This window comes from Triturus cristatus, chromosome 8, assembly GCF_964204655.1.
Source record: "Triturus cristatus chromosome 8, aTriCri1.1, whole genome shotgun sequence".
NCBI lineage: Eukaryota > Metazoa > Chordata > Amphibia > Caudata > Salamandridae > Triturus > Triturus cristatus.
In genome coordinates this window covers 1,236,930,340-1,237,002,428 of record NC_140591.1, presented here as the reverse complement: position 1 = coordinate 1,237,002,428, position 72,089 = coordinate 1,236,930,340, and positions in this window count along the sequence as shown.

Here is a 72,089-nt window from a genome sequence, read left to right as displayed (position 1 = left end):
TTTCACTTTGGTTCATTTTTCTTCATCATAACATATAACAGCACCTTGAAATACATGAGTCCAGGATGTGCGCTCTACAAAACCTATTGTGTTTGAGTCAATAAAGCATTATGTTCCATGTATAATAATAATGTAGGCTACATAAAGGATATATAAAGAATACATAAAGGGGGGCACATAACAACTTACTTGCTTCTTGGTTCAATAATGACATTGTTAATTCTAAGTTATTGTTCAAGAACTATTACTTTTAATAATGCCTTTCAATGCAATGATATAATCTGAAGACGTAAGGTGAAACACTTCTGTATGTTCATGAAATAGACTTCCTTGATTTTGAAGAGTCTTTTTCATATTTTTCAATCAATCGGGATTTGTAAAGCACGGCTAATCACCTGTGAGGGTATCCAGGCTCTAGATACTTGCTGGGCTCAGTCAAAGAGCCAGTTCTTGAGTAAACTTTCTGAATTTTGGGAAAGAGGATGAGATTCAGAGGTGGAGGGGAAGGTCGTCCCAAATGTGGAGGGGAAGGTCGTCCCAGGACTCGGTGGCGAAGTAGGAGAACAAGTGTCCTCCACTGTAGCTTCGGTAAATGAGAGTAGTGCATGCGAGGGCGCGGGAGACACAGTGCTGGTGTCTGGGGGTTGGTGGAAATTCAGGTTGTGGTTGATGTATGCTGGTCCTTGGTTGTGGAGGGCCTTGTAGGCGTGTATCAGCATCTTGAATTTGCATCTTTTCTGGATGGGGAGCCAGTGGAAGTTCCTAAGGTGTGGGGTGATATGGGTCCATCTGGGGAGGTTGAGGATGAGTCTGGCAGCAGAGTTCTGTATCATCTGGAGTCTCTTCAGGAGTTGGGTGGTGATTTTTATATGTTGGTTGCACACTGCCTTAAAAAATAAAGGTGTTTCTGAAGTTAAATGGTGCAGGACATTTTCTTTGCTTCTGTTCATTTTTCTACAGTTAACTTGTCAATACATTCTTGTACCTTTAAAAGCTTTCTGAATGTCAGGTTAACAGCATCCTAGGTGGCTGCAAGTACAGTTCAGGAGGGCCGCAAAGTCCCCGGGCCCTACTTTGAGTATCCCTGCCTTAGGATGAGAATCACCATTTCAAAACCAGTATTTGCTGGGTCCCAGTACATAAAGCACCAGAGACAGGCCACTGTTTGCAGTGCCCCGGTATGTAAATCACTAATCATGGACCAGTATCCACCGTGCCCCAGCATGTTAAGATGTAAAGTTAAAAAAAAAGGCCTGCATCCACAAAGCAGTACATGTAAATCACCACCTCCCGGCCAAAACTCACAGTGTTCCAGGCTGTGTAGCCCATGTTACAGAAATGTAAGCAATAGCCACAGTGCCCAGTAAAGTACCACCCAGCCCACACCTTCAGGCCAGTAGCTGTAATGTTCCAGTGTGTAAGGCACTATGTACAGGCCAGTATACACAAGCGCCTGGACCCTCCAATCAACATGGGTCTGTCTCAAGCTCCTGTGATTGGATGTCTTCAGCTTCTCTTGCACAGCACAGCAGAGTGGTACCTGCACTCACTCTGTAAGTGGGCAAGCCAAGCAAGGCTTGTGCCTGTTTCGAGCCGAATGTCTGGCTCTAGCCCTGACCATATCCAAGCACCTTGCCAAAATGTGGGGGTGAAGGACACATTAGAATAAATGGAGGTGGGGGAAGGAGATAGAAAAGAGCTGTGCCCAACTTCCCAGCCGCAATGCTTTGACAGTCATCTAGCCGGAAGCGGTACCTATATTTGAAAAGATCTGCTGTAATTACTGAGCACTCAAGGTTGTTTATCCATTGCAATTACACATGGCGCTGATAGCTGGCTGCTGAAATGCTAAATGTGCGACATGGGGCAACCTATGATGCTGTTAAAGGTGAAAGATGTATGATGTCACTTAGATTACTTGCAGTATTTTAGTGAATAAATGGCAGAACACCAATACCAGAATGACAACATACTCATGAACACTAGAAGTAACAGATTTTTAAATGGGAAAACCCTATGTGTAAATATTTGAAAACAGAGCAACAGGAATAACTTAGAAACATCCTAAACCTGTGGAATGTTTGTATAGATACAATAGTGAGTGTGTTCTCATCTAAATGTTGTGCGAGGGCAAAGGGAGCATGAACTAAGGCTTGAGGGGCAATATGCAGTGGTTCCATGACAAAGTATGCCCGGAAAGAAAGATGAATGCACGAGGCTGGCTTTTAACAGGAGTGACGGGGCCACATCAGACCAACTGAACTCATCTTTTGATTAATCCTAGTGGATAAAATGCTGTGATGTGTTGTGGCAGCCATGAGGTTGAGCACAATAGATGGGGCCTGAAAGCCTAATCTCAACCTCATTTGGTATTCAGTGGAAGAGCACTGGCTCTTCTGAGCAGGCAGCAATCACTCTAAGACAGAAAATGCATACATTGCCATTATCCATTGTAAGCATTGCCCCGCCTGCTCAACTAGCCTTCTCACTCCCACCCCTTTAAATCACTGGTAATGAGATGATGTTTCTAACCCTGTTAGCTGTAGCGTCTTTTCTCTCAGAAGCCCATCTCTCCCTCATCAGCTAAATATAACGATTAGAGAGAGGCTCATCAAAGATCTGCCTTCAGACACTCTGACTCAAGCAATAAGGTGATGGATGAAATGCTTGCATTAATCTCAGTCGCTGGTGATTGCAGACCATACCATTCTAGACAGAGGCTTGCGTCATGCAAATCAGCACTGACCCTGCTCCCCATGGGAACAGCCTATCCTGAACTGCCAGGCGTGGCTCCCTCCAGGAGGTGACCCCAATAATACCTGGTTTTTCTGGGCCTCGTTAGTAGGCTGGAGCTTTAATCCTATGGCACAGTGAGCTTGTAAACTATGACTGCAGACAGCCATCAGACTTAGGGTGCAGGGGCGTAACACAGGCGCCCGCATCCCCTGCAGTGCGGGGGGGGGCCCAAGCTGCAGGGGACCCCCTCAGCACTGTACTCATGCCGGAGAGCTCTGGATGAAATCCGGAGTGGGCCCCTCTGTGTACCTTGCAGGGGGGCCCCTTCAACTTTCGTTACGCCACTGTTAGGGTGTCAGCTGCATCAAGCAACAAGGTGATGAATGGAATCCTAGAATTAATCTCAACCACTTGCATTTGCTGGGACCACATTCCAGTCCCTCATTTTTCACTCATTATGCCATGCTAGACAGATTCACAACTTATGGAAATCAGTACTGACCCTGCTCCTCATGGGACCAGTCTATCTTGAATCTCCAGGCGTGGCCCCCCACCAGAAGGGAACAGAAGCAATCCCAGATCGGCTTTGGTCTATTTGGACCTGATCAGTAAGATGTAGCTCTAGCCCTTTGGCATAGTAAGTACAGGACCTATGCCTGGGCATACCCATCGCATTTAGATTGTCAGCTGAAACAAACAAGGTGATGGATGGAATGCATAAATTAATCTCGGCCACTCAGGATGGACTGTTCCCATGACAAGCAGGGTCAGTACTGCCTCTGTCTAGAGTGGAATGGTGGGTGAAAATGATGGACTATAATGCAGTCTCATGCGTTTGCCATATTAGTATTACAGCCCTGTAAGGCAGACACTTATAGCTGTCTGATTCCCTAAACAGAAAGTATCTACCCTTCATTGTGATGATCTTTTGAATAATTGTGCTATGACTCCACACTTGTAGAGCCCTGTTGACTCCCCGTTGTGTCCTCCTTGTACTCCTCGTCTTTAGGTCCATTTACATTATATGTTCTGTAATACCTGTCAAGCCAGGCACTGAAGCAAACATACTGTCTCCCATGTTGCCCAGCGCAAGACAAACGGACCCCAGATTGTCTCAAACACCTGAAGTTGGTCCTTTTGTTTGTATATGGTGCACTCATAGGATGCCATGAGCATTAAGTCTTTGTATCTATCTACACATGTGCTGGGAGTTCTTGATTTGCAAAGATATAATATGCATGTCTTTGTCATTGCTAGTGCCTTGTCTATCCGTCACTTCCAGTAGTTAATGATTGTAGACTATAGAGACTCATCATGTAGTAACACCAGTGAGGGTGAGGGACGAGGGACAGGTCACTTGTCTTTTGCATCTGAGATCACACTCCCTGTCAGGTTAGGAAAGCCTGGACAAGACCATACAATATAAACAATTTTCCCAATCGACACACCTCATCTCCAGCAATGGGAACCCAAACACAGTGCAGTGCTCAACGCTCAGCGTGCAGGAGTCTGAAAAACCTGGATTTGAGATGGGCTTCCTACAACCCTTTGTCACTACTTTTCAGGTTTTCTGACTATAGGTTATCACGCAGGTCTCTTTTGTCACCTATTTAGCACAGTCTAGATCTTCAGTCAGGACACTCCTTTAAACATGCACCACCTCTTCACATATCTGTAGATTGTAACTGGTGCCATGCCCAGCCCCTAGGAGACACCGACTCATTTGCAAGCACCTTCATTTGCTGGCTCTAGGGCATACTGAATCCCCCTCTGAAACCATTGAAGGGTTATAGCGTACCATTTGCAAACCGACTAGGGTTTGATTAGGCTCAGATGGCAATTGACCTGGTGACTTTAGAGGTATCTGGTAAACCAATAATACATTTGTTCAGCTACTTCTGGGCAGAGATACATAGTGTGACTCTGCAGTTACAGCTGTTGACACTCAAACTAGACATCAAACTACAGTAAAGATAGAACATGATAAACATGGGAGAGATGCCTGCTGGCTTGTTCATAGGGCACCTTCACATATTGCCGTTACACATGCTGGAGCCCATGTTTTGATCACATCCACATGTGCCCATTTTTTTATATGCACATATATATAAAGTTAAATACAGTTTTCATTTTCATTCTGCTCTTCCTAACTTTTCTCTTCTGTCTGTGTCTTATCATCATTACTAAGGTGAAAAGAACTGTGCCACAATACAGATATGAGTTACAAAGAAAAATAAATTGGCAATTTTCTGTTTACTCATGATGGTTTGTAATTATAATTGCATTTTATAGCACTTACTACCCCTGTTGAGGCACTGAATTGCTTTACAGCATGTAGCATGCTAATCCAGACCCAAGGTTGGTGACTATTCCATTGGTGTTGGTTGGTTATTGGATTTAGTCATGTCTCATGTTCTTTGTGGTAGATTAAAATCAATACTAGTTTGCTGTGATCATTAGTGTGGACGATGTGGTTTTAGGCAAATAGTTAGTGAGATAAGTAGGTTGGTGGATGATAGATATTGTAAGCTTGCAATTATTGGTAGTAATTTTTGGACCATTTTTCAGATCCTTCATGGAAAATGTTGTCATAAATGTTTTTGTCCAGACCTAAAAGATGCCTCACTTGAATAATCAAATTGTTGGTTACTTGTCTCTCTAGCAAGACAAGTAACACAGCCTTTTAGATTAGCTCAAACCCATTCTCTGTAGACGCTTTCAGTAACTGCTGTTGGTTTTTAATCTCATTGTAGAGTTCCTGAATGTCCGGTCTCCCTCTGAAAACACTGGTAGTCACTTTTGTTAAACTGTCTTCTCCAATCACTATCAAAGTCCCCTCTGGATATAAAGTGAAGCTCTCTTGCCCTTCTTTACCATCTGTCCTGGCCTTTGCTGGTACATTGCTATTCACCCTGACTATACTCTTTGGTATTTTGGGTGCTAGGAGGATGTGTTCATCCATCCAGTCCAATCCTTCTGTAGTACCTGAACAGAGCCATGTGCCTTTTTTGTTGATGCTTCAGACTGGTGAGACTCTCCTTCCAGAGGCCTGTCCAAATTTCTTCACGGCAGGAACATGCGCTCAGAACGTTGAGCGATTGGGCTAATATTGGTAACTTGGAGTGTGTTTATCCTGGCATGTACTATTTGTGTAGGTTCTTCTGGGGAGTTTGAGGATGAGTCTTGCAGCTGAGTTTTGCATTGTCTGTAGTCTCTTCAGGAGGCGTGTGGGGATTCTTACATAGAGTGTGTTTCTGTTGTCCAGCCAGCTGGTGATGAGGGCCTGAATGACTGTCCTTCTGGTGTTGACTGGGAGCCACCTGAAGATCTTGCGGAACATGAGTAGGGTGTGGAAGCAGGAGGATAAGACCGCATTAAACTGTTTCTTCATAGATAGCTTGCTGTGCAAAATGATGCTGAGGGTGTGGGCATGGTAGGGGGACGGGCCGTGTTCAGCAGGCCACCAAGCGTCGTTCCACGGCAAGGTGTTGTTTCCACAGATGAGCACTTCCGTCTTGTCCGAGTGGAGCTTGAGATAGTTGTTTTTCATTCAGTCAGTGACTTTCATCATACAACTGTGGAAGTTGGCTCTGGTGGTGGAGGGGTCTTCGGACAGCGAGAGGATCAGCTGGGTGTTGTCGGCATAGGAGATGATGTTGAGTCCATGCAATCTGATGGTGTTGTCCAGGGTGGTCATGTATGTGTTGAAGAGGGTGGGGCTGGCGGATGATCCGTGGGAAATGCCGCAGATGATTTTCTTGGGTTCCAAGTTGAACAGTGGTAGATGTATTCTCTGGGCTCTTCTGGTGAAGTCTGAGGCGATCCATTTGAGGGCGTCTCCCTGGATTCCGATGTGGTGAAGTCTGTTGATCAAGATGTGATGGTAGATGGTGTTGAGGGCAGCTGAAAGGTCTAGGAGGATGAGGGTTGTCTTTCACCGTGGTCTATGAGGCACCTGATGTAGGCAGTGGCAATGAGCAGGGCTGTCTCGGTGCTGTGGTTGGATTGGAATCCGGATTGAGAGAGGTCTAGAAGGTTGTTATGTTCCAGGTCCTCGGTGGTTGATGGCCTTCTCAAGAACCTTTGCTGGAAAGGGGAGCAGGAGATGCTTTGGTTCTGCTGGGTCAGAGCACGGTTTCTTCAGGAGGGTCCTCACGTTCAGCGTGATTCCAGTCTTCAGGGAAGGAGGCTGAGGTGTTCAGGACTTTTTTGAGCTTGTCGCCAATTCTCTTGCTCCTGAAGTTTAAGATGTTGTGGGGACAGGGGTCCATGGGTGCTCCACTGTGCATGGAGTTCATGATGGAGATTGTGACTTGAGTAGTGAGAGGGTCCCAATAGGTCAGCAAGTCAGTTAGGGATTTGTAATCTTGGGTTTGAGTAGGCTGATGCTGTCAGCAGCGAGGGGTTGGGGTTTGAAGTTTTCATAGATGACTAAGATCTTGTTGTGGAAAACGTCCGCCACAGTGTCATACAGTTTTTGGGAGGGGGGTGATGTCATTCTCGGCGGCTGCGGGGTTGGAGAACTCCTTTACGATAGCGAAAAACTCCTTGCTGCATTTTGTGTTCGCTTCTATGCGGTCTGCTAGGTCGTTCTTCTTTGTTTCTTTCAGGAGGTGGTGGTACTGGTTGAGTGCTGTCTCAAAGGTGGTGTGGTCTCCTGTCTCTTTGCTGGAGCGCCACTTCCATTCTAGTTGTCAGCAGTTGCATTTGGTGGATTTAATCTCTGTGGTGAACCAGCTGGCTCTTCTAGCAGGTCTTTTGGATTTGTCTGGCTTGCTGTGGAAGATTGTGTCAGCACATTCTGTGATCAACTGGGAAAAGCAGCCTGTTCTGGGTTGGATATTGTGTCTGTGATGTGCAAGTTGAGAGCATTGTTCCACTGGTCTTCTGGTATATTTTCCCAGTTTCTGTACGTAGAGTTGGAGGGCCTGGGCCCATATATTGGTAGGTCCTGAGATGGTAAAGTGGACGCTGTGCTGATGAGTTGTGAGACGTGGTTGTACTTCACTCTGTCGCTGGACGTGAAAATGGGTTACAGTGTGTGTCCAGCCATGTGGGTAGGGTGGGTGAGGGTACGTTGCTTGAGGCCGATGTTGTTCATGCTTTCTAGGACATCGGTTGTGTTGGTGTCGCTGGGGTCATGTTAATGCCTTTTGTAATTCTATGATATTACTAGATGAGTGTGCCTTTTCTACTATATGTAGGGCCTCATTAACATCCTCTAAATCTATGTATGTTTGGTCTGATCCAACCCTGTTCTGTGCGGTATAAGGCATCTATGGATGTGGCAGGTTTGTGGGTATATCTGGTAAGGATTTCTCAAGGGATGTTGTAGCGGTTGGATATAAAGGTACAACAATCTGTGGGACATATCCGTATTCTGATGCATTTGGACAACAGCGCTTTCCACACTCCATTCTGTACCGTGTGAATTAATCTTTGACTGTAAATCAATTTTAATTTCCTCCATTGTTTCTTGCCTATGTACATCTCATTGTCTTGTAATAAAATAATGTTTTTATATTGTGTGCATGACAAAGCAGTGTCATCTGCTTTTGAGGCAAATTACTATTAACATCTTATACTTAGCTTTCTGTTAGTGTCAATTCATTTTATTTATCGTCTAGGCTCTTGGCTAAATGCAATAGTACATGAATGATCATTGGATCTCTCTGTTTTTTTTTTATTGGGGTGAGCAGTGTGTAATATTTCCATGTGTGCTCTTCCTGGAATTTCAGAACCAGCATGCACATCCATTCATGTGACTGGACCACCCAGTCTATGGAAACATTTTTGCACAATCACCTGTATCTGTTTTTCCTGATCTGAGCCAACAGGGCCTTTGAGTCACTCAAGGCAGGTGAACTCTGCTCTGTGGACAAGGTGTGTGGCGCTTCAAGGCAACAAAGCAACATGCAATACATAGCACTCACCTGACGTGTGTTTGCTTGGGATGCTCTCTTTATATAGAAAGTTCACAGGCGACGTATTCACATACTGTTTGCCACCACATATCAATCCTGGTCTCTTGTGATACTGCATCTGGATTCCCCGTGCGGGGTGTGCTCAGGTCAGAATTCAACTGGTTGATTGGGCAGCAAGATCAGTTGTTGCAAAGTTTCACTGGACTATCAGTCAGAGTCTCACAATAATGTGCAGCACAGTCAACACAGATTCCCAACTGAAGACAAACACTCTTAGAGGGTCAAAGTATCTATATCAGGTGTAAAGGAAGTGCCACTGCTGTATAGTAAGTGTTAAAGATCTTCCCCTGTCCATTCACAGTAGCTTTATATACAGCCCTACCAACCTACTTATATGTCTATTTCAAGGCTGTGTGGTTTAGAAACTACTACCCTATTAGAAAATACAACAAATCAGTAAAAGTTACAGGAGTTTATAAGAAGAGTTAGTTAATTCTGGTTTGTCCTTCCAGTCCAATACAGACGCCGCCATCCATTCAGCCAGGAGTATGTGTTCCAGCCAAATCTGTGTTATTTTCAGAATCAGCAGGATTGTCTGTAGGCCACCTTCACATATCGTCTTTACACATTCTGGAGTCAATTTTCTAATTCCATCCACAGCAAGGTTTTCTCAATATAAGTGCTCTTTTAAAAATCTACTCTTTTGCACTCTTTTAATCTTCTTTTAGACACAAACTATCATGTTGTTAAAGTTAACTCAGAAGAAAATAGCACATTTTTAGTATCAGCTGGCCCTTGCAAGGTAGTATTGGAACTTGTGTGTAAATATTGCTAGATTGTGAGGAAAAGCTGTACAACTGTATGGACATTGGAAAAGTGGAACACTGTAAGCGTAGGCCAATATTCAGAAACTTTGCAAGATTACAGTCATGTCATTAACAACCTTGCACACCTTTAGTTTCATAAGAGGGGTTCATCATGTTTTCAACCCATCTGCTGTGCTGGAATTAGAAAAGGAATAGTTTAGCTTTGACCCTGTACAGTGCTCGGCTGTCTTTTGGCTGGATTTGTGCAATGCAAATACCAGATATAAATACATACATACATATATACATACATACCTACATACAAACAATCATAGAGACTGGACAGCAGTGATCTAGATGTAGTGCTAATAGGCCATTGTGAGAGGCAGCTATTAAGTGGCCCAGATGACATTCGCCTCAGAAAGCCATCATATCGTTGCACTACAGTAGTACTGCACATCTCAAGTCAAGTGAATTTTAGAATAGCTGCACCTCGCCACAGAGCTGTTATACTAGTAATTGACAGTATCAGCACTTATATTGAGAGCTGCTGTTCTTTTAGTGAGTCACTTCTAGAATCTGTCAGCATTGGCAATGGACAATTATTTGCCTCTGCAGGGGTAGTAATGGGGCAGTTTGTCTGGAGTGCCATAGTTTCACCTGGACAGTTAAAGCACTAGCCTGCATTACTGCCATGTTGCTATTTGGGCATTTAGAGCAATCTCTGTAGAACTATTTTGCGTGAGATGGGTCAATCCTAGTACTGTTCTACAGTAAGCAGATACTGAATGACTAAATTATTGCACCCAACACCTGCACCTGTAACAATCAAACATACATAAGAATTTCAAATCTTTAAATGCTACTTCCCATCTCAAAGTAGGAGAGCAAATGACGTTTTGTTGACAGACCCCTTTTTAAATCTGAGCATAATGTATTGGTTCATTATTGATATTTTGTATTAAGGACCAGGAGAAAAGAAACAAGAGACTCCCACCACCCATCCCTCATTGAAAATTGTCACAAACACTTGATAAAAATGTCTGAAAAATAGAGCAGTCTCTTAATGTGCCATTGGGCAAGTCAAAGCCAGATTGTTATGTGTTTGTGACAATAATTAGGTGTGAATAGAGATAATTAGATTTATCCATGACAAAGGCTTTGGGTGCTTGACGAGGCCTAAGCATCTAATCTCTTTCCGTAGCTTGGGAATTTACCTTCTTAGCCCTCGAAAGTCCCTGGCACAGGAAGATATAGAAACCAAGTCCCTGCCCCACTGTAATTCAGCCTCCAAAGAATCTGGCTTGTCAGCACAGCAGCCAGTCAAACAGGGGAGAATAAATTAGTAGATTTGTAGAGCGCTACTTGTCACCCATGAGGGTATCCAGGCGCTGGAGATGCTGTGTTCTCATACCATGCTGAAGACAGTACCTGTACTCGCCCTACCTTCCTTCTTCACCAGCATGGTCCACAGCATATTGTTCTGGTAGGGGATGAGAGACGTGGCGAGAACCAGTGTGCTCTGTATCCCGGGGTGGTGCTGGCAATCAGGTCACTGCACTGGCGCCAGTGCTGGAAAAGGAAACATTGTTTGGGCACTCATGAACTGAGGGACAGGGTGGCAACAAACGTGAATGGAGTCATGGAGGGCAGCACCAGAAAATGCAAAGTCTTTGATAGTATGTGCAGTCTGCATTTTCTGGTGAGATAGAACTTAAAACACCTGTTATAGAGATCTATTTGTAACCATCTGATTTCAGAAAATGCAGGTTATTTAGCTCATATGGCCAATGCTCTTGCTGGAGAGATGAGTGGAATCTCTGATAGCAGGTTTGAGTTGGTATAAGGTACGGTGCTTGCTGCAGAGCACTGCCTATGAAGAATAGGTTGCGGGTGTGTATTCTATGTTAGAAAGCTCAATGGGTTGGTGCTTCTGTTATACAAATCCTTGTGAAACTTTCTGGTCACAAGTTGCAATCAAGTGACTTTTGCACATGCTGCAAGTAGCTGCTTGTAACATGCAAAGCATACATTTGAATCTTTAAAGATTTTAACTCAATCTACCATGATTTTAAGGTTGATACAATGAGTTTTGTTGGGTACTAATAAACACTTATTATGAGGGGTTAAAACTATCTTTGTATCCTGTGCAATATACAAATGATATTGTCTTTTCAATAGCACACAGACATACCTCGCATTTTTTTAGAGCACACATGAACCTAAATATCTTACACAGATACAGGCCTTCTCCTTCAGCCTGGGACTACCAGAGTGCCTCCAAGGGTCAGTTGCCTGACCTCCTGTTCTGAGCTCCAGGAACACAACAAGCTCCAGATGCCTCCCTGCAACTGCCCAGCTGACTTGCTGCAACTGGCCCTGCCTGGACCTGCAACTGAACCTGCCTGAGCCCTGCTGGCCACTGCTGGAGGGAGCTCCTGATCACCAAGAGGTGCCTCCCCAGGTCCTGAACCCTTGGCTGGCATCAGTTGAGCTACTCCTGTGAAATCTTGAGTTTAGAAGCTCTGTACGCTGGTCTTTGAGAAGGTAACGTTTTCAGCTGGACTAACCTGGTCCCTGTATCCGGCCCTCAACTCCTTCGAGGTCAGTCTGAACCTGTGACTTTGTTTTGTTCTAGTGCGACCAGATGCCTACAGTTAGCGCTTTCTCAACACTATGTTTACTTAGACTTTAAAATTGCACATCTCTGGTTCTACTGATTGATTTTTTTCCGTTTTGGTCTCATTTTATTTAGTAAGTGTTACGCTAACTTTCTAAATTGGCGTGGAATGTTTCTTGTGTCTGTTACCACTTTCTTACTGTTTGTGTGCTGCATAAACACTTTACTCATGGTCTCTAAGTCAAGCCACCAGAGGGTTAAGTACAGGTTAATTTAGTGACTTTTGTGATTCACCCTGACAAGGATTGTGGTTGTTGTTTAAGAAGGGTTTACAACACTTCAACCAAATATCCCAATTTCTCACAGAAGTGAATCACGTTGCTACAGCAAGCATTAGCACAGCTAAAATGTCTCCCCAAAAGGACCTATTGTCTTATCCAAAGCCTTTTGGTGATGCTTTACAGTGTTAGGCGTTTACCCTACTTTCTGCTGCATTATCAAACAAAAACACAATGAGGTTATCGCTGCTGGTAATCGTGCCTTCCCACTGGCACCCATATGCGTGATGACGTATCTGCGCATATGCGCCAAAAATGCAGCAGCACAAAAGCGGAAAGCTGTGGGTGCCATTTTCTTTCATTTTTTAAAACTTACTGATCCACGATGGCAGACGCAACTTGAATTGGTAGATAAATCAATTATGAATTTGTTTGCGTGAAAGCGTAAATAAATAAAAAAAACACAGAGGGCAATGAGGAGAGGTCATGGAGGAATGAATGGGGGGAGCTTGTGGGACGAGGTGTGAAAAAACATTGCATGAGAGAGAGAGCAACCAAGGTGCCAGGGAGAAGCAGATAATGTCGAGAAGAACACATCGCCGGGCAGAGAAGAACACAAAATGTGGGTGATGTTTCACCCAATAAAGTGAAAAGCACACAAAAGTGACAGCAACACTGAGAGCAGGGAAGAATCATATGAGGAAGAGAACAACACGGAGTACGAGGGGATGGGGAGAGAATACATTAGAGAGAAACATGGAGCGTGTGGTGGGCATTTTTGGGGAAATGGATGAGTAAGAGGAGAGAACTGGAAAACACATACACTCTTTTGGGTTGGTGTCTTTTGATAAAGGACAGCGAGAGGGGCAGATTCTGGCAAAAGTCCTAAAAAATAATGGGGGGGACAAATTTGTATAAACAGTGCGGAGTTGTGTCACACAATACCACATAATTTTATGTCACCATCCTATGAGATCCTTTTAGTTAAAGGGAATGCGCCATTCTTTGGTCATCTCTTTTGATATTTACCCAAGCAGCAATCCCATTTGTAGCCCTTAATATTTGAGATGGTGCAGCAAGGCTGGGATTGTGTGTTACATGTCATTTCAGAGCCTTTTTGAAAAGCTTGCCAAGTGTTTACCTTACTTGAGGATCACTGCTTAGGAGGCGGCTGGGCTGCTCGAAATAACACTGTCCCACATGGATGCAACTGTAGAAATAAAACTCTGAAAAACGAAATAATCCACACAAGTTTATAAGTTTCAAAACGATTGAAGCTTTTTTTACTTCTTTTTTATACACCTGCCATTTTTCAGATCAAAGTCATCCCTATATTCATTTAGGTCTACAGTCTTTCTTGAAACTGGCATCAAAAGCAAGGCCACTAGGCCAATATTGCCTAATTGTAATTGCCTAACTGTGAAGCACGGATTTTTCACCTGTGCAAGTTTGTAAACTTATCATTCACCTTGTGCTCTTTTGATAGCATTAGAAAGAGAGCTGTTCTTGACAAGTGTTGTGTGATGGACCAAGAGAGGGAAAGTGCATGTGAGAAACAGGAGACAAAAGAAAGAGGCCTCGAATAGAGAGGGCAGAGTTTGGGGGTTATTATGGCGCGTGGAAGGAAAAGAGTACATAAAAAGGGTTTAGCAGTAAAAGTTGGATTTAAGGGAAGGTAGGGTGTGTGTGTCGGTGCACGTGTGTCTGTGAGAGAGAGACTTCTTAGTGAGACGTAGGTGTGATAAAGTCGTTCCCAGAGTGTGTGTAAGACAGACAGCAGTTTAGTAAGAGAACATTTGGGAGACACGAGGATCATATAAGTCTGTGAAAGGCAGTAACAGAAGGTGTAGACAATTTATTTTAGGGAAGTTTTGATAAAGGTCTGAGTTTGAGGACATTGAGGAAGAGAGTGGGTCCTGTGTTTAAAGGGACAGTGGAAAGTGTGATGTAGGAAGCAACATCAGGGTGTCAAAGAAAAGGTTGGGGATATGAAAAAAACTATTACTTATAAGATTAAACTGAGAATATCTGAGATAGAGAAAGAGGATGAAAACGATGAAAAAGGTGACAATGTGGTGCGTTTTTGTGGAAGAAGAAGGCGGGTGATTGAATGTTGATGCAACAGAGAAGAGGTGTGGGAACTAGTGGATGATTTGTGAGACACATGAGAGTGGAGAGGAATTTTTTGGAGCAATGGAATATCATAGGTGGATACCTGGGGATCCTCCTTCAGGAGATGTCAATTATACCAGTGAGATTTGCAAGTGTGGCAAAATTACTAGCGGGTTGGGACCTCTTTGAAGCATACCAAACATCTTAGACTTGCCCGTGGAACTGAAGAGGGAGATCAAGTGTAAGTAATAGGAGTACATAAGAGACTATGTGCTTTAAATAAAGTAGACGGTGAATAAAGAGAGGAAAAATGAGAGAAGAGTGTGAAAGTAGATGTAAAAGAGTATGATGGAAGGGTGGACAGTGGGAGAGGTGCAAGAAAGAAGACTGTTTGCAGAGGAGGGTAAAAGGTGATGGAGCAGAGTTTTTGAGAAACTAAAACCTGCTCGGATTAACTCCTCAGTAACATTTACTAACAGTGTGCTGTGAAAATTAACGTGCAAATACATGAAAAACACAGGAAAATGCTTTGTGCATGCGTGCACTAATGCAGAGACTAATGCATGCCAGACTAGGCCATATTTGCGTTTTGCTTTTAAATCAAATAAAAATAATGCTGCTCTTGCACATTAATGCTCTTGCTAGAAACATAACATGGGTTAGTGCAATGGTGGATGGTAAACAGGGAGATGTACATTTCGTGTTATTAATAATGTCTGTATTTTATTCATTGTAGTGATGCACGTATGGGCCTATATTTCTGCATGCCTGTAGTGGGTTAAAAGAAAATATTAAGAATAAATGAGCCGAAAATCGAGCTCTGAGAGAGAAGTGGAGAAGGCAAAGGCTGATAACCTTCAAGAAATAATTGTTTGTCTGCCAAGTAACGGAACAATGGCCATGAGAACAAGAAGAAATGTACAAACTTCTTCCACAGAAGCGGCAGTGATGAACAATGAAAGTGTTGTGATTTGCAACATGTTGCTCGCTAAAGGAAATGTGTAGTCATGAGACGTGGTTAACGTAATGCGAAATATGCAAGACAAAGAACACTATGAAATTATGAACGTGTCTATGGTGATGTGATAGAACACCCCCTGAATCAGCCAATGAGAGTCTGAATTTCTGTAAATGTTTCAACAAATGTGGACTGGACATGTAGGTTTCAGGGTATAATTGAGGTGCCCAGGGGGGTGTGGATAGGTCGGCTTGCCTGGTGTTGCCCAGAGTTAGAGGGAGATCGTCGCTGTCGTCAGTTTTGCTGAGGCATACCTGTTTCCTATTCCTATCCTGCATCCAGTATCCTGATAATCTTTGTTCCCTGAATCTCTCTCAGGGGACCCCTACTGTCCCCGTGGCCAGGGGGTGGTATTTCGCTGATATTTCCTTAGGTTAGTATAGCTAAATGATCTGTACTTTGTATAATAATTTGCAAATGTATTTTGTCTCTAAAACTACTGTCTCTACGCCTATCCACTCCTTCATTTGCATTTATTCAAGTTGATATGAGTTTGACACTGTTTGCTTTGATAAATGTTTTCTCTCTGCGATTAATGCATTGTTTGCCTTGTGAATCTGTGCATGTTTGAGCTCATATTTACTACATTATTTGGTGATAAACATTATAAACTTTACATAGAGTTTGTGGTTATTTAATAATAAAGATAGATCGATAGTTCTTATTATTACAATCAACTTCTCAACTTTAGGTCCATCGACCAGAGGAAAGGAGTTGAAATGCAAACTCAATTGTGTATTTAGAGTGTTAGATACGAGTCTGTATAATGAACAACTGATTTCAAGGGTTCATTAGTCTTGAAACTCACCCAGCGTCATTTCAGCGGTTTGGGGTAAATGTGTATGGGCCTGTGTTATGTGTTGTTATTGATTATCGATCCCTGATTTGCGCCGGATCAGTTTTTGGTAGCAGAGGACGGTTATCTATTGATTAGTTTGGTAATGATTATTGATTATTTGTTTCCTAGCATGAAGAGTTAGTGTTTTGTTCTATGTTGTCTAGAAATGCGGGTACGGAGTTACCTGCGATCCAAGGAGCATAATGTCATTAGCCTGTAGTAGGCAGAAGAAGAGTGTGGATAAGGTATCACACTGGAGAAGTACTTTGTTTGTTGTCATAATACTGAACGGCGAAAGGCTGTAGCTGTTATATTAGGGACTATTCGTTTGAGAGTGGATTTTGTTTGAAATAGTGATGGGTCCACTTCTGAAACTCTGGCCTTACATCCCCAAAGGAGTACCAAGACCTCTTTCGTAAGAAAATCCTCTTCCGAAACTTTGGCTAGTATGCCTAGAGGAGTACCAAGTCCTCCTGTAGCTTGTTTTGGTGTAGAATAGCGTTCGTCGTTGTTTTACTCGAAGTGAAAATATCTCTTTTTGAAGTGCAGACTATCTCTTTAATTAGTGGAACAGACAAGGTAGCATTCTTTTTTTTTGTTTCTAACAAAAATGTTGGTTTAGAAGACCTAGAAATACATTGCTGTATTATTTTGTAAAGGGAGGGTCAATAGCAGGAGTAATACTGATATCACAAAAAGCCGCTTTGTCATTGGTCAGGCAGCGGGTGTGTAATGAGCTCTGATTGGCCGGTTGGTGTAAGCCGCGCGAGTATTGGTTCAAATAGTAGATACGTGAAGAGCCATGATTGGTTGGTTGGTGTCAGTCGCGCTGGTAGTGGACAAGCGCTAGCAAATAGAATAAGTAGAATTAAGGCAGGATTCTTTTGTTTGTTGAAATATTTAGCGTAAAGAGTCAGAAAAATGAAGTTGATCAATAAAATAAAGAATTTCTTTAAAAAGGACAAACCAATAGTAACTAGGAAGGGAATTCCTATTGCACCTCCAAGAACGTCTACTTCTTTTATGTTGTTGGAATGTGGTTACCATACGTGTACTTGGTTAGAGAATTGGATGAAATACACAGAAGATGATGATGTTCTACATTTCCAGAGCATGGTACATTTAATGTAAGGATTTTACAGAATTTGAGAGGACGAATGAACTCACTAGAACCAAATCCTAGACCTACACAGTATGAAGCGCTTGAGGAATGGGAATATGAGGCGTATGAACGAGAGATGTTTAGGGGTAGCTGAAGATACAGAAGTATAATGTCTAGATATCCTTTTGAAAAATGGGATGATAAAATGAAAAGATGGAGGAGAGCAGTGATAACGGAAGGTTTGTACCCAGTTTTAGTTACTGATGATCAGACAGGAGGCAAATGCAAATAGAAAAAGAAAAATGTAGAGACACCGAGATTAGACTTTGACCCGGATGATTCTGATGATGAATTGTTAGACGACATCTTGACTAAAAGACCTCCACCATACCAGGAAAACACAAGTGAAACAGTTCCAAATGCACCATTAATGGGAACCCCACTAATTCCACAGGTCCCACAGGTTTCGGCAGCTGCTAGCGTAGTACAAGAGAGCAAAATGGATATTCTGAGTAAAGCAAGAAAAGAGTTGACTCAGAAAATTAATCCATTGAATTTGAATGCGGAAGCAATAACAGTGCCGGTGACAATTGGTCCCAAAGTTCCATTGTATGGGGAAAAGCAGCATATATCGAGAGTACATGCATTGACAATCCCAATGAATAGTGTCAGAAATGAGATTGTGACGGTAGCTGATCAGGTTGGACAGGCTGAAACAAGTACCTTGTTGATTGATCTTCCAGTTTGTGAGTTGATGACTGAAATCCCCAAGAGAAGTGTGCAAATGGATCCGTGAAGAATTGTGCAAAATGTCACTCCAGTGTCAGGAAGTTCAATGGGTCCTTCACCAGATGAATTAGATGATTGGATAAGGGGAATGGAAAAGCGCAAAGCTCAACCACATAGTATAGATTTGAGTAAATTGAGAGTGGATTTGGAAAAAATGATTATTGGTACAATAAGTCCAGACAGATTAGGTACTTATCATATAGATGAAGAGTTGTTATTTTTATGCAAAATATTACTTGGAGAGCAAGAAATCTTCATGAGAAATTCGCAGAGGCTGCTTGTGAATGTGGAGTAGACATAGAGAAGTCAAAGGTGTTACAGAAAACGTACAGACTGGATTTTACTGAGAGTTTGGAGAGTTTGAATGCGTCTGGTAAAAAATTGCAAATAAAAGAGTTGATGAACATCTTGAAGAAATGGGGAGATGTAGAACAATGGAAAGGTAGATGGGCGAAAAAGAAAAAGAAATGATTACTGGAACAGATGCGTCTTTGTTTCCGTTGAGGGAGACAGAACAAGTTGAAAGGGTGTGTCCGATGAGAGAAGTTCCAGGTGGTGGATACGTTCATGTTCCTTGGGCGAGACAGGATATATTGTCCTTTACAAATGACTTTCCTAGACTGAGGGAACCAGTTGAGTGGTACAAACAGGTAGAGAGGTTTGTGAAAGTTTCAAAGGTTTTGTTGAAGGACTTAGATGGTTTGTTTGAGATTGTTGTACCAGCTGACTTGTGGACTGAGTGTAAGATTACTGTTGATTGGCCAAAAGAAGAGTATCCAAGAGATCCGAAAACAGGTGCACCATCAGATGAGGTGATGAAAAAATATAACCAGGTAATAACTTACCCGAAGAGTAAAATATCTCCAAAGGAAACGGATTGGTACATGCCTACTATGAAAGGTTGTTACAGGTATTCAAACAGTACAGTGGGTTTTAGAATATCGGAGATAAAGATACGGGACATTTTATGTATCGTTTTGTGTTTGGATTAAAACCAGAAATTAGTAATATGATTCAACAACATTTTAATTGCTGCCAGAGTAAAACAGTTGGCGAGATTTTGAGGTATGCTATATATTGTAGTGATGATATTGAATTGAGACACAAAAAGTTAAAAGAGAAAATGATGTGGGCACATGTGAAGGTAGTAAAGCAGCAAGAAGGAAGTAGTGGTTCTCAAACAGACTATCAAATGAAAGACCAGAATCAGAATGGTCAAGTATCTGGTGGTGGTAGAGGTATAGGAAAAATGAATAAAGAAATATCCTTTTCATGCGTGCAGAGAGTTTGGACATTGGAACAACGAGCGTAGATCTGTTCTGAAGAATAATGGGGTGAAATCAAAATTTAAATCCACAGATGCAGAATGAGGTGGTTGTGAATCAACAACAGCAACAGCAGCAGCAGGTAGTTACTCCACAGTTACAGGGGCCACAAGCGCCTATGCCAAATAATGTGAATGCTCACGTGCAGAGGTACAGTGCGAACACTGGATTTCACTCAGGTGAACAAGTTGGTGTGAATCAAAATGTGCAAATGGTTTCGCAATACTTGTTGCAATGCAATGAGAGTGATTCAGACTCATCTCAATGACGGTGCCTGAGGGGAGAGTAAGAGTGTGTGCTTGGTGCAACGCTAGAGGTAGATCAGGCAGGTCAATTTTTTGATGGAAAAGTGGAAGGTAATGATATTACATTCCTAGTGGATACTGGAGCTACCCGTTCTACTGTAAGAGCAGCAGAAATTCTTAACCTACCCTTCTTGGGAGAAACTATACAAGTTGTAGGAGTCTCTAATAAGCATATTAAAACTCCAACCACAAAACCAATAGAAGTTCAAATTGGAAGATTCAGAGACATGCATCGGTTCGTGGTATGTGATACGTGTCCGGTGAATCTTTTAGGGAGAGATTTGCTTTGTAAGATGAACTGCACCATCTATTGTATGCCAGATGGTATTGCTTTTAAAACACCAGATGAGGATGTTGCGTTTAAGATGATGTTAGCGAAGCAGGGGACAGAAGTGGATGAGTTGTTTTCACTTTTCACTGAAAAAGATTTGCCTGCAGAATTGAGAAATTCAGTAAGGTCTGATATATGGGACTTTACAGGAAAATAAATTGGTTTGGTGAAAGGTGTGGATCCTATTCAGGTTACAGTGAAACAGGTTGCAACATACCCAAACACACCTCAGTACAAAATGAGTCCTGAAATAAGAGCAGGAGTTACTCCAGTGATTCACCAAATGATTGAACAGAGTATTTTAAGAGAAATACTAAGCAGTCCTTGTAATTCGCCTATTATGGAAATTAAAAAGCCTAGTGGAAAATATAGAATAGTGCAAGATTTACAGAAAATTAATAAGATTGTGTTACCCTGTTGTCCAATAGTGCCAAATCCAGCAGTGATTCTTTATCAAATTCCCTATGATGCAGAATGGTACACAGTGATAGATCTGTGTCAAGCGTTTTTCTCGATTCCTTTACATCCGGATACCCAGTATTTATTTGCTTTCTGGTTCGGAGACTGTGTTTTGGCATGGTGCCGAGTTCCTCAAGGGTACACAGAGAGTCCTTCAATTTTCAATCAGATTCTGAAAAAATGTTTGGAGACTTTGGTCATGCCAGAAAAATCAGTATTGGTCCAGTACATTGGTGACCTACTGGTGGCATCAAAAACACGAGAGGCATGTGTGACAGATACAATTGCATTACTGAACCATTTGGCAGAAGATGGACACAAAGTATCACCAGCGAAATTACAATTTTGTGAACAGGATGTCCAATATTTGGGACACAAGCTAGAGAAGGGAGTCAGGAAAGTGACACCAGAGAGGACAAGTGTGATTCAGTAAATGAGCCCTCCTAAGACTCAGAAAGAAGTGCGAATGTTTTTGGGAATGGTTGGATACTGCAGACAGTGGATCAGTGGCTTTTCACTGATTGCAAAACCTCTACAGAGGTTGACACACCAAGATGTGACCGATCCGATTGAGTTGGATGGTGAAAGAATGAAAGCTTTTATTGAGTTGCAAGAGAGTCTTTGTCAGATGCCAGATTATGCAAAGGATTTTGCACTGTATTGTTGTGAGAGAGATGGATGTGCATTATCAGTTCTAACTCAGAAACATGCAATGGCACGACGTCCAGTGGCATATTTTTCTGCTACTTTGGATTCAGTGGCTGCAGCGTTACCAGGCTGTTTTAAAGCAGTTGCTGCGACTTGTGTGAATCTGGAGCAGAGTGAAACAATTGTGTTGGGACATTCAGTCACAGTATATGTGCCACATTCTGAACTTGGCACATGACCTATAGTCGGCTGACTAGGTATGAAAGAATAATATTGGGTGCTGAGAATGTGACTGTGGTGAGATGCACGACAATAAATCTAGCAACCCTGGTGCCTAGTGCATTTTGTGAGGAAGTGAAAGATGAAGCAGATCATGATTCTTTGGATGTGACAGAATTGTGCACAAAGCTCAGGCCAGATATCAATGATACACCGTTGGAAGAATCAGATAGAGTGATGTTTGTGAATGGATCATGTTTGAGAAATGAAAGAGGTGTATTGAGTTCTGCCTATGCAGTATGTACAGTGGCCGCAGTTCTAAAAGCATCCTGTCTAAAAGGGGTAAACTCTGCACAAATTGCTTAACTAATCGCTCTGATTAGAGCATGTAAAATTGGCAAACATCTGAGAGTTACCATATTTACTGATAGTCAATATGGTTTTGGGGTGGCTCATGATTTTGGACAGTTATGGATGCAAAGGGAATTTCTGACTTTTTCAGGTTCTCCGATTAGGAATAGTAAAACTGTGAAAGATTTATTGGATGCTTTGCAATTGCCCAAAAAGATTGCGATGGTCAAATGTTCAGCACATAAGTCAGGAAATGATTATGTGACGAACGGTAACAGATATGCTGATCAAGTAGCGGGTTTCTGTGCACAAAATTCAATTGCCAGCAACAGAGGGGTGAAAAAGGAAAATGCCAATTGCCATTTGATGTTTTCTTCTTTGGAAACTTGGGATGAGAATAGGCAGTTGCAAGAAGAGGCAAGTGACGAGGAAAAAGAACTATGGATAAAATCAGGCTGCAAGAGGATAGCAGAGGATGAAGTATGGGTATACACAGATGAAAGACCAGTTATGCCAGATTGTTTACTTTATCAGATGGCAAGGGTTTACCATGGAATTGCACATGTTGGAAGAGATGCAATGACTAGGCTCTTCAAGCAGTCACGGTATAATCCTAAATTCAGGGTCATTGCAGAGAGTCTATGCCAGAGGTGTGTCATATGTCAGCAGCAAAATCCAGGAAGAAAGACAGTTGTTCGTTGGGGACGAATTGGGAAAGCGGCAGGACCATTTACGAGGCTCCATCTTGATTTTATCGAGCTTCCCCCATGTAACAGACTAAAATATGTGTTGGTTCTTGGTTGGTTGTTTTCTCGTTGGGTAGAAGCTTATCCAAGAAGGAATGATAGCCTCACTGTTGCAAAATTGCTTCTGAGAGAATTAATACCAAGGTTTCGTTTACCAGTCATTTTAGAAACCGATAGGGGATCTCATTTTAATAATGAGATAATTCGGATGATTTGTGCAGCATTTTAAATTGAACAAAAGCTGCATTGTGCCTATCTACTGGAAGCTTCTGGAGTGTTCGAGCAAATCAATGGTACTATAAAATCTAGACTGGGAAAGGTGTGTGCATCCACAACACTGAAATGGCCTGACGCTTTACCTCTAGTATTGATGAGTCTTAGAAGCATTCCTGATAAAAAGACTGGATTGAGCCCTCACGAAGATCTAATGGGAAGAGCAATGAGACAAGCGATTGGACCAGGAAACAAACTGATGACTATTTCTGATAATCTAGTGCTTGATTATTGCAAAGGATTGGCTGATCTGGTGTGTTCTGTGTCTCATCAGGTTGGAGAAATTGCAACCACAACATAGCCGGATTAAGCACATGATTTGAGAGTGGGTTCTCATCGAGAAACACATAAGGAAGTGGTGTTTGGAACCCAGGTGGCATGGACCATATCAGATCATTTTGGTGACAACGACAGCAGTGAAGTGTGGTGGCTTGCCTAACTGGTTTCATGCAAGTCATACAAGAAGAGTCCCAAGTCCACATGAAGAAGGTGAGAAGCAACTGGTCAACGGAAACATGAAGCTAGAGGTTGTGAAGCTAAAGAATCTAGAGTGACAGATTCTGATGAGCCTGTGGATGGTGAACAACCGAGCACAAGCCAAGTAAAGTGGGCACCAGCTACTGGGTCTCGTAAGACTGCTGTTGAGCAAGAAAAGGAGAAAGGTTCTGAAAACAAAGAGCAAGCACAACAAAGAGAAGGGCTGAATAAAAGAACTTGTGAACCTGAAAAAGTAGGTGAAGAAGAGCGAGAAAAGGAGACAATTGGCCAAGTGGAGTGAAAAGACTGAAATCCACTCTTGAAAAGAGGAAGCCAGAGCAAATAAATGAAGTTTCAAGTCAAACTGAACAAGAAGATTCAGAAAAAGAATTAGTACGAAAAACCAAGAGAATAAGAATTCCAAGTAAGAGATACACAGCTCCAGAATGGAAATATGTAATACTAGAAGAAATTGAAAACACTGATCAAATAAAGAGAGAAGCTGGTAATGGTACTGAGCAAGTTGATGAAAGCAAATTGAAACTGCCTTAAAAAGAATTATGAAAGGTTAAGGTGCAACAACTCCAGTCAAAATAAATTAAAAGATCAAGAAGATCTGAAGAAGACTTTGAGAAGACTTAAACAAACAAAAAAGAGGGGGGTAAAGAAGAAAGCCTTGAAGTGTAGGATACACTATTTTCTGTAGATTTTTGGACAAGTTTTGTCAAAATGTCAATAGTTACGGAGTTATTAGAATTTTTCGTAGATTTTTTCAGTTTTTATATTTTTATAGTAATACAAAATGGCAGAAGATACAGTGACTGGACATCCAGAACCTAGTCTAAAACGTAGGTGTATTAAAGCTTGCTTATGTAGTGTCTTACTACTGATGTTGTGGTCAATATTAACTGCCATTGTGCCTGTTCTAATGGTGACTAATAACAAAAATAATACTAACAATGTAACAAGTGAAAGAATGAATGCTGTTACTAAAGAAACACCAAATACTAATATAGAACAGATAGAGGAAAGTATTTATCATCATGATAAATCGATTAATGATTTCTCATTAAATGTCTTTACCAAAGTACTTTACGAATATGTTGAGACAATAGATGTGAGAGATTGCTACATGTGCATGCAATTACCTTCGATTGTCTTGGAGGGAGTAACTTACCATCACTTACCTTTAACATATGGTGTGTCATGTAGTATATTAACAAGCTTATTTTACATGACGGGGAATTTACAGTACTTCTATTCTAACATGGATTCAGTGTTTTCAGAAATTCCTATTAGAAAAGACATGAATAAGGTGTATAGTAACAGAAATTCAAGGTATATAGGAGAATTTTTCCATATTACACAGATACTGGACACGGTATATGCACATAGACATAATCTTACATGTTGTTTGCGAGCTGGAGAAAAATAATTTATTAACATGGTAGAAGATAGAAGACAGGATGTTCAAAGAAAGGCTGCGGAACAGAAGTCACATGTACCACCACAGGCTTTCAGAAAGGGAAATTATAAGAAAGGCAAAACTTATGCTGTAATGTCTCTGGATTTGTATCATAAAGGGAAACTTTGCTTGCTTAGACTAAAAACTGACTATAATATTTATTTCATGGGTACTAGCGAATGTGAACATACCTTTTTAATAACTGGTTGATGGGGATTGAAAGGAGGAACTGATCCTGTTTTCCCAGGAGACTATTATGTGTGTGGTAAAAGTGCAGACTATAGGTTGCCTGCACATTGGTATGGTAGTTGTTATTTTGGGATTGTATTCCCTAAGGTATACCACATTGATAGAAGTAATAGAATGAATGAAATAAAGAATGGACTAATACTCAAAAAGGAAGCAAGTTTCTCAGAAATAATAGGTGATATTTTTGGTGCTCTGATACCTTCAGTTGGGGTTGTTCTGAATTCGCATAAAATTCAAAAATTGTCTACAGTGGTTGATCGTTTATCAACAGATACTGTTGGTGGGTTCTTAATGATAGATACTGAAATGGTTGCAATTAGATCAATGGTTTTGCAAAATCGACTTGCCCTTGATATTTTATTGGCAAAAGAGGGTGGAGTCTGTGGCATTTTGAAAATTCAAGAATAAGGAAGAAAGAAGGCACTCCCTAAGATACTTTGAGGTCCTAGAGGAGGGAGTAATGAAAGAATAAATAAAAGTGTAAACCTCTACACTGACCTATTTAATTTTTACACGACCAAACAAGGTTCTAAATTGCCAAGACCCTCTGCATGTCATACATTTACATAATAGCCACAATTAGTTATTGAAAAGCTATTTATTATGCAATTTTATCTTTTTGGGAGTTTTTTTTGTTTTATATAGCTTTAAGTACATATCTATAAGATTTCACACAGTTATCTATTATTATAACACGTGGTATTTATAATTTTCACACTATTTCTTTTGTAAATGTTTGCAACACTTAATTAACATAGGACATCCCATAAACGTGCAAAAAAAAATATATAAAAATACTAACTGTCATCAATCATTCATTACTTCTGTCATACTCACACATACTTTCATTCATACAACACCACTTCAAAGCATACTATATAAAAAGAAGAAGAGTAAGACCCTGAAATGGGTCTCAAGATGTTGACAGGCAGACTTATATAATCATTTCTCAAAACCATCAAATACAGGAGATACAAAACTCCTGAACCACTTTTCTGAAAACAATTTGCGGTCTACTCGCGTTTCAGTGGAAAGCCACCTTTGTCAGGACCAGATTTTTTGACGATTCATTTAAAAGATTCAAGGGATGTCTGTGGAAAAAGAATAGGGGCCTTAACTAGCAGAAGGTCATGACAAAATAATTTCAATTGGAGATACTTCCTAATATTTAGGTAATGCTTTAATTCATTTAACTCTTTGCTACTCATGGTGCTCAGCTATCTGTGGATAAAAAGGATTTGTGTAGTGCATGTTAAGCTTAATTTTCCATGCAAGGGATGTAATCAAAAGATAAAGTGACCAAAGATCCCAGCTTTTTGTTAAAAAGGAGATCAAAAAAAGAGAAGAAATAAAAATAAAAATAAAACCGGTGAATTGAGACAGAAATAGAAAAGACGCCAACCAACCGTGACAAGAAATTGCTAGCTAAGGTGGATACCTCTAGATAGAGTGGTTTAGACCTAATTGTATCTAAAGGTTGCAGCTCACCTTAGAGTAATATGTATACACGGTTTTCTCTCAAGAAACAGAACCTTCTGTATTGCGTCCAAAAGGTACAAAGTTCTGAAAAGAAACAATTATCAATGTAAAAAACAACCAGATCTGTGCCAGACAATATGAGGTCTGGTTAAAGAGATTTTTGTATATAGACTATACCTCCAGCATATAATCACAGAAAGTCTATTTGAATGGTTGCCAGACTGTAATTCAACAGGTCCTTAGGCAGACAACTGCAAATATAATAGGATAGGTTTAAAATACACGGAGACAGAAATTGTAATTATCAATAAAATTAATTTTACTTTTTTTAGTGCGCTTTATTTACCCCTAATAGAAATGAAGCCTAATTTCTTAGGGTAGATCTAGAGTGAAGAATCTCTCTGCGATAATCCTTATTCTCAAATAAGCATTATGTATTCATAATCTTCTTTTAAAGTCATTTGTTTGTCCCGGCATCTGCAGATGGGGGACACAAGTAAAAAGTGTTCAGAATAGAAGTCGAACATGTTTTAGTAGATGAACCCTAGCATTGATTCAATAGGTTCTATGCGCGCTGATGGCTCAGTTTTTGTCTATTCTTCTATGCATACATAGGCACTATCTAAAGTTTTTAAATTTGCATTGCCGAGTGCAAAAAAAAACTTTTTAAAAAAAACTTATGGTAATCGTTATCGTATTTTGGTGAAAAGACCCCTTGCTAACGTTTGATAGACTCTATTGGAGCTACCAACTATTTCCTTGTCTAACATGCTGTACAATTGCAGAGCGTTCGTATACGGTGTCTACACATTTTTTAATATATATTAAGGAATGCGTCACGACACTAGGTTGAACAACTTTAAAAAGTCCCTAAGTAATAAGCCCAGTTATTGAACGAGTTAGCCTACCTGTATTCATATGCATCCTACCAAGAGGTATTTCAGGATTTGCCGGTGTCTCCAAGATTGCAGGAAATGTTTTAAATTCTCGCGTTGTTTTACAGGAGTTGCACCAGACGCAACCAAAACTCGCAATATTTGTTGTAAAGGGTGAAGGATCGTCCGACCCAAATCACCATGTTGGAATGGTAAAATTGCCCAAGAAATGTAAAGGGAAAGAGAGAGAAAAGGGGTTATCTAAGTTCCTGCGATATTTTAAACAGGAAACTCCAATATTCCCGTTCACAATCTCGCAAGGGTTCTAATAAGGGGCTGTTGGTTTTTCAACTATAGGCGCCATATTGGAGTGGTTAAGATGCCATGGTAGATGTAGTAGATGATACAGTTTTTCGGTTCCCTACCTACTTTCAAAATTGGGAATTGATATAAAAACGTTAAAGGTAATAATAACACATCATGTCCCAAAAACACATGGTTTCTAATAGGTCATGCAGGGCTATAATATAACATGATACAAACTCTTAATTATCAAACAGAGCCTCCAACACAGAAGTGTGGGTGGATGTAAGAGTTAAGCTTGAATATATCTATTCCTGTCGATCTATTTATGTGACAATCCATTATTTCTTCGTTGAGGCCTCTGCGCACTGTATATCCCTATTTTTGCGCACTTTTTCTAGATCTTGGCCCAGTTTATGGATTATTTTTTCTATGATGAGCCATTTAAGGTCATGCTCACTGTGATTATAGTCCATGTAGTGTTTTACCATAGGGGCTTGTATTTTGTGCGTTCTAATGGCAGATTTGTGATCTGACAATCTTAGGCGAAATTCTCTGCTTGTTTCACCTATATATCCAAGGCCACAAGAGCAAAGGATAAGATAGATTATATTGTAGCTGCTACAGTTTGTATGACTTTTGAGCCTACCTCTTTTTGTACCATAAGACCATTCTTCTGTAGTAATGGCTGTTGGACATGCATGACAGGTCCCACATCTGTGGTTCCCCAGAATCTGTGGTAGTCCATCAATTGTACTTTGTTCAATAGTCTTTGTAGTTTGTTTCATTCTACTATGTACTAGTTTATCTCGTAAGTTTGAGGTTCTTCTGAAGGCTGCAATAGGTTTCATAAGTGCCACACTGTTTTCATTAGTATTTAAAATCTTCAAATTTTTGTTTAAAATCTGGTGTATCTTATTATTGTAGCATGTGCGGTTGATCTTTCCAAAGGTTTTTTCACCTTTCCAGTAATCAGGCTGTCTCGATTATAATATTTGGCACGCTTCATTGATTGTTTAATCAAACGTTTAGGATAGCCCCTAAGTAGTAGTTTTCTTTTCAATTGTTCAGCGTGGCTCATAAAGTCATGCATATTGGTACAGTTCCGCTTGATTCTGAGAAATTCCCCAAAGGGAATTGAATCTTTTTGGCATGGAGGATGACAGCTGGCATGTTGTAGGACTGTATTTTTGGCTGTCGGTTTTCTGTACAGACTAACCTCAATACTCTCATCTTCGCTTTTCATCCAGAGGTCCAAGAATTCTACTTTGTCTTGTAAGTGTTTAGCAGTAAATTTAAGATTACAATTGCTATGGTTTAACCATTCAATGAACTGGTTTAAACTCACTTCATCTCCTGTCCAGCCAAAAATCGAGCTCTGAGAGAGAAGGGGAGAAGGCAAAGACTGATTACCTTCAAGAAATAATTGTTTGTCTGCCAAGTAACAGAAGGATGGCCATGAGAATGAGAGTAAATGTACAAACTTCTTCTGCAGAAGCGACAGTGATGAACAATGGAAGTGTAGTGATTTGCAACATGTTGCTCACGAAAGGAAATGTGTATTCATGAGATGTGGTTAACGTAATGCAAAATATGCAGGACAAAGATCACTATGAAATTATGAACGGGGCAATGGTGGTGTGATGGAATCAGCCAACGAGAGACTGAATTTCTGTAAATGTGTCAACAAATGTGGGTTGGACATGTAGGTTTTAGGGTATAATTGAGGTGCCCTTGGGGGGTGGTTAGGTCGGCTTGCTTGGTGTTGCCCAGAGTTAGAGGTAGATTGTCGCTGTCCATCGGTTTTGCTGAGGCCTACCTGTTTCCTATTCCTATCCTGCATCCAGTATCCTGATAATCTTTGTTCCCTGAATCTGTCTCAGGGGACCCCTACTATCCCCGTGGCCAGGGGGTGGTACTTCTCTGATATTTCCTTAGGTTAGTATAGCTAAATGATCTGTACTTTGCATAATAATTTGCAAATGTATTTTGTCTCTGAAACTACTGTCTCTATGCCTATCCACTCCTTCATTTGCATTTATTCAATTTGATATGAGTTTGACACTGTTTGCATTGATAAATGTTTTCTCTCTCTCTCTGCGATTAATGCATTGTTTGCCTTGTGAATCTGTACATGTTTGAGCTTATATTTACTACATTATTTGGTGATAAGCATTATAAACTTTACATTGAGTTTGTGGTTATTTAATAATAAAGATAGATAGTTCTTATTATTACCATCAACTTCTCAACTTTAGGTCCATCAACCAGAGGAAAGGAGTTGACATGCAGACTCAGTTATGTATTTGGAGTGTTAGATTCAAGTCTGTATAATGAACAATTGATTTCAAGTGTTCATCAGTCTTGAAACTCACCCAGCGTCATTTCAGTGGTTTGGGGTGAATGTGTATGGGCCTGCGTTATATGTTGTTATTGATTATCAATCCCTGATTGATGCTGGATCAAAGGAGAGGGTGAAAAGAGGAATGAAGTTGAAACAAGAGGAATAACTGAGATGGGAGTATTATAGAAATGAGTCCCAAAGAGGTGAACAAGAGTGTAAGAGAGAGAGTGCCAGGAAGGGGGAGAAGTTGGGTGATCAGATATCCTAGATTTCCCCTGACAGCCATGGTTTTCAGTGGACTATGCTGTTTTTTTTAATTTTAAACACGTTTCGATTTTACGGACAAAGTCCAACTTATTCTGCAAACCAGAATTGAAAGGTATGCTCTCCTTTCACAGGCGCCTTTGAAGACTGAAAACATGTAAGTCATTTAGCTGTTTCTGTCAGGAGCACAGGAGTAGTCTTCTGCATGCTCTCATTAGAGGGGAGACAGGGTGGAGAGGAGGGCAGGGGTGCTCGAAGTGGAGGACCTGCTCTAGATAATGTTAAGTAAATGTAGTTTTGTAAATGTGTGCCTAAATATCTCTATATAGGCACACATTTACAAGCCTAGTGTATATATAGGCACATATTTACAAGGCTACGCAAGAACCGGGACACACCAGATATAGAAGTAAAAGTAAATGCTTTAGTCCTACTTTTATGTCAGGCCTGTCCTGTTTTTTGCTTCTCAAAATCTGGTTACGCTAGGGAGAGGGAGTAGGACAGAGAGAAAGAAAGAGAAATTGATATTTTGCCTAGAATGGTCCTGCTGGACACTTCTCATCCCCTCCAGCCACTTTCACAAAGACCGAAAGGGGAACAGGTTGGTGTATAAAAATGTAAGAGAGGGTGAGATATCACGTATACTTTGTATCCAATTAGCACAGTATAAAAATCAGACTAAAATAGAATTTATAAATATTTGTCTTTGTAATACCCCATCCGGCCACAGTAATTCGTACACTCTAAGGGCCTAATTATGAATATGGCGGTCCATGGGACTGCCGTAGTAGCGGTGGTGGTCGGACAACCGCTGCACTGCTGGACCGCCATCAGTATTACAACTGCGGCAGTCGGACCACCACAAGACTGCCGCAACCACCGCAACCGCCAGGGAACCACGTTCCCTGGCAGTTCTGCAGCAGTCTGGTGGTGCCCTGAGGCACCACTAAGCATATTACGACTTTCATCATTGCCAGCGGTGTCATGGAGGTTCTTCCTCCATGTTACTGCTGTAGGTGAGGAAAGAAATGGGGCCCTACAGGGCCCCCTCTTGTCCCTTTGAATGGGGGTGCATGCAGAGGGGCACATGGTATGCCCCCTGTCTTTCTGTGCCCCCAGTTCCAGGATGGCATGGACTTTACAGTCCATGCCGTCCTGGAACGCGCTGTGGCTGGCCCACGGCACTGCCTTTTTAAGGCTCTACTATGAACCTTTGAAATGCAGCACCTTGGGCCACCTGCTGCAGGACTGCCCGCTGGATTTTTACTTGTAATCCGGCGTGTGGTGTGTGGATGGCTTTGGCAGTCCTGGAGCGGGGCTGTGGCATGGCACCTGCTCCACCCACTCTCCACCCATCTTTTGATTTGCTTAGATCCTAAATGCTGCCTTCTGATTTGTTTTAGGCTTGTTAGTCCCTCCTCCTGATGGCCATGTTGTTATTTGTATCCTTCCCTGGCTACTGGCCCCTTTACTCCAACACTATTTTCTTCCATGTGTCCCCCCCCACCACCCCCTCCCGCAGTCTGTGACTTCTCGCCCCTGCCCCACTCCCGTTCCTGCCTTCTTGGACTCCCGCAATCCCGTTTCCAATGCAATAGGTCTCACGTAAATATGAGTCCTATTGCGTTGCAAATGCTTGTTTGTTGTGAGATTTGCTGGGTGAATTTGCACTCTTTTTTTGTCTCGCTCGCTGCTGACGGCTATCTTAAGCATGCGCAGTGGATTTGGTGCGTCATTTTAATGAAATGAAAGTCGGCATTACAGATATTCACAAAAACGATGAAAATCCCCTTTTAATTTTTTCTCCCTGAGGCTGGTTGGTCAGGCAAAATAATCCTCTGGTCCCATGATCTCAATAGAAATAATTTACAGACATTTTGCCTGACCAAAAAATGGAAGTCTCCAGAACACATGCGCAATACAGGCGTCAGGCGGCCACCACCATCGCCTCTCAATCTTGTAACAGCCTAGAAGGCGTTCCCGACACTGCTCTGGACCATCTTGCAGGCAGTGGGGGCGTAGTCGACGCACCCGCAGTCAGAGTGGTTGAGCGTGAAGCTGCTCTACAGCTGCAGTGACAGGGGGAAGAGTGGAACGTAGCTATCTCTCTGTAAGGGGCGTGAGCTTAAAACTCCAGGGACATGGAGCAACAGCCTTGCGGCTTGTTCCATCGTTGCAGGCTGTTTCTGGGCTTGACAGATTGCGCGGGGATAGTGTGAGGATCGCGAGCCACCCCCCCATCGGTTCAGGCTGTGACTTGGAGTGTCGCCCCCATGGCGGACCGCGGTGGGGGCTCAGGAGCCCCAGTCGCTTCCGGCGGGGCCACCGCTGCACCTACTCCATGGCAGCCTCCCGTGCCTTTGGGCTGCCCTGTGCAGAGGAACCTTTATGCAACCTGGGAAGTGGACCGAAGCTCGCCCAGCTGTGTGCCTAGGTAAGGGTGTGAAAGGGACTCTTCTGTCCAGATGGGGAAATTAATTGTGTCCAGGAGAGCTGCAGAGGATGCTTGCTGTGTCACAGCATGTGAGGGGGCGGGGAGGTTGCATTGGGCAGTGCACCCAAGCCCGGTGGGTCTACTGTGGGGCTGACCACATCTGTGTGCCCTGGTGGGGGCTGTGACCAATAGGGGGGTCAACATATGGCCTGACTGTATAGTAATAAGGGGCTGAGTCGCATATAAATGCAAAGTGTACACAGCTGGAGGTCCAAATGTTGAGAAGGAAGTATTATGGTTAGGTCAATTGACAGAATATATGCTTATGTGTTTAAAAAGTTCAATTTGTGCAACAACAATACTCGAATGGTCATCAGAGCACCTCACAAGGATTATTGGCATTTCTTATTCAATGAATACATGTTTGGGAGTTACCCAGTGGATTTGGTGCTTCAATTGTGATTCATAAGATTATACGGTTCAGGATACAATTTCATTCCTATCTAATGGTAAAACTATACAGAGAAGGTCACGCTTGTGATGTCTCTCGCATGGACATGCCCACTACCCCTCCTGTGTATTTTGACCTAGATGGTGTTGGGTAATTTTCCAGGCACACACTGTGATCAGTAAAGACACATCCATATTGGATAATATTTCTTTTAGTGCTACAGTGCCCTCAGTGAAGGGTTTGCTATGTACCACTCTATGTTAGTGCAGTTGCAGGCTGTCATCTTTCCTCCTCAGCGCTCTTCCCACTCGTTCCTGCCCCCACCACTTGCTTTGCATTCTTTCCTCTCTCCTCATTGCTTACCAGTCCCCCAACCCCCCTACCTTGCTGCAGTAAGTAGAAAGCTGAGCAGGGCTAGAAAGGTGGAGAACAAGTGTGTAAGCTTGTTAGGTTGTTTATGTGATTTGCTTTGTCAATAGTAGTTAGTTACATATAATAAATAAGCACCATATATGGCTTTGTTGTATATAACATTGAAAATGCTTTAGGTCTAACATGATGATACTCTAAAACAAGTCTCTTTGAAATTGTATCAAGGGCAGTGAAGGGTGGTACTACTAGAACAGCAAATGGTTTCAGCACCCAGGCTAATATGCTGCATAGCTAAATATATATAAGGCCCCAAAGGTGAGACCGATTGCATTGCAAATGCTTGTTTGACTTCTTTCCATTAGCTTCCAGAAAAAACAGTTGTGTTTGCTCTTATCACCTCTAGACTTGATTACTGCAAAAGTCTTTATCCAGGATCCTCAAAATACCTACTCCACAACCTTGAGATGGTGTAACAAACGGCAACCAAACAGAGGCTGAAACGCCGCAGATGGAGCACGGCCTCCACAGCTTTAAAGACTTTGCATTGGCTACCAGTTCATAAGAGGATCCTTTTAAAAAAAATGTATTGGCCTTCAGAGCATTCAAAGCCAAAAGTCCTAAATACTTGAAGGCCAGATTTACACACCATTCAACTCGAAGAATCCTCAGATCTTCACGTATGAACCTTCTCAAGACCCCTTTATTTAGACTTAAAACCAGAGGCAGCAAATCCTTCTCAGCGTTGGTAGCTAAGGCATGCAATCAGCTCCCCAGTTCTCGGCGGTTAATAGAATCCAAAGTCCTCATTAACAAGCATTGGCATAGCCAATAGGTCTCGCTTTTGGGACCTTATAAGTAATTAGTTATGCAGCAGAATATCCTTGGTGCAACAACACCAACTGTTACATGGTAAAACACTTATAAGTGTACACTTATAACACTGGAAGGGGAATAATGCTGGGGAAGGCGGAAGTGGTTTGTGGAGGTGGGCGGATGGTCAGCGCGGAGCGGCATAATGGGGCTCCACCCCCGGTTTTGCCCGGATGCCACCTTGCATTTGATTACGACAAAAGCATTCGTAAACGGTGATTGGAACAGACGCGTTGTCTTGCTGAACAATGGTGCGGCTGAGCACAATACACAAATAGCGTCCTCATTCCAGTAGCGGCTTTTGCAAGATTTGGTATTACCAATGAATAATGAACGAATACACAGCTCCTAGCGACAATGTGGTTTACTCTCTGATGGGTTGCATCTGCGGCCGCCTCTGCCGGTCGGAGGAGTCAGGTGTGGAGTGTGCGCATCTGGTTGCGGGGGGCCGGGGGTGTGGTTGGTCGTGGTGCTTGGATGTGGCGTATGAATGCAATCGTTTAGGGATGAAGTGCGACAGAGGGATGAGGAGGACCACAGTGAGGTTGGGGGCATAGTTTTGGATGGGGGGGCTCCGGGGTGCACACGGGAATGCCTGTGTGCAGGAAAGGGCGTCGAGAAAGGGGGTAGGTCTCGGGCTGTGGGATGCTCAGTTGAGGGTTGCGGAGGCGTAGATGGTGGGACTCAGAAGCACAGGGTGGCGTAACAAGACAGTGGGGATGGCGGGGTTTCAGGGGCGGTGTGGGCTTATGCTCGGAGCTTCTGATCTTGGAGGGGGGGTGGGGGCTGGGTTTGGGTTTTGGTGTGGCTCAACGTCCTGGGTTCCTGGGCAGGGTGATTGGTCTCGTCGGCGGGCTCAGCTGGAAGGGGCAAGGAGGGGACATCGTGATTGGGCAGCCTGGGGAAAGGGCAGCGAGGGGTTTCATTGTAAAGTTAAGGAGAGCTCTGGGAATGCTGGGTGGGAAAGCGGTGGAGCGCAGGAGCAACAGGTGGGGGGGCTTGCAGGAGGGGACATATGCATGAGTTGGGTAGTCTTCATGCCATAGCCTTTCGTACTTCTGAGCCCGGTGTGGTTGGTTACAGTTTCTGCGGGCGCTCGGGAGACATGGCGGGGGGCCGGGCATGGTCATGGGAGGGGTGAAGTGGTGTATTGCAAGGGAGCATGCAGGGAGGGCCGAGGGTGATGGGTGCAGGGGTGACGGGCAGACTGTCACCCTCAAAGGTGGTAGGTAATAGAGCCTGGCTGGGGGGAACTTGGGGGCAGTGGGCCAGAGGGTGTGCGGTTTCCAAGGGGAGGTTGGGTGCGGCTGCACCCGAGGCTGGGCCCAGGGCCACCTGACAGACCTTGCAGCGGCACGCATGGAGGATGGTGGTACGGTTTGTTTGCCATTCAGGAGGATGGAGGTGTTGCCAGGCTCAATCTGCTAGCGGGGGGCTAGTTGTGGAGAGTTGGGAAGGAAGCAGAGGTTTCAGTAAGTGGGGGAGGGGGGCTTGGGGGGCAAATTAGGGATGGGTGGCTCGCATTGCTCGGGAGGTGGCGGAAGGGGGGATGGGTACAGGGGGCGCCCAATAGGGGGGATTCTGTCCCGGACTGCGGCAGGTTTCAATGGAGGGAAGGAATGCTGGGAGGGTGGGGTCAGGAGCAAGAGGTGGTGGAAGCAGGTAACAGTGGGCGGGGTCGCTGTCTCATGGGAGAAGACGAGCTTGTGGGCAAGGCTGGGTAATCCAAAAAATCAAAAACACATACACGCTGACTAGGGTTATAAGGCGACAAAAGCGCGCCGGGGGCACCGATTTAAGTGGCTAGGGAAGAGGCTGCAACGGGTCGGATTACAGGGTAAAGGAGGGAGGGACCGGATTGGGAGGATGAGGCCGTCCAAGAGGAGGAATTGCTCGATTAAGGAGATCAAGGCGGGCGGGGGACGACCAGTTGGGCGGTCCGTTAAAGCTGGGCAGTAACGAACGCTATGCTTTCCTTCCATGGGGAGGCGAACGGTCTTGCATTTTAACAATTGTGGCAGAGCATGGCGGCTTTTATAACAACTTCAAGCTCGATTTGTGTTTAATGCTAGACTCGCATTTGCATACTACGGTACGGCTGCATTAAAAATACATGCAGTTACGGTTGGAAGGCAAAGTTGTGGGCCTCGAGAACGGCATGAGGGAAGGCCATGTAGGGGAGGTAGGAAGCCACACCTGTCCACGTCTGAAATGGTTGGATTCAGCACGTGAATGGTTGCAATGAATGAGCTTGTCCTCTTAGACAGGGCCAGGCTTTGTCAGGACAGTGCTGCCGAGTGTTAATGCTGCCGTGTTTGGAAGCCCCTCTAGCAATCCCTCTTATGAGAAAAATTAAGGATGTTGCGCATGTGTAGCGAGGGGGTCAAGTCCGGTCAGCGGCTGTGTTGAAGCGCACGCTTGGGAGAGCAAGCCCACGAGCGATGCGAGGAATGCGCGTGCGGCAGTGAAAGTAATAGTGCCAATATCGGCAACAGTTATCACAAAGCACATAAGTACATAAGTACATAAATAAAACACACGACACTGTAATGTAAGTGGAGAAATATTGCTGCAGGTTTATTAGCATAACCAATATGCAAACAAGGTGGGTTATCTTACGGGCGATCCCAGGGCAGGCCAGCCCTATGCCGCCTGCCCGTCTGATAAGCCTAGAGTCACCATGGCAACGCCAACTGGTGTATACCAAATATTGGGAGGGTCCACCCCTCCCATCCGTGGACCACCAGTCCACATGCTTCACACGCCCCCCCGTGATGGGTGGGCGGAGCATACATGGCAGCCCCCGGTTTCTCAGACCCACAACCGCCTTTCGGTTAACGGGGCGCCGTCGTTCTTCCAGGGGACCCGCTAAACATCCCTGGGTATCCTGGCTTAGCACCCCGTGGTGCTGCTGCATGCTGTACCCCTTGGTATGTGCAGACCCTGGATCGCCCTGTAACTCCTCCTGCAACACACAGTAAAATTGTTAGAAAAAAAAAACCTGCCCCCCCCCTTTTGTCCCTCCGGACGCCGGGTAAGCGGAGGGGCGGGCAAGGCGAACGAGCGGACAAGAGGACGAGGAGGGGGCAGAGACAGTATAAATACCCCTGTCTCCTGCCCGCCCTCGCCGGAAACAGCTATCTGTTGGGGTCTCCCCCGGACTAGCCCAGGGACTCGACCTCCCACCCCTGTGCCTTCCTGTGGCACTAAGGCGGCCGCCCTCCAAGGGGCGGGCCGCTGCGCAACCCCCCCCCCGGGCAGCCTTACATAGTGCCAATATCGGCAACAGTTATCACAAAGCACATAAGTACATAAGTACATAAATAAAACACACGACACTGTAATGTAAGTGGAGAAATATTGCTGCAGGTTTATTAGCATAACCAATATGCAAACAAGGTGGGTTATCTTACGGGCGATCCCAGGGCAGGCCAGCCCTATGCCGCCTGCCCGTCTGATAAGCCTAGAGTCACCATGGCAACGCCAACTGGTGTATACCAAATATTGGGAGGGTCCACCCCTCCCATCCGTGGACCACCAGTCCACATGCTTCACACGCCCCCCCGTGATGGGTGGGCGGAGCATACATGGCAGCCCCCGGTTGCTCAGACCCACAACCGCCTTTCGGTTAACGGGGCGCCGTCGTTCTTCCAGGGGACCCGCTAAACATCCCTGGGTATCCTGGCTTAGCACCCCGCGGTGCTGCTGCATGCTGTACCCCTTGGTATGTGCAGACCCTGGATCGCCCTGTAACTCCTCCACAGCCTTGGGAGTGGCCACCGTCACTACCAGGGCCCCCCACCAAGGTAGACGAGCGGACAAGAGGACGAGGAGGGGGCGGAGACAGTATAAGTACCCCTGTCTCCTGCCCGCCCTCGCCGGAAACAGCTATCTGTTGGGGTCTCCCCCGGACTAGCCCAGGGACTCGACCTCCCACCCCTGTGCCTTCCTGTGGCACTAAGGCGGCCGCCCTCCAAGGGGCGGGCCGCTGCGCAACCCCCCCCCCCCGGGCAGCCTTACAAAGACAAGACAAGCCCGGCCTCAAAAGTGGTGCACGCATGAGCGCCCACCGCGGCGAAAGTTGAAGCGCACGCTTGAGAGAGCAAGCCCACGAGCGATGCAAGGAATGCGCGTGCGGCCGTGAAAGTAAAAGGCTCCTGATACACTCTTTTTTTTAAACTACTTTTGTGTTTTATTTGTTTGTACATCTGTTTTTAGACAGCGCCCTTTACTTGCATCTTAATTGGCCCCCGCACTGCCGTTTTGGCGGATTTGGCTCTGGGGTGGGTGACCTGTCCGTTTTGGCAGCCATTTTGGAGTGGGGTGTGTGGATAGAGGTGTCTCTACCCTCCAGCGCTTCAGTGCGCAGGAGCAGCCTGGGAACACCTACTTAAAGCTCCTCCCCTAGCGCAGCGGGATCGCGCAGCGGGCGTGTCCTCGCGTGGCCGGAGTCGTGCCAGAGTCCTGCCCGTCTGCGCCCGTCCGCGCTAAGGACGCGCTGGACGTCGCGGTACTCTGTGTAAGGACTATTATACCATCCTGGGTCCACTATGCTGACGTACTCGCGGGATTGCCTGTTTGCCATCAGTCAGGTAAGCCGCTGTTGCACCCTTCCACCGGTACACCCTTTGCGTGGCCCATATCATTGCCCTTGTAATGGGTGGGCTCTCGACCTTCCGCATCCTCTCCCGAGGTTTATCTCCTCGGAGACCCGCCGTATTACAGACACTCCTACTACTCTGAAGATCTTGAATTTAAACGTCAGGTCTGCGCTGAAACACTATCAGCATATCTATGACCTCATTAAGGAGGAAGCTCCAGACGTATTTGCCATGACGAAAACATGGCTACAGGACGCTGATACCGCTATTACCAATCTAGCCTGTCCACCCGGCTATTCTATGTACACTCTGAATAGGCTGTCTAGGGGTGGAGGTATCGCGTTAGTGGTAAAATCTATCTACCCTTGCGTCTGGGATGCCTTAGACATCTCCGGGTGTGAAAGTGCCATGTTCAAAGTCTCTGTCAGCCCTGAGTTTACCCTGTCCGGGATGGTCGTTTATCGCCCACCCGGCAGTGATGTAGCGTTTAGAAATGCTTTCCCTGACACTGTTGGCCCTTTGGTTGCCGACTGTGCCAACTTTTCTATCATGGGTGACCTAAACCTACATTTCGATACCCTCTCTGGCCTGACAGTGCGTTCCATCTCTTCTGACCTGGAGGCCTTTCAACTTCCCCAGATGGTTTCCCAGCCTACCCATCTGGGGGGGCATATTTTGGATCCCCTGTTTACTAACCTGTTGGGGATTCAAATTACCTCTGTCTCTCCGGTGGAATGGACAGACCACTTCTTGGTGTCCATCCTCTGCCCGGTCTCGGCCACTCCTTCCATCTCTACGGCTAGACGGGTTCAGAAGAGGGCTTGGAAAAAGCTTCGGCTAGAGGACTTTCATCGTCTTCTATTAGAGGAGCCGCTGGGCCCTTTGACGGATGTGGAAAGGGGGTATGACCTCTTCTGTTCATGGATAACTAGGGCCTTGGACTCTCTGATACCCATCGTTTCAACTAAAATCAATTCCAGAGAGTCGAGTCCCTGGTACGATGGCACCCTCCGGGCCCTAAAGGGTGCCTGTAGACGAGCAGAGAGGGCTTGGAGGAAAACCTATGGGGCTGATCTAAAAGCTGCATATGCCAAGTCCGTTAAGCTCTACCATCGAGCTATCTGCCGAGCCCGTGCGGCTTTTTATGCCATCGAATTCCGGAACAGTCCGAATCCGTCAAAAGCTATCTTTAAGGCCGTAAAAGACCTCACAGCGAAGCGGACTACCTCTACGACCGTGAGCTCCCTTTCCCATTGTGAATCCCTTGCATCTTACTTCTTGGGGAAGGTCCAAGCTATATATAGGACATTCCCTAGCATAGGGTTCACTGAGGAAAGTATAAATGGGGTCCATCATCAGACTAAACTGCTTGTTTTCCCCTCCCTCACCTTGGATGGTTTTGACAAACTTGCGCTCCAAGTCAAATCTGGGTCCCCATCTGATCCAGTAAGGCCTGCTCTCTTCCGAGACCAGGCTTTTATGGGGCGTACAGCCGTATGCTCCCTTGTCAACCTCTCCTTGGAAACGGGAACGGTTCCATCTAAGTGGAAACAAGCTGTGGTGTCCCCGATCATTAAAAAGCCCACCCTGGACCCTTCCAAGCCTGAGAGCTATCGCCCCATCTCGTTGTTGCCCTGGCCAGCCAAGATCACGGAGGCCCATGTCAACCTGGCCCTGTCTGAACATCTGACTCGGACCAATGCCCTCGACCCCACACAAAACGGATTCCGTGCTGGGCACAGTACGGAAACTGCGCTACTTGTGATGGTGGAACATCTCCGGGCAAGGTTGGATGCTGGTCAAACGGCGGCGCTTATTTTGTTAGATCTTAGCGCCGCCTTTGATACGGTGGATCACAGCATCCTCCTGCGTCGGCTCGAGGAGATTGGCATTGGCGGTCAGGTGTTGCAATGGTTCCGCTCCTTTTTAGATGACCGCTCCTTCTGTGTCGCCATCCCTCCCTTCAAGTCCAACTACCAACCACTGGCCATGGGGGTTCCGCAAGGGTCCTCGCTGAGTCCCACGTTGTTCAATCTTTACGTGAGACCGCTGGCGGATGTCGCTAGGCAGTGGGGCCTTACTTTGGTCTCATATGCCGACGACACTCAGCTGGCGGTTACTCTCAGTGGGGATGCGGAGATTGAGGCCCCCAGGTTTCAGTCCGGACTGAAGGCGGTGGCTAGCTGGCTGACAGGCAATTGCCTTCAGCTTAACGCCACTAAAACAGAGGTGATGGTCGTCGGGAAGGGAGTGGAGTTGTGGGGTGACCACTGGTGGCCCTCAGAGTTGGGACCCACTCCGATCCCGGTATCGGAAGTGAAAAATCTGGGGGTATGGCTGGATGCGGGCCTCTCCTTTGTAGGCCATACTAAAAGAACTGCGGCCTGCTGTTTCGGTCTCCTGAGGGGCTTGAGACCTGTTCTCAAGTTCTTTGACGCCCCGACCAGGCAGCTGGTGATCCAGGCTATTATCATCTCTCGCCTGGATTACGCCAGCTCTCTCCTGGCTGGGGCTAACCAGGCTGAACTAACCCGCTTACAACGGGTTCAGAATGCTGCGGCGAGGGCGATTGTTGGCTTGCCTAGATTCTGCTCAGTGACAGGTGTCCTTCGCTCCCTACACTGGCTTCCGGTCAGGAAGCGCATCCTCTTCAAGGTTTTGTGCCTTGCTTTTAAAATCTTGAGAGGTACAGGCCCGGAAATCCTGTCGAGTTGTCTGTCTCTCTATGTCCCTGTCCGTAGCCTTCGCTCTCAGGGTCTGGCCCTTGCGGTGGTTCCCAGATTCAGGCTTAGCCGCATGGGAGGCCGCTCGTTTAGGGTAATGGCTGCGTCAGCATGGAACTCCTTGCCTGTTGAAATCCGTGTGCTGGAGGACCTTCTGACCTTTCGGAGGGCTATAAAAACCTTCTTGTTTTAGCTGTTTCTTAGTTTCTGTTTTTAGCCTGTGGTTGTGTTACGTGCTACCTTGTCTCTGCGCCAGGACGCTCCTTGGCTGGAGTATCTGTGCGCACAATAAATAGTCGTAACATAACATAACATAACATAACTCTGTCACTCTCTTATTTAGCTAGTTCATCTGGGTTCTGGGCTTCCAGACTTGCAGGGCCAGGATGTTCCTTGTGAGTGGCAGAGCGCTTTATAAGTGCTTAATTATTCATTCATTTAGGTATTTACCGATTCGGTAATGAGGCATACCTTCCCATTGATGGGAAGGTATGCTTCATTACCGAATCGGTAAATACCGATTCGGTAATGGGGGAGCACATGCAAGGGTGGCAGGGTGTCACATTGACACCCTGTTGCACCCCTGATTCGGCCATGTGTGCACATGTGGCACACATACATGCCCTAAGGGCATGTATGTCTGCCACATTGCACACTTCTAAGCGCTATAACATGCGTTTACACATCCATACTTTATTTACCACCAACTATTAGTTGGTGGTAAATACCGACTCCAAACAACACCCACACACTCCCCCTACATCTCATTTCTGTATTCGGAATTTACCGAATCGGTAAAATTACCGATTCGGTAATTTTACCGATTCGGTAAATTACCGAATACATAAATGAGCCCCCTACATGTCACAAGCCTGAATACCGGTCGGTAACGGTATAATTACCGAAAATCGGCCGTTACCGACCGGTATTCGGCTACGTACATGAGGCCCAAAATGTGGTCATTGTGTGATGGAAACATGTTTGATAGACTGTCTTGACTTATATATCCAGCAATATGTTCCTGAGGTACGTTTGATCTACCCTCCTTACAGCTCCTCAGTTTTAGACAGAGAGAAACAGATAAGAAAGAACTGTCTCTCTTCTACTTGTCCCTCTTGTGTGCTTGGTGTTTCTTAGGCTTCTTAGAGGGAGAGCGAACATGGCTGACTAAACATGGAGTCAGATTGTTGTAGCGAATGTTTGCCCATTCCCCACTGTGTAAGCATTTTGTGTGTACTAGTGGGTTCTGAGTGTTTTCTGTGGACATTCAGGTTTAGATGTACATATTATTTTGCGCTGGTGGTATGGGACGTACCGCCATGCATCAACTTTCTACTGCAAAGGTGTATGGGCCAAAAACAAACTGATTTGAGTGTAATGCAAACACTGCTTTGCATCGAAAAGCACCAAACCCCATTAGGGACTAGATTCTAGGTGGTCCGTTAAATTGTGTTCCCCATGCAAATTCCTGCTGCGTAGGGATTGCAATTATAAATTGTGGGGGAGATTTACAAACATTTTGCCACAAAAGTGACGCTAACCAGCGCAAAATGTTTTTTTTGCTATTTACTTTCCAGCTTTTTGTGCTGGAGAGCACCCTCAAAGTAGCGCAAAGCAGCGCGAACCACTGCTTTGCCTAGTGCCAAGGGTGCGTTGCATTGGTGAGACATGGGCGTTCCGATGCAACCACCCATGACTTTTGACGCAAAACCATATTTACAAAGATTTGTAAACATGGTTTTGCGCCAGAAGTTAACGCCCCTTCAAAGGAGGTGCTAACAAGAGAAATGCTTTCATTTCTCATTGCTTTTCTGACTTTTAATGCGTGCTGCACTGAGCAGCACGCATACAAAGTGGGAAAAGCTTTGCATCGTATCCAGGCACAGTAGTTCGTACAGGAAGGTTACCCTTCCTGTACAAAACCTATGCTAGACTCATACACACATGCTAGCGCTATGGCGCTAGGGTGTGTGCCTGGAGCACAGCTGCTGAAATCAGCGCCGGCGTGAGGGAAAGGGGAGGAAAGAGCCATATCTCTGAAGATATGGCGCTCTCCTGCTCCCTCCCTGTCACACAAGGCAGCACAGCATCGCGGGTGGCTGCGCTGCGTTACCTGGATTTTTAAAAAATCTCCCCGTGTGTTTATCACATCCATTGTTTATCCAATGCGATAAAGTTTGCATCCTTCATTATATTTTGGCAGGTCAAACTTGCTGGAATTCAACAGGGTCCAAAAGACCAGCGTTTTCCAGGACAGGCAGATAAATCCACATGCTAATACTCGAAAAGTTGGAATAGATGATAATCTTCACATCCGATTAATTATGAACAATGTAGTGTTGAATCTTATCGGATGCGATAATTATCATATCCAATAGGAGCCAGCAATAACTAGGCCCTAAATGCACAGTTGGAATAACTGGGTAGGGACATCACAAACACCCCTATGATTCCATGCAAAGCCAGGTCTAATAACTGTGGAATCGATTCAGAAAGGTACATATAGACCTAGTGGCATATGTACAAGCCCCTATCACCAACGGAGCTTCACTTTTGTGATGCTCTGGTGGCATAGGGGCATTAACCATATTTACAAGGTGACACTAAGCCTGTTAACGTGGCATAACTCAACCTTGTAAACATTCCCCTTTCCACCGAAGTCCTCGGCGGCAAAGGGTGTTGCAGTGCAAGTTCCACCGCAGCACCCATTGCTTTTTGATGCTTCTTGATGCTGCCCCAGATTTACAAGTCTGGACCAGCACCAAAAACTAAGGCCAGGAAATACCTTGTCTAAGAATGGTGATACAAGGAGAAATTAATTTCTCCTCGTTTATTGCTCTTTCTATGTGTGAGAGCAAATCACCATTATTGACAATTTATGAGCAGGAAGGTGTCCCTTCCTGCACATAAACAATCACCCCTGCAGCGCAGGCACTTTTGCAACGTGGCGGCAGGGTGCCTGCACTGGCGCTACAGTGGTCGCAGTAGAACAATTTCTAAGAACACACACAATTAAGTACCCATAGGCATTGAATTACTTGCACTTTTAAATTAGTGCACAAAGTTATTTATTCATATTGAACATCCTTAGATATTACCAAGCCAGCAAAACATCTGGAGATTATGTACAGCAGAAGTGCCCCACAATGAAGGAAAGAGGGAGGGAAAGTTGTGTGTATCAGGTGAGGGTTCAAGGTGAAAGGAAAGGTAGTGACAATATATGCATCACAATACTATTTACAATGAAAAGGCTTGTCAAACCTAACAAGTGAGTGTCAACAAATTGTTAGCCATTACATATACTGAATAGGCACAGTGAAGAAGCACTGTTGGCCAAACTGGCATCAGAATAGGATAAAGTCGACGTTTCGACCCCAACAATACGTAGGTTGCTTTAATCCTTACAAAGGGGCCTTCCTCAGGACTGCGTACGGGGCATCGTGGGCTACCCTCCACTGGGCAGTCAAAATGGTGTATGTGGGCCTGTAGGCTCCTAATGCAGAGAACGGATAGATAGCACTTTTTAGAGGTTACGGTTTCTTCACTCATAATCTTTTTGAGAACTTCTTAGTTTGAAAGGACCAAGGTAAACATCCAAGGTTCCAATTTACTTATCGGAAATAGGCGCAGTCATGAATTTGTAAAGAGCCTCGGAAGTGCTGAGTTTCTTCAGGGAAGAGTGCATCCGTTCACGTTGTTTTGCACTGGTGCTAGGCAGCTTTTTTTGCACCAGAGCTAGGGGAATCACAGGGGCGCGCCGTATTCTTGTGAATAAGCTGCATCCCTACGTTTTAAAAATTGAGCGTGGCGCTGCCAAATTTGGCATAGCACCGCACACCAACGTTGTTTTGTTAATATGCGCCCTAAAGTCTAGGTTTAAACCTGAAGTCTAAGTTTAGACCTAAAGTCTTAGGGGCAGATTTACAAGCCCCTTGTGCCACTTTTGCATCACTTTTCCCATGTTAAAAGTGACGCAAAAGAGGCGCAAGGGGCTTGTAAATCTGCCTCTTAGTTTAGATCTTCAGTCTATCTTTAATCCTGAAGTTTAACTTTATAACTGAAGTCTAAGTTTAGACTTGAAGTCTAAGTTTAGACCTAAAGTCTAACTCAGAATAAAATTCTAACTTTACTACTTTTCTGTATTCACAAAGGTAAGGTGCTACTAGTAAGTTTACTACTGGTAAAGTTACTAGTAGTAAAGTTACTAGTAGTAAAGGTTCCCAGGAATTGCAGAGGTGCTTCCTCGCCACTACGAACAGCTGTATGTGGCCCAACCCCGCCTGGAGTGCAAATAAATAGCCCCGTTGGTAACAGACATTCCAATGTCCCATCTCAGGGTGGTAGATAGGACAGCACTAGAGTGGGGATTACCTTTGAGGTAATTGAGAGTGCGCTGGCGGAGCTCAATACCCGGAAGACACCGGGGACTGATGGCCACCCATTGGAATTATACAGTAAACTTCGGCGGATACACTCCCACTCATTCAAGACCTACCCCTCAAGGCACTAGCCAATGGCCATTTCCCCCTGATATAGATGTAGTAATCACAGTCGTCCTGCCTAAACCAGGCCGCTCTCACAGCAACTGGCATTAATCAGACCCATCTCCCTTATAAATACGGAGGTCAAATTGTAGGCAAAACTCCTGGCCATGAGGTTGGTTGAAGTCATACCCCATCTGGTGCACCCGGACCAATGCAGCTTCATCCCACGCAGGAGCACTAGACATTGCATCCGATAGATTCATTTGGCACTGGACTGTATTAGGGATGTGTGGGGTCAGCAGGCCTTCTAGTGCTATATTTCGAAAAGGCATTTGATACTGTCCAGCTGCTCCAGCAACGGTGCGTCCCAGCGCTAAAATGCAACTGTCATAGGCAGACCGGGCGACACACAGAAAGACCAGTTATGCCGGAAAGAGATAGGTTTAAATGGTTTTACGGAAAAGTGCATGGTTTTGGATACTTCTGATACTCACAGGGAGGGAGTTCCAAAGCTTTGGAGCAAGAACGCGGAAGGAGCGCCCTCCTGCCCGTACTCTTTTAACCCGGGGAACAACCGCCAGATGCCGGCCCACTGGAGCGCAGCTGGTGGATGGGTATGTAGGGCATAAGGAGATTAGCCAGAATAACGGGGGATTTGAGATTCATGATTCTATGGGCGATACAAAGAGTTTTAAACTGGATACGTTTCTCCACCAGCAGCCAGTGCAATCTCCGGATAGAGTCAGTAGTGGAACAGGTTCTCGGCAAGCCGAGGAGTGTCTGGGCTGCTGCGTTTTGTGCCATTTGTAGGCAAAGTATCTCTGTTCTGTTGGCCCCAAGGTATAAGGAGCTAGCATAGTCCATCCTGGATGGTATTTTGTCCTGGATGATCACCTGATGGATGGTGGGATCGAAGAAATCCAACAGTGGTTTGAGCTCACGTAGGAGCCCAAAGCGTACCCCCGCTATCGCATTAGTTTGGAACTCAGGCCTGAGTGCGTATTAATGGGGTATTGTCCCATCGATTTTCCATCAAGCGAGTCACCAGGCAGGGTTACCCCGTCTCCCCCCTATTGTTCGCCCTGGCCATTGGGCCCTTGGTGGCTTGGATCTACTACCATGAGCAGGTTTGTGGGTTTGACTGGGGCCTGGTGACGGAGGATCGTACAGCCCTATGTGCCGACGATGTGTTGTTTTTGTCCAGACCAGCGGGCATGGAACCATGGCTCCTATACATTCTGGAAACTTTTGGGGCGGCTTCTGGACTGAGAGTGGACTGGGATAAGTCTTTATTGGTGCCGTTGAGGGGAGACAGTCAGGACGAATGTTGGCAACTCTGGGTCCCGATACATCACCTTAGATTTAAATACCTTGGGATACATATCTCCTGGGAGCCGAGCCGCACCTAGAGCCCTAATCTTGCTCCACTGACATGGCAGATCAAAGAGAATATGACAAAATGGGAAAAGCTCACCCATAATTTTATGGGTAGGATAGCCTTTTTTAAGATGGTGACCCTCCTGAGGCTCCTATATGCCCTTCAGAATTATCCGCAGCACGTCCCAAGGGCATGGTTTAACGCCTTGGCCATCTGGCCCGGTAAACCAACAAGAGTAGCTTTGGGTACATGCGTCCGCTCGGTTTATGATGGCAGATCTCGCCATGGTAGATGTCCGTCTTTACAATGAGGGAGCCCAATTGGTGCATCTCAGTGAATAAATGGGTTGGGGTACCCTGCATACCAGGGTGTGCTGTCTCTTCTAGATCTGAATACAGTGGTGGACATTCCTTATGGCCCCCCCTATCCCAACCTCCCTGCCTGAGATGACCCAGGTGTTTTTTTGGGCATGGAAAGATGCCTTGCACTGGATTGGTTGGGACCGCAAACTCATGCTTGAGACCTCCCTGTGAGATGATAATTGGTTGACATATGTGCCGAAATAGCAAAGCTGTAGGGGCTGGGAAATTGGGGGATGTTTGGGAACACAACCACATTTGAGTGTTTCAGGACCTGCAGGCTGAATTACAAATGCATGCCTCCCAGTCCTTTAGGTACCTCCAGCTCCACCACACACTTCACGAATACCATAAGCAGTTAGATGGAGTCCCCGAATACAGCCCACTTGAGGGGCACTTACTTATGGGCCACCTAGGAAAGGGCGGGATCTCGCAGATCTATAGAATGCTTGTAGTACACTCACAAGACCTGATGATCTCTGTGAAAGAAAAATGGTGAAAATGGGTGGGGAAGATGGATGCGCCTGATTAGTAAGATGCGTGCATGGCTCCCCGGTCCTGGCAATATCAGTAAGGCTCCACCTGGTGCAGTTCAACTATTTACACCAGGCTTACCTCACACCCCTACGGTTATGGAAAGCCGTGACCCTGGATAGTCCTGTGTGCCCCAGGTGCTAAGATCTGAGTGGAGATTTTTACCACATGGTTTGGTCCTGTCCAGTCATAAAAGTATTCAGCTTCCATAGTAAACACGCTTTCCCAGGTAGTACGGATGCGTATCGAGGCACACTCTAGAATTGCACTCCTTAGAATACTGAATGATATGGGAGGGACCAGGTGGGATAGGATGCTGGTGGGGCTGGGAACTGTAGTAGCCAAAAGAGATATTGCTAGACAGTGGAACTCTCCAACAGTCCCATCCTTCACAACTTGGATTAAAGGCATGGACTGGTGTGGCAAACTAGAGGAGGAAATATACACTAAAAGGAGTGGCCCCCGTAAATTTGAGGCCATATGGAGGAAATGGTGGACTTTTTATGGCCAACAGGTCTAGAATTGGACATGTTCCTACTGGAATGCTGACACGTAGTGGGTGGAAAAGCAATGTATGCAAAGTGCGTTACAAGAAGAGCAACTGTATCTTATACTGCTGTTTTCACTAAAATGAAAAAAGGTAGACTTCAGGTTCAAACTTAGACTTTAGGTGTAAACTTAGAGGCTCATTTACAAGTCCTGTGTGCCGCCGGAATGTCACTTTTTGTGACGTTCCGGTGGCGCACATGGCACCCTGCATGACTTTTCATGGCCTTGTAGATATGGAGTGAGGCAACACTGGGCAAGTCGCTGCGTTGCATAACACTACGATGGGGAGGCCTGCCATGGGCGTTATGGTGGGTGTTCCCAAGTACAACCATGGCATTTGGCACATTCCCAGATTTACAACAATCTGTAAACCTGGGAATGTGTCAAAAGCCTACGCCTCCCCGGGGGTTTCGTAGGGGAGGCGTAACAAGGAGAGATAACATTATTTCTCCTTGTTTTTTCTCTTTCTATGTGTCCTGCATAGAAAACTGCCTTCGTTGATTGTTTTTGTGCAGGAAGGTGTCCCATCCTTAACAAAACCAGTAATCCCTACAATGCAGACACCCTTGCACCATGGTGCAAGGGTGGCTGTGTTGGCACATGGGCATGCAATTGATAAATACGGTGCATTCTTGCCCTTTTCTTTTGCCGTACTGCAGCGCAGACGGAAGACTTGAGGCAGTGCCCTCAGGCTAATTATTGTAAATGAGGCCCTTAGGCTTCACGTCTAAACTTCGACTTCAGGCCTAAGTTTACCTTTGTGAATCAGGCCCACAGTGTGAGCTGACTTTGCATTAAATCCTGCAACAAATGAAAGCAGGTGAAAATACTGATCAAAAGGAAAATTGAGAGAGATGAATATGCATAATACATGTAATTTCAATGTAATTCTGCAAATTTATCAAAATTTACCTAAGGGCGTTGTCTGTGCGTAGAAATTTGCACTGGAGTGTGTCACTTGTGAACTCATCTCATGCAAGACATGCTCTCTCTCCTTTACACTGTGGCATAACACTTTGCAGGTTTTCTTACACCAGCATCTCCAGATGACATTGTGAGCACACTACTTCATGAAAATAGGCGTTGCACATTTTTCCACTTTGAGCACTGCAATATTTTAGTAAATCTAGAATCTAGTATCAAACTATTATACACTGAATCTACCATTATTGATAATTTGGCATTGAGACCAGATCTCTCTTTAACGGAGAGGATTCTTTTGTTGTCTGATCAACTCTTTTGGTGGATTAGGTCAATTTATGAATAACTCGAGAGTTCTTCTGATCCATGCAGATCTTTGCGCAGAGTGTCTACTCTGCTGCACTGGAAATTCCGTAAATCAAACACATACATTGCCTGGTGATATGCAGCCTGACCTTACAACCAGGTGCTTTTCACGCAATTTGTACTCTGAAATGCATGTGTCCAAGAATAGATCTTCTAAACATGTTGACCCTAAAATCTGGGGTGTAGTCTTCCCACCAATATTTTAAATTCCAAGCTTGTCCCAACACTGCACTCATCGCCAGGTCCTTCCTACCTAGATGAGGGGCTGGCTTCCCCTTTACCTGGAACTTTGGAAGGGATGAGGGCTGGCTTCCCCTTTACCTAGAACTTTGGAAGAGATGAGGGCTGGCTTCCCCTTTTCCTAGGTTCGGTGGTTGCTCCTTTGCATACTTGGGCCCAAAGCTGTTGAATGCCCCTCTACCTGATTCTCTGAGAAGCTGCATAACTCTGTTTTTCTGAGGAACCTGAAGACCTGGATGTTCTAGCCCTGATCTGCCCTACCTCTACCTAGCACCGGGAAACCCTTTTTGGGTAGCTGAGCGCTTTACAAGATTCTATAATAATAATAATAATACTAATGAGTGAACTTGCACCCTACAACCAGGTTGGTGATAGCCTGGGCTGCCATTCCATTCCTCTGCATCAGGAGTCGTTTAGTGCAGACTCGAGAACATGCACACTTGTATGAATATGAATATCCTTGAGGAAGTAAATACAATGCTGGCGAAGGAACACAGTGGAAATAGATTGACACAAATAATAGATTGTGTGAAGCCTCTGGTGTATGGCATACAGCAGAGGAAGTCACAAGAATATTTTGGCTCCTTTAAACCAGTCAGTTAATATCACACCTTGTCCAGAAACAAAAAGTGAGGAGGGGATGTAGCCTTAAGGCTAGAGCGGTGGACCTCGAAGCTGAGGAACGGGGTTCGAGTCTTGGGAGGGACGCTCAACATCCTGTGATTCTGGGCAAATCACTTAATCTCCCCGTGCCTAACAAAAATGAATGTGTCCATCTGTAACAAAACTGGTGATCATGTAAAGCGCTCTGATACCGGATGTCTCCGGTCTGGTTCGCGCTATATAAAACTCTAAAAAAAAAAAACACCACTGAAGAAAGTATTGGGCCTTGGCAGCAGGCAAAACCAAGAGGAACTTAATCAAATAGTTACTGAGTATGGAAAGCGGCTCCAGGGCCCTTGTGGAAATACAAGCACAAAGCCCTCTCATAAGAAGAAACTAAAAGCGAGAGTACTCTTTTTACATGCACTCCTAACCTGTCTGAAGCTGCAAACAGACCCAAGCGAGTGCGGCAGACTTTGCTATTTATTTCAGACAATATTCTGACAACGAGATTCTGTTACCTCATGTGTGGAGTTTTCCAGGTCTGTGCTTTTCAGTGTTGATTTTCCTTCCATGATTGCTTTTAACATTGCAATGGCTTTAAGCATTTGAGAATCTTACATATCTCCCTAGCTAAATCTGCAGTAAAGTGTATTGTTACTCCTACATGTTGGGATGAGAAAGGGAAAGCTGGCCAACCAATAAAGAAATTAAATTAACTGAAAAGGTGTCCTCCACTCTGTCTGGACTGACTTTGGCAGATCCAGGGCTAGCACTTATTTATCCAGATTATAAAAAAGATTTAGGTCAAACATATTCTGTGAGAGCAGACAGAGGGAGGAGCAGGTCTCTTTTCTGAATTCATTCAGGGAGAAATATATTGTGATTCTCTGATGACCTAGGGGGCTCATTATGATGGCGGGTGGACATAAGTCCGCCCGCCATTATAACGGTGAGGGGACCGCCCGACAGACGTGTGGCAGTCCTACAAGTGCAATTAGGATGTGTCCGCCATACTGGCGGGCGCATCCTGGCCTTTTAACATTGCGGACGGTGCTGCTGGCTGCAGCACGGTCCGCAATGTCAAAAGAGCATGCACAGCATTTTCCTGCACCACGTGACAGGCACCACGTGGTACCTGCCACTTGGTACATGGAACTGCCCCACAGAGGGGGCCCGCAACAGCCCCCAAAGCCAGTCTCCACCTGTCTTTTTGCGGCGGATATCCGCCGCAAAAAGACAGGCGGAAGGGCCTATCATAATCACTACGGTGGTGCGGTGCCGCAATGTTGACCTGGTTCCAGGTTCCGCAAGACGGGCGTAAAAGGTCCGCCTTGCGGAACCGTCTGCTGCGGAACCATTGTGATTCCCACCGCCATCCTAATTTGCCGGTGGGAATTTTCAGTATGATGGTGGAAGGACCTCCGGCCCGGCGGTGGCAGTCCTTCCGCCATCATAATAAGCCCCCTAAGGTCCTCTTTTAGAGATTGGCGGGCAGCCCACCATCCCCCAAGTCTGCAAAGGCGTTAACCTCCAATTCCTGGTGGACTACCGGCTGACATATTTATCGAATCCCACCTGTCTAAAAGAGATCACTATGCATTCACTGAGGGCCATATTCGTAAGCCCCTATCACCACCACAATGTCACTTTCAGTGACGTTGTGGTGGCAATAGGGGCTCACCTTACTTACAAGGCAGCGTTAGCCACTTAACATGGCTTAACGGTGCTTTGTAAATAAGGCACCCTTTCACGCTGTACTTAGCTGAAAGGGGTGGGCAATGGGTGTTGCGGTGGGCGTTCCACTGCAACATGCATTGATTTTGACACTGCCTCCTATTTACAAGGGCAGCGTAAATAGGAGGCAGAGCCAAAATAAAAACCAGGGAAAACCTGGTCTTAAACAGGTGAAATGAGGAAGAATGCTTTGCTTGTCCTTGTTTTTGCTGTTTCCATGTGTGCTACAAATTGCCTATGATTTTTTAAAAATGCCGTTTTGCAACTTCTATGTGTGCTGCATTAAGCAACACACAAAGAAGTTACAAAACAGGAGTTTACGACTGTTTATGTGCAGGAAGTGGGATCATCCTCGACAGGGTGGACAGACTGAGGTACTTACATAATCTCTTGAGCTGTCAGTGTACGGTTTCAGCTGGTGGAGCCTTTGGGTGCACTGTCAGTGGAAACAGGATGGTCTAGCTGACTCTAAATTGAGTGGACAGACCGTCAGTATGGTGGATTGTCAGTGGAGTACCCTGTCCATAAAACTATAAATGAGGGCCTACGTCAGTAAGAACTATGAGTGGGTTAATGCACCAGTGAAACTTGCAGTTTATCGGCTTGAATTCCGGCAGAGGCTGATTTTAGCAGCTAATGTAGCAGAGGCAATGGCTCCACCCAACTAGCGGAGCACAGCCCATCACAAGTAGACAGTGAAGCATGGCAACAGATTTTTCCCGCCAAGATAGCTTCTACAGTCCGCATGGGAAAACTCCATTGTATCAGTTCCATGACGCCTTTGTGCCATATTTCAATTGCCGTTCCCATATGTGGGTAAGGGAAATGTAACTCTGAAGAAAGAGTAAATTTCGAGCAGCCACCCAAGAAATAGTAAGATTGCTGAGAGTTTTATCCCAGCATGTCAGGAACACTTGGCTGCAGTTCGGTGCAGAATCTTTATGGTTTATCTGACAGTCTTGCACGAAGTCAGCTTTGCCAGTATCATGGTGGACAGAATGATTATTGTGAGTGGCCAGTCCATCAGCAATGTCTACACTTCAACAGGAGTGGCTCCTCCATTAGGGCGGAGGAGCATCGCCCCACTGCTTTCCTCGCAGCGTGAGAAGCAGATACATAAAAGGGTATTTTAAATACCATTTTATGTTTCTGCTTCTTGTGCTGCGAGAAAGCAGAATGATATGCCTGGTTGCGGGTGGGCGGGTCGGGGAGGAGTGGCTTGCCCAATGCTGTGGGCCCTGACTGTTTGATCGGCCCTCTGGGGCCAACCAAACCAGTCATGCGCATTCTCCATTTTCTCTATGTAGGCTGCATGGTGGAATCAGAGGATCGCCCACTAAACCTGCCAGAGGAGAAGTGGAAGATGGACCTGCCGTTGCCAGATATTCAAAGTTTATGGCAAGTATCTATGGCTACACTTTGGTCAACAGTGAGATCTGCACTTCTGAGGAGGAACCATCTTTTTACTTTACACAGAGCTCATGGTCCTTGAAGAAGCTGTCTAAGATGGGCAGAAGTAAGAAGAGACAGTGTCCCAAGTGTATGCTGGAAAATGCCGATGACGTCCACTTATTTTGGCAGTGTCCGGTAATCCAACTTTTCTGGCAAGATGTGGGTAATTTCCTGTCAAGGTTATTTGGGGGTAACATAGAGGCAAGCCTTGAACTGGTTACATTTGGGATCCTATCGGGGGAGAGAGAAATCACATGTTGAGGAAAACCCAAGCACAGCTTCTTTTTGTTTTAATAATAATTGCACGCAGGGAAATATGCATGAAATGGGTATCTAACAACGCACTATCTATATGTGAGTGGGTTACGTATGTTAGACACGTGGGTAGGATGGATTGTATCAGCGTCTCTGCAAAAAGAATACAAATATGGGAACCACTGCATGCAAAGGATAAACTGGATTAATCTGGTTAAGGGGGAAACTGCACTGTTACAGCATCCTAAAACTGTCCAATGATTAAGATGCACCTCAATAATGGAGGAAGCTGGCAACGCCGAGCAGAATCGCCCTCACAAATGTATTGAAGGAGGCCCAAACAAACAAGGAGGCTAAGTTAATTGGTATGTTCGGTACACTCTTGATCGCTCCCAGCTTAGATCATGGGCTTGTGTCATGTATGAGGACAAAAAAAAAGAACAACAAAAAATGAATACGTCAGAAATGCAATAGACTATCTGGATAAAGAGCTGGTCGAGCCCCTCGGACAAGAAGATAAGGATTTATTGGACTCTCCCGTTAGATGAGAGGAAATACTATTATCCATGAAATCTCTGACCACTGGTAAAGCAGCCGGTGTAGATGGAATCCCTACAGAGTTTTTTCTTGAATTTGCAGAACAAATGAAAACCATCATGTTACAACTTTTTAAGTCCATACTGCAGGGAGGAAACCCACCACCGTCTTGGTCACTAGCAAAAATTATGATCTTCCTGAAGAAAAAGAGAAATCCGTTGGAAATGGGCTCGTATCGCCCAATAACCTTGATTAATGGAGACTCAAAAATTTACTCCAAACTTTTTGCAGGGCGATTAGCACCTATAATTCATAAAATTGTTTCAGTCCGACAACACGGATTTATCCCCGGCAGATCAACAAGTGACCATATACAAAGAGCTATCTCTTTATTTGACTATGCAGAAACTACAGGAGACCCTATGGCCCTTATTCTTCTGGATGCTGAAAAGGCGTTCAATAGGGTCTCCTGGAAGTTTTTATGGGCAGCAATGTCAGATCGGGGATTAACGAAGGGATTTATTAAAGCTATCCAAGGACTATATGTCAATCCAAGGGCTAACGTCGTGATAAACGGGAGTATGTCCGAGAATTTCATGATCACGAGTGGAACTAGACAGGGGTGTCCCTGCTCGCCTCTCTTATTCGCGATATACATTGATCAATTTATACGCAAACTTGATAGCCATCCTTGTGTGCCATCTATTATGATCAACAATTATGAAACCAAAGTCCTAGCTTACGCAGACGATATAGCTTTAGTTACTACCAACCCTAAGGAGGCAATCAAGATGGTTGAGGAGGAAGCAACACGATTCGGCAAAACTTCCGGTTATAAACTGAATACGGGGAAAACTCAAATAGTTATAAATGACAAAGTGGAGATGGAGGACGATAGAGTTGTGGAACACGCTACTTATTTAGGTGTCAATATAAGCGCCAAAGTAGATAAAATTGTACAGATAAACCTTGACCCACTAATAGGGCGCACCAGAAAAGACTTAGACTGGATAATCTACACTTAACTATTGGTGGCAGGTGCAATCTGATTAAAATGCTGATCCTACCTAAATTTTATACTTCTTTAGAATAATTTGTCTCGAGTTTTCCCCGTATTACTTTAAAAACATCGAATCTCTGTTCTGTAGATTTATTTGGGGATTTAAGAAACCACGAAGGGCACTAAAATGGATTATGCTACCAAAAGAAAGAGGAGGGCTAGCGTTGCCCAACTTTAGGATCTATTATTGGGCAACAGTGGCCAAATACTGTACAAATTTGTTAGATATCGAGCCCAGTAATTGTGCGATCCCGACCCCACAGGAAATGGTTTTAGGAGATAGAAGTAAAGGGTGCTTATGGCGACATATTAATGACAACTTTTTCAAAACAACTAAACTCAAGACCATTTTGGGAATTTGTAAAGTTTGTAGCAATATCCGTAAACTCCTAGGGTTGGGACGCTTCTCATGCTATACTCCAATTAGTGGCAACTCTGATCTCTCTGAGATCTTTCATGATGGTTATATGGGTTAGGGTACAGATAACCCAACTAGGTTGCTTCTATATCGAAAACCGATTGAAAAGTTTCTCAGAGCTACGTAATGACTATAATGTTAGCAATAGGGATTTTTTTAAGTAATTACAGGTCAGGGATTTCTTGTCAAAGAAAATGGGGGGGCGCTGTAAGTTCCAAAATATCGTAGTAATAGATAAACTATGTTCGGAAACCACCCCTAGAATCGGGGAAATATATAAGGACCTTAATAGTACTCTCCTGGATGATCTAGATAAACATCTTACTAGATGGCAGACTAATCTATCCGTACAGCAAGCAACACCGGAGCGAGCGTTAGAGCATGCACAAATTTTGCTCATGTCAACAAAATTGCAAGCTCAATTCTACAAAACATTTTTTGCCCTTTACTACACACCGTATAAAATGGGCAAATGGGCCAGCGGCTCGGGAACTGCTTGTCCACGCTGTTCATTGGTGGCCGCTAATGATATTCACATGTTTGCCACGTGCTCATCACTCATTAATCTTAGGATAGAAGTATCCAATTTCATTTCGGATTTATTTCAGGCAGAAACTACTATCTCCAGTGAAGAAATGATCTTAGGAGTGGCTGCAACTGAGCGCCCAATATACCAACAGGGGCTGATTTTTGTAGCAATCGCAACTCTTAGATTGTGTATAGCCACCGCATGGCTTGATCCTCAACCGCCATCTTTCACACAATGGAGGGCTAGATTACTTGCCATATGTAGCGTGGAGGTGGCCATATATAAGAACAAGGGATCTAGGAAAAAACAAAGAGGTATGATGATTTGGGAACCATTGTTACTCTGGTTAGAAGATCACAGTTAAGGATAATATATTTAAGGGAATAACTCTAAGGAGAAAGCGGATGTGTGAATCTCTTTCTCTTTTTCCTTTTCTTCTTCTCCTTTTTTGTTTCTCTTGGCTATCAAATCTGCACGCTGCGAGAGTCTACTTCTTCAACGTTTATACTAAAGGGGGTTCAACAGAAGGTGTTTCTTGACCTTGGTCTCCTAGGGGGGAGGGGGGGTTTGTATTGTATTGTATTAAAATGTCAAAACGTGAATAAAAACTATTTTTAAAAAAAAGAAATGCAATAATAGGTAGTAGTGCATGAGGATAGATAATATATTGGGCTATGGTCAAAATATAATCAGGTTATCCAATGGCATGTTTTTATTGAGAATTCTATACTAAAGTCCATACACTGTGGCTATGAATGGCTGATACTCAGTCACTGTGCCTTAGATGATCCCTGATAACATGGTGGCAGTTTCTGGTGCTGGGATATCAGAGGCTCGGAATTCCAGATTCCGGCCTGTACCGCTGTATTAAAAAACAGCAAGTATACGTATTTTTCCACTGACTAGAGAATAACTGCCCAGACTCAGAGAAACTAAGTCATTTTATTGACAGTAATCCCAGATTCTAGGGAGAAAATTGCTGACATGTTCTGCCTGCTCTGACCAGTCAGAAAGTGTTTCTGGGAGGGGCATGGGCGTGAGGGAGGCGGTATCGGGCAGGTTTCAGCCTTTCTGGGTAAGCAAGATCTTCGCCCCTCTTACTGCTGCAGTGGTATGGCAGGGCCGGGCTGTGCTGCTGCCCGCAACAGTCCTGAAGCAACATAGAGAGGTTTGGGGTCTCCAAGCTTGGATTGATCTGGTCTGGAGTTTGCAGACCCAACAATTTTGAGCTCAGACACAGAATTGCAGGTGACAGAATTCCAAATGCCACTACTCGTATTCAAGGCCTTATTGTTTACCTTTAATGCATGAAAAAGACTCATGTGATACTGACATGGAGGATACATGGCACATTACTAAGAAGGCAGGTATTATAACTAAACTGAAGTGGCTATCAATTTGTACTTGAAATGAAACGAAACAGGTCATATGGTGTGGGATTTAGCACGGGGAGCTTGCCAAAGGAATGTCTGCTCCCGCTCCATTATCAGATCATTAATAGGTTTTGCAGAAAGTAAGAATCTGTTCGATAATTTAATTGTTCTTTGCAGTGCACACCTATTTCACTATCCATGAGGGCCAAATAAACCAAATACAAGTAGCCCTTCTTGCCTCCATAGGTTGGTACAAGCACGCCTGCCTAAAACACCCAGCTCACAGTCCTTGTTCCATAAATCTTCAAAGAAATTCTTGTAGTTTCATTTAATTTTATTTGTCCCTTAAGGAACTTCTTGCAAAAGTATAGACAAATGCTTCTCATTTCAGTCTGTGGATATTTACTTACAATACTTTTCAAAAGATCAGCAGTGGAAAGGCTTAATTCTATGCATTTTAAAACCGGTGGGCATTCCTAGGCAGAGAAGGTGGGCAGCTACTCTTTGGAGTTCTATGACATTTTTAGGTTGAGCCTGGGCAGCGCATGTGCTCTGCGAGGCATGCTGTATTGGTGTATGGATTTGAAGCTCCGCCCACTCTCTGCCCAAATTTGTCATTGACTTGTGTCATAGTCCTTCATAAATGCTGGCTTCTGATAGGTTAATAGGCGCGTTAGTCCCTCCTTAGTACCTCCTTGTCTTTATTTATAACCTCCGATGAGGACTGGCCCTTTTACTTCGGTTCTTCACGGTATGTCTTATTTAGTTTGAAAGCACTATTTTCTTTAATGTGTTTCTCCTACTGCAGGCACTACATGCTTTCCTGCAACATTCAACGCATTCAGAGCGCCATGTGCCCTTTCACGGGGTGCTTTAACAAAGAAAAGCATTTGTTTGTCAACGTGACAAACAAATGCTTTTTATGGTAAAAGCGATGCATACAGCGCTTTCACTTTAATAGCGGCCGCGGACCTTTCTTTATACACGGCTCATTTAAAGAAAGGGGCGTGGCCTCTATTAACATGACAGCGCAGCATGAGGCGCTTGTAAACAACAAGCATTTGCAATGCAATAGGTCTCGCATTTTAGAAACTTTGACCTATTGGTATTGTAAATGACAATACCATTTATTTTTGCAGTTTTTTTAAACACATAAATAAAAGGCATTGTCATTCACAATGCCAATAGCTCAAAATCTCGCAATTGCGAGACCTGTTGCATTGCAAATGCTGGTTGGTACTTACCACAGGGCCTGAAAAGAGAAATTTGAGTCGTTTTTTCGTTAAGAGCTTGTGCAAGGACATTGAATATGTGACATGATTTTCCTGGAAGGTGTTGAATGTGCTTGTTATCAAACATAGCTGTAGGTATTACTTTACCAGCATTACTGCTGCGTAAAACTACGTTATTTTGCTATTTTGGGGTCATATAAATTGACCAAATTGTGTTCCTGCACATGACTGTGCCAGCTAAGTCGGTGAAGACTTTTACTAAAAATATTTTCAGAAAAAATCCGCTCTGAACTTTTTTTTATAAATAAAATATGCCCTTTGGGTGAAATTGGTAAACTGTTCAGGTAGATTGTTCGCCAACTTCTAGTCTAGATGGTGAAATGTAAGATTTCGCCAGCCACTAACTGTAGGTCAAAATTGATGGATACATTTGAAAGTTTTATATCAACTGAGAAGGCAATTTATTATGTCATTTGCTTACACAAGGTTTCTGGCCTTGAGGGATTACAACACTAGTTTGATAAAACATTAGAAAAAATGATTAGGGTCACAATTGGCCAAATTGAAAGGGTAAGTAAGTCAACAATGGCATTCACGTCAAACACATATCTGCAAAAACAGAAAAGGACCCACTAGATTGCACCTCTTAAATTGTTTATATGACTACTTAACCAAGATGCAAAACTATTTAAAAAAAAAAAAAATTACAAGAGAAGCTATTGCCAAAAATATTAAAGCTAAACTGGCCAGGGTAAGACAGCCACTGCCACAACTACAATAACATTCTAAAAGTAATAGATGTGGGTATAGTAAAATAAAAAGAAGGGATTTTTTGCATCCTCTTAGTGACCTCATTGGACTGATAATGGAATTAAGCTGTTTTATTAACAACACACAGTAATGAGGTGGAAGAGCACATTTCCCATTATGAACTGTTGACACTCCTTTTTTATTGCTGGAAAATGTTGGTGATGGTAACTTCAGAAAGCGCATTGATTCTATATGGAAGTTTAGCAAATTTTAAAGCCTAATTCTTATGTACATTACAAATATATGACAACAAATACAACTCTTTGCATAGAAAACTTTAAGTCCTGGATGCTCTAATGGACAAGTTTCTGGTATTTGATGCCAAATTTCTTAAAAACGGGATATTCAATATTTTTAGCTTCAAGACACCCACTTTAAAGAGAAGATTAAAATAATCAAAAAATTTTAACAGGTGCGGTACTTAGATGTACAGCACACATTTTTTCTCCAATAGTTTTGTTTAATGCAATCTGAAATACCTGCTAGGTTATCCTGGTGTGGTACCGAGTTTAAAGGTCTTTAAATTCAAAAGCTCTTTTGGCTTGTCGTCCTAGTTTTACTATCAGTTGTCCTGATGAAGCTGTCTTGACTTGAGCTCTTCCACGGGTAAACAGTTTCAATCATATGCCAATTTTCGGTCGAGCCTACAAGACAGCGCACCCGTCTGGTTTCGAAAGAGATATTGTGAGCTTACCAAGAACATACAGAGACTTGGATCCTATCTATTACTTGCCTTTCTTGTCACCTTCATTTAGCACCTTCTTACTTGTGTCCCAGCTTGTCAGTCTTGTGTTTGTCCCTGCCATGGAGCATTTCCTCTTTACCAACTCTTTTGACTGGCTGGCTACTACACTTCCACTGCTTGTTTCTCAAGTACTACTGTTTTCTTTTTATTTGAGCTTTTCAGAGAGTGCATGTGTTTTACAGCTGTTTGTAGCTGTATTGATCGCTTACTTATCTCATCTGCACTCCTGTTTGCTCTCTGTCACCTGTGTGTTTCTCCCCCATTACTTTCTCACGTGTGTGCTCCTCTCCTGCCTACTCCGTGTTGCTTTCTCACCTTTTGCTTATCCTCCTCACCCTGCTCTCTATGCTGCGTCTGGATCTGGTGAGGACTGCGGGCAGCAAGTGCTTGATACGTTATTTACATAAGAAAATACTATATATTTTTTGGGTTATCCTCCGTTAGTTATTAGTAAGGAAGGCGGAAGAGAAGCGTTCACCAACAGCATTCTGTTAGTCTTAGGGAGACAAAGAATGCTGTGGTCTGTGGTACATGCCACCCAGGAGTCATAGGTATATGTGTCAGGAGCTGCCATTGAAAGGAAGTGGAAATGCGCTTTAGATGTTGCCGAAATTGATGGCTACTGTGCCGTTACAGACTTCGCTGGGCTGACAGTGGGTGGGGAAATGCTACGTTGTCACTGTAGTTTAATTACATGAATCGCGCATTCTCTCTGGTGTTTGTCCTTGGGGTACTTGCTGACTGGTGCTACACATGGGATCAGGTTTGCCTTTGACAGCAGGGATATTTTAGTGGGGTACATAGTGTAAATTAATGTTGTGGATTGTTTAGTGGGGTACATAGTGTAAATTAATGTTGGCGTGAGGAAACAAAAATCGGACCCTTTGTACATTTAATATTATTGTGTGCATCATGCAGAAGATGAAAAGTAGCAGGAACGGCTTTGATGCCATAGAGGCTAACAGGAAGAACTGTTTTGGGGTGGTCAGTTGAAGATATTGTTTAACATGTTTTAAACTACTACAGTGATATTGGGGAGGGCAGCAGCTTAAAGGCTCTGGGGCAGATTTACAAGAAAGTGATGCATCTGTGAAGATGCGTCACTTTCCCTGCGCAACTTTGAGAAACCCTTGCGCCACTATGGATGCGCCGTATTTACAACACGGCGCAACACGGTGCAAGGATTGACAGATGCGTCAGAAAATCTTTTTTGACGCAAAAGTGATGCATTGCTGGAGTCGTGTTGCAAGCACGACGCAACTCCAGCAATGCAGGGGGAAGCCTATCCTTATTGTGCTGCGTCACTCTTTACGCCTGATTCAAGCAGGTGTAAGAATTTGACGCAGTGGCGTCCTAGAAGTGGCGCAGTGAAATCTTGCAGATTTCAATCCGTCACTTCTACGAGGCTTTTTTGCGTTGGAACACCCACCCTGCATACATTATACCTGACGCAGGTATAATGTGACGCAGTGCTTTACAACGTGACGCATCTCCCCAGATACGTCACGTTGTAAATGGGCCGCATTTTTACGCTGCTGCTGTGTCACAAAAAGTGATGCAACTGCGGCACAAAAATGACGCAAGGAGCTTTTAAATCTGTCCCTCTGTCTTTACTGGTAGGCAGTGGTTAGATGGGGACCGGCCATCAGTCTTTCTGTCGGTGGTGGACAGGGGAGCAGTGGGCGGCAGTCACGGGTTCACAGTGACATCCGAGGGGTGGTTTTAAAGGCATGCGGAAAAGCATAACTGCGGGTTTTGTAGGGGCAAGAGTAGAGTTAATGGATGCGTTAGTAGCAGGTACAAAGGCAGTGGTCTGTGTTTGGAGCTGGTCAACTGAGCAGGATTCGCTTGAAGGTGGGTCATCATGTAGGAGGATGTGTTTGGTGGGCCGGCTGGAGGCAGTGTTATTTAACGTTGCTGGAGGGCACAGCAGCAGTATTTACTGATGTATGTAAATCGCCCGATGAAAGGGCGAATGTGACCAATGGAGGAACCAGAATCCTTTTTTTATGGCTGGGGTGAGCCCCTGTAGTATGGCGGGTCCTGGCCTGAGAGCTCTTGACTGACACAGAGAATGGAGGGCCCCCTCCATGTGCAGGGGGCCCCCCTCAAGTTTTGTTACGCCACTGACCTGACCACCACCATTTTATGGCTCCAGAACTTACCCATCATGGTTCCAAAAGCCCCGCTATCTACAGGCTTTGGGGAGGGGCCATACCTGAGAAATTGGAAGTGTGAGGCAGAAGTGGAAGAAGTTGTTTGACCTACTTACATATATGCCTAACTCATCTTCCTCCCTATGTTCCTCCACATGACCTTTATCGCTGTTCTATACCTGAGTTCAGCTGCGCCTGTGTTTAGTCTGTACAGATTTGCACCCGAGCTACAGCAAGCTCATGTTTAAGGGACTCTTCACCATCAATGCATGCAACAAACAAAACTATGGAGCATCGGCCCGTGAGTATATTTGCACTGGAGGTACGGCCCATAAGTTTAGTGCTACAAAGCGCATGGTAAGCACTTCTTCCCAAGGCGTTCATCAGCTTGCGTTATTACAGTAGGGACATATTGTGGAGGCGTAAACCAATATTCTACAGATGAGTGACAGGAGCACTGATGTCTCAGCGGAGTGATATGCTGAGGATGAGCTTCTTTGGATATGATTAGATTAAATGTTGTATTTTGCCTCCACTGTTCTTTTCTGAATAACTTCTGTGCTCTAACCATTTGCTGTACAAGGGGGAGGAGAGAGAGTCCAGGCTGTGTTGACACATACTGAGTTTGTAAATCATGTATATGAGAACAATTAACTCTGTCCTGGGGAGTGTCTGGGAGTTGCTTTTGTTCCAAATGCTGCTGAATTCGCTGTTATAATGTTTACATTTCATTTCTTGCACTCATTCCAAATAAGCAGGTGCTCTGATTAGTTCCTGTTCCTGGTGGGTAAGTAGGCGGTGTTCTGTTCCCCTGGCAACATAATATTTTGAAGGTGCGATTGTGCGCATGCTCAGAGCCTGCTGATTATGCTGGCTTGATCCATCAACGATGGTACAGCGAGATTCTAGGCGCTGTTTTCTTCTAAATAGAGTCACATGTGTAGATACAATGTTACATATTGTTTCAAGTTTTTTCATGGATAATTAAGGCCTGATGTATATTCACAAACCAGTATTTGCAATTGGAACATCTATTGCTTTGTGACTGGGTTTGCAAATTGTGATGCAACCTTTGCACTAATAGTTTGCATTGAAATTGTATATTCACAGGGGGTCGCACAACGACCTGCCTCACCAATATCAATTAGACAGATCGCAATTTATGAACCTGATGAAGGCCAGCGAATACACGGATAGTGACCTGCAACGGTCAGCAGTTCACCATACCTGCATTTAATTTCTAATTGGGGAAACACTTGAAAAAATAAAATAAAAAAACTGGGTCTATTAAAGGTACAGGTGCTGCTTTTAAAAATATGTTTGTAATTTCACATGGGGTTGCTTTCCCTTTAGGAATCACTATACCCTTGCTTTTGAGTTTCGGTATCTGGTCAGTAGTTTGCATGAGCAATGCATTCAAATCACAGCCGGACTGAGAACGCAAACCAACTCTGGCAATTAAGCAACTAAGTAGGAGCGGCCCGGGGTGCTGGTGGGAGACACAAAAGTAACAAAAGAATGTCCCCTACTGCTCCAAACCTGCCCCAACGCTTCCTGCCCACCGGGAAAAGTTCTGGTGCCCGCTACGGCCAGTCCGGCTCTGATTTCATTGCGACTCCCAAATAAGAGAGGAATGCCTCTTTCATGCCTGGCCTATTTGCAATTCATAATTAGTCACAAAACCCATTTTTCGAGTGAGAAATATTTTCTGACCCATAAAAGGAGGTTTGTACATAACAAAAGACTCTTTTGCAATCACAAAGCCTATTTTATAGCAGTTCGCAGGCTTTGCAATAGCATATATTTTTGAACTTGAGGCCTTATGTGATCTTGAGAGTACCTATGCATGGGGAATTTGGGTGGGTGGACAGGGAGAAACTAAGGGCCAGATTTATCATTGTATTCCTTCTGTCACGCATGGTGTCGCAAGGGCAAGGCAATACTTAAGTCAGATTTACCAAGCAACGCAAGGTCATCTTGCATGGCGTTTCATTGCTTGGTAAATCGGGAGCGACATCAAGGCAGTGCAAGTTGCTTCAATGCGTTACTCGGCCCTGCAAAGACATTTCATGGGTGGAGCTTGGGTGTTCCAATGCATCCACCCATGTATTTTGGCGCATTTCCAGATTTACAAAAACTGGTGAACCTGGGAGTGTGTCAAAATGCTGCTCCTTCCCAGCGTAAACACAAAGAGGAGAAATATCTTTAGAAAGAGCAAAAAGCCTCCACAAAACAGTCCTGCCTGCATTGCTGCTAGGTGCCAGACAGCAAATTACGCGCCTGCGCAGGCAGAGAGCAGGAATGCACAATATATTGGTAAATATGGCACATTCCTGCCCTCTCTCTTTAAGGCAGCGCAGCCACTTTTCTTGATAAATCTGGCCCTAAGTCCTATATTGTTCTATAGACTACTGTATCTGGGATCTGAGTGTTCTGTAGGGGGGCACGTGGTTATTTGTACTACAAAGATTAGGTTACACCGAAGAATGTTGGAGCATGTTTGGATTCATTGCAGTGTGGACATTTTCTAGGTGTGCAGTATTAATGAATTTAGATCCAGTGCGGCTGGCACGAATCTGGAATGAAGGAGTGGGGGCGAGGAGGTCGGGTTGAAAAAAAGAAAAAGACACTTACTGCCTCGCCGCTCTCTTCCACATCGTCTCTACTCCGCGTCAGTCGAAAAAGAAGCAACCAGGCTCCCCTGAGCCAATCACAACGCTCGCCTTAACAGAGGATCCACCACTGTATGATCACCAATAGAGTGCTAAACCAAGTTATTTGCTCGGCAGTTGATTGTTCTTCTAATTGCTGACTAAAATGCAGTGCACTTCCAATGTTGAACTACCACTGCTATTTAATAGATTTTTTCTGGTTTTAAGTGTTTCAGGCTGTTAATCTATTTTGATCAGGTAGGAAAAAAGGATTTGTCAGAGGATAGATTTATTAATCTTCTTCCATGATACCTCTCATTGAACCTCTATTTTTACCATGTACTACATCCACACATTTAAGAAATACTTTTCAAATGCAACTGTGTATATGAGATGTTCTTTACCAATCACCAATCAATGAATACATAAAATCTAAATGTAAGTTTTTTATAGTACATTCAAGAATTTGACCTCCACCATTTATTTCCACATTAAAATATATACTTATAGAACACTCTTCAAATCATGCTTTTTGTTAGGCATGCCACCAGTGTGAGATTTATTGAAACATGTGATTGATTATTGTAACACAAGATTTATTAATTCATAGTGTGCAGTCCAACATGTTTCCAAAGGGCATGCGGCTAATTGGTAAAGAGGTTGTAGCTGTGCTCTGTGGTGATGACCCGTACACAGGATAGGTAGAAACTCGGCTTTATTCATTTGAAGACAGACACAGAGAACGTGGTCCCACCATCGCCAGCCACATTACAAATTGCCGTTGGTGGAATCCACGCACACAGCAGACAATCAAAAGGAACACTGAGTATTTCATGAACAAGGGAGTAAGAAGCACTGCTAAAAGCAAGTGCCACGTTACAACACACTCCCCACCCTTCTACCCAAAAGCAATGAAGGAAAAGGAAGAAAACAGGAGAAAGTACAAAACAAAAAGAAGGAAAGAAGCACCAAAGCAGAAGAAAAGAAACAGAAATTAAGTCTGAACAAAATCCTCCAAATAACGAGGAGGTCTGCGTAACATGGGAGGATGGGGAACACTGTCGCTAACATCAGAAGACAGATCAAAGCAAATGAACTGGAGGTATCCCCTGAACCTGTCTCCCTGGAGCCCAGAGGAGGACAATTCTGCATCACTTATCAACATAAAAAAATTGAGATGATCACCAGAATGTACAGAGATAGGTTCATGGACCAAAGAATCAACACCCACCCCTCTGCGTTACAAAGCAATCGTGTGCTTGTTCCACTTGTTGCCATTGTAAAGAAGCACATAACTGTCAAACACCTGCTTGACCTTAAAAGGGCCCCAAAACTTAGATAAACCTTTGCAAGGTCTGCCATGTCTCACTTTGACCTAATCTCCTACATGAACGCCACCACGGTCCACTTTGTTGTTCTCTACCTGAAAGGCTGTGGGCTTGGGAGAGACCAACCAAGAAGGTAGAAGTTTGGTGCCTGGCTTCCTTCCACGCATTCTTTCAAACGGGGTGGAACCAGTGGCAGAATTGATAGTTGTGCGATGAGCCCAAACCATCTTGCAGACTATCACACCAACCTTACCACGCTGAATGGCCATGGAAATGGTACCCTTTACCAGCCGGTTGGCACGCTCCACCATACCATTGGCTTGGGGGTTGTAGAGCGCCGTGAGGTGATGAACAATAACACACTTAGCCAAGAAATCTCTCATCACATGTGAAACCAGCAGGGTACCATTGTTCATGATCAGGATGCGGGGAAGACCCTCGTCATGAAAAATGGCCCTAAGTTGCTCAATTGTGCTCTTCGTGGTGATATTGGACATAAACTTGACAATGAGCCATTTAGAATGAATGTCAAAAGCATTTTTCAAATTGTCCTTCACACCATGCATAGGCCCAATGAAATCAAGACAAACAGTACCCCAAGGAACCCCGGGGTCATCAATGTGACACCGGGTGGCATGATAACCAGTCTTGAGCCTCTTCTCACTCTCCCTGCATACCTCACACTCAACAACCCAAGAGTGTTCGTCCATACCGGGCAACCAGAAATACTCATGACTTTTTTTCAAAGTCTGACCGAGGTGCCCTTCATGTGCAAGTCCAATAATCCTGGAACTCAAACCCACAGGAGGCACAAACTTATCATTCCTCATAAGAACTTTCCCACTGCTCATACTCAGCTCATCCAGGATCTTCACACACGGTCTCACAGAGGGAGCCAGAGTGCTCTCCCTACGCTCACCCTGAACCAACATTTTTCCAACACATTTAAGAGTATCATCCAAATCCATAAAATGACTCCAATCTTCAGACGAGAAAACAGAAGCAACACACCCCTCAACATCACACAAAGAGGCCACAGCACCATCAGACTCACCATACGCCCCTGAGTCAACATCACGCGTGACCTTAAGAGATAGACGAGAAAGGCAGTCAGCTTGAGCATTCTTCCACCCAGGAATGTGTGAGACACGGTACCGATATTCTTGGAGTCTAGAAGCAAGTCTGGCAAGCCTTGCAGAGCCTTTACCAGCACCACCAGGAATCAGAACTTTGACCAAGGGTTTGTTATCTGTATAAATACAAAAGTCAACACCCCACAAAAAGGTCCTACGGTGCTCAACCGACCAAGCAGCTGCCAGAGCCTCATGTTCAATGGCTGAATAATTGCTCTCGCAATCGGACAGATAGCGCGAGGCAAAAGCCACAGTTCTTTCACCACCCATGTGCATTTGGGAAAGCACAGCACCAAGACCGCAAGTACTTGCATCAACAGTCAAGAAGGTTTTTAAAAGAGTATCGAAGGTAGCCGGGACGTTTGCTTCGCAGATATCCTTCCTAATATGATCAAAAGCTTTTTACTGGGCATCACCCCAAACAAAGGAACACCCCTTCCTCAACAGGGTCCTGATAGCTTCAATTTTAGAGGCAACGCGTTTTACAAATTTTGAATAGTACTCTATCAGTTCCATTAAGGACCTCAATTGATCTTTGTCACACTTAACGGGGGTACATCTAATAGCCTCCAAAAGATCTAACTTAGGCCGGATGCCCAGCCCAGAGATGGTATGTCCCAGGTATTCAATCTCCTCCACATGAAAGTTACACTTTTCCCTCCTGAGTGTGAGGTCAGCCTCCCTTAGCCTGCATAGAACCTCCCTCAACGTCTTGTGTTCCACCACAGACCCACCAAAAACCAGGATGTCATCTTGGAAGAACTTTACCTTATCCAAGCCCTTGAAAATTTCAGACATGGTGCGCTGAAAGACACTGGCAGTGGATGATAGGCCGAGAGGTTTCCTCGTTAAACGAAAGATACCTTCCATGTTTATAAAGGCCGTGAGATTTTTTGAGTCATCGTGAAGTTTGATTTGGTGGTAAGCACTCTTCAGATCAAGTTTTGAAAAGCACTTACCACCCTGCAACAAAAGCAACAATTTGTTGATGTTAGGGAGGGAAAGGTGTCGGCAAACACATGTTGAATTAAGCTGCGATGGTCCACACAGAACCTGACCTTGCCATCACTCTTGTTTGTGATGATAACAGGAGAGACTCACTCCGACACCTCTACAGGTTCAATTACCCCTTCTTCAAGCATGTCATTCAATAATTTCTTCACGTCATCCATGACCACAACAGGAACCCATCTTAACTTGTGTTTCACCAGAATGGTGCCCTCCTGTAACACAATTTTATGAGTGTACCCCTTCAAAACACCCAAGTTTTTTTGAAAACATCATCCATTTCTGCGAGGATACTGCCTGTTGCAGACACATCAGGCACACACAAAACATGACCAGTAGCAGGTGGATCGATAACTATGTGAAGATCAAATTGGTGTCTCCAATCCAAGATGGGTGGGCCATCTTCTGCCACAGATATTCCCTTCAACCTGTCCGGATTTAAACACAATGGAAGCAGAAAAGAAACCTAAAACAACAATTCTCTACCTCTGATAACCCCTAGGGTCAATGTCCTTAGAAAAAGTAAGACCTGGGGCCACTCCTTCTCCCACATCCACTTAGGCACAATGGTATACAAAGAACCACAGTCAACCATTAACTCCACTTATTTGCCTAAGATAACAAAGGCCGCTTTGGGGCGGCTCTTCCTCTCCAGGCCCTTAGTGTCCGGCACAACCATTAAGACATGGTCCTCACAATCTCCGTCGATACTGAAATCCTCCGTAACAGCAACCCTGGATTTACTGAAGTCTTTGCACATGCAGGCATAGTGACCTTTGCGCCCACATTTCCTGTAGTCTTGTTTAGAAGAAAAACACCACTTTGAATCACTGGAGTGGAACAAGCTGCCACATTTAGAACATCCTTTGGACTTAGACGATTTTTGTGGCTTAAGATTAAACTTATTGCTGAAAGTTTAGCTGGGTTCTCTTTTCCCAATGGCTGCAACAGCTCCTTCCGAACTCTCCACCTTGCTTATCTCTTTCATGCATCGCTCGGACTCCTCAACAACTTTCGCAATAGAAATGGCATCCTTCAAGGACGGATTCTTCACTGCCCAAAGATGTTCCTGAGCACTTTGTCGACAGCTCCCTTAGTACTGAATAAATTCATCAAGGGACTCACTAGGTTTTTGTGGCCTAGTGTAGAATTTGTAACTGGACATGACTATATTCTCCTCTTTAGCAAACCTCTTCTCAAGACGAAGTTTGGCTTCTGTAAAAACATCCTCAACGGGGTTACTGTCATTACCTAACATTTGAGGTGAGTACTTGAAGATACGATATGCTTCCTTAGTAATGGTGCCTAGGAACAAAGGGGCTTATTTATGGGCCCTTGCGTCACTTTTGCGTCGCCGGTGCGTCACTTTTTGTGACGCACCAGTGGTGTAAAAATGTGCCATGTCGCACCATATTTACAAAGTGACGCATCTAGGTAGATACGTCACTTTGTAAACCCCTGTGCCACATTATACCTGCACCAGGTATAATGTATGCAGGGGGGTGTTCCGGCACAAAAAAGGGTCATAGAAGTGATGCAGTGAAATCTATGAGATTTCACTGCGCCACTTCTAGGATGCAAATGCGTCAATATCTTATGCCTGCCTCACGGCACATTTAACAAGGGACTTGCCCATGTGTAAATGACCCATTGCTAGAGTTGCGTCACTTTTGTGACACACTCCAGCAATGTGTCATTTTTGCGCCTATAGATACGTCAGAGATACTGACGTATCTGTAACTCCTTGTGACATGATGCATCATACTGTAAATATGACGCATCATTGTTATCGCAAGGAGGGCGCAATGAAAAGTGACGCATCGCTGTTTTCACGCAGCGATGCGTCACTTTTCATAAATGAGGCCCTAAGCATTCTTCCTTTCAGATGAGAATTCAAGGTTATGATAAAATTGTCAAATAAATCAATCCATTCTTCCAAAAGCATTGTTGGTTGACCAGCTTGAGAGAGGAAAGGCAGTGGAATGACAATAGCAGAAAACAGCCATGTTGGGAGGGCTAAAAGTGTAAAAACGCTGAAAATCTTGATCAAAATTAGGGAATTGCTTTAACTGTAATATGGTAAAAGCAGAAGAAACTGTATAATCAAAAATGTTGCAAAGTCAAGCTGGGCCAGCAGGGGGCAAGTAACAAAAAACAGACTTCAAATGAGAGGGGGACTTTCCTCTAAACGATCATGTGATGCAAGGCAGGAGTGACCGAGTGAGCAAGACTGCAGTGAGCAAGCAGTGGTGGTGAAAGTTGCCGTTCTGGACGATCGTCCACAGGTAAGGCGAAAACTAAAAACCAACAAAAAAAGTTTCATTGACAGCGTGAACATATGATGCCCCCAACGTCTGTCCACCGTTGCGGCCAGTGCTGGAGTGTCCCGCGCTCCCGAAGCCTATGAGGGATCCTAATGCCAACGAGTACTTCTACCACTGTCT